A 72,089-nucleotide genomic window follows, 5' to 3' on the forward strand; every position below is an offset into this window, starting at 1 on the left:
ACAGACACATAATATTGTTTTCAAGTATTTGGAAGTTTTCAAATGGAGAGAAATTAGACTGTTACCAGAAGGTCACAGCAAGATGTTAGGGAGTATCAGGTAGTGACATTCCAGAGGGTGATTATATATCAGGGGGCTCTTTAGACTGGACCTCCTTCAAGGTCTCTTCAAATTTGGGATCCTATGAAAAGTGAAACAAAAAAAATTGATATTTTAATTAAACATACCCGCAATCTCAGTCTTGAGAGTAGGGGTGTTTATGAGTGTGCACGCGTGGGTGGATACAGTTATGTATCTTCTGCCCTTTTCTTCAGTTTTTTCCCTCTTTCTATGGAAAACAATCACATGACTCCAAATGCTAAAAATTCTAAGTACATTTCCCACAGAGATCCAGGTTAAGAAGAGAATAACTTGGGGGTGGGGGGAAGACCAGAGAAAGAGCACCGAAACAACCACCCTTCTGAGAAATGTATTACTTTCACTCCTGCATGGGACTGACTCACAATGATGACTCTCGGGGCTCCCCTCATCTGAGTAGCAACATTGTAGGGTGGCAGGATGAAATGGGTTTCCTGCAAGGGGCGGCTCATCGTTGCAGAGGTGAGGGACTGCAGGGGACACGTGGGAGAAGGATGGAGGAGGAGGAATGGAGAGGGGAAGGGACGTGGGAAGGAAGAGCGGAGCCCATGGGAGCAGAGAGCAAGTGCACCCCAGTTAGCAGGCTTGCTCTGCCACTCCCTCTGCTGTACTTGACCCAAGAGGCGATCAGAAGAAGGTGAATGGGCAAAGATATCAGGGAGAAAACATAGAAGTTGAGAAGGTTCTTGGACATGCAGACATATGTACTTCTGTAAGCTGGAGAGAGAGCTTCCTGTAGATTGCATGTTTACGTCCACGACCCAGGTTTTATGATAAGCAAATAACCCAGAGAACACCACTGCTGACTTTCTTATTCTATGACACCTCTCATGCCCTACATATCCGTGTGTCCAGAGTACCCCCCTTCACCTGGCCCTCAACTCACAGTAGCCATTAAGGCAGGGAGGCACCTCTTTAGCTTTGCTGTTGGCTTCCATCACAGATTTCAGGAGGTAACCCCCTCAGCTGATGATGGAGGTTGCCTGGCTTTCCCACAGACCACCACCTCACAGACTGAGGCCTCCTGATTCCCTCCAGTATCCATCTTCAAATAAAGGGGCCCTTCTCTCCAATGCTTCCAGGGCCGTTTTTCTCTTTAACAAAGTGCTGTCAAGGAAGGAGAGTGGGGCGCCTGGGTGGCTCAGTGGGTTAAAGCCTCTGCCTTCAGCTCAGGTCATGATCCCAGGGTCCTGGGATCGAGCCCCGCATTGGGCTCTCTGCTCAGCAGGGAGCCTGCTTCCCTTCCTCTTTCTCTGCCTGCCTCTCTGCCTGCTTGTGATCTCTGTCTGTCAAATAAATAAATCTTTTAAAAAATTTAAAAAAAAAAAAGGAAGGAAGGAGAGTGATTCTAATATTAATAGCCTTAGATGGTGGGGAAAGCCCTAGAGCTCACGAAGCATTTTCATATACTTGATTTTATTTGCCTCTCAAGACAACTGCACGAGGAAAAGATAAATGTCTCCATTTCACAAGTTAAGAAATTGAGACTAAAAAACACATGGCAACTGTCCAAAGCGATGCAGCTATCAAATAAGAGTTTACAGTTCAAAACAGAGCTTCTGACCCCAACCCCAGAGAGGTAATGCAGATGCAGGCTGGAGAGAAATTTACAACAAAGATGCCCAGGGCACAGTGGAAGGGAGAGCAGCTGTCAGACAATCAGACTCGCAGTGAGCGTATCTTCTAAGTGATGTCTGGACTGGAGTCAGGACACCTGAGTGACTCTGCCTGTTCTCTGAAGATGAGGAGAAATAAAACCAGCCTTTGACTCGTTTGATTCTGAACCCTTTTAGCCATTGCACATTGTCTTACACACATTTATCTGGGTGTGAACAAGATAAATGGAAACAAGAGCAGGCCAGATGGTTTCAGTGACAGCTCTTAAGATACCTTGCTCTGCTGATTTTCATGTGCAGTTCCCAATGACATAGCAGTGGGAAGTTGCCTTCTCTGCACTTGATGTTTGTAATGATAGAATTTTTAAAGCAATTCCGTTAGTGAATTGCAAGTACTACGGAAGGTATTACCTGAGAAATACATAGTGTGAGATCTTAAAAACTAGTTTCAAATCCTAACCAGAGTAAACTGGGGAATTTAAAAAGGTGTTGGTGGGAGTGAGCAAGATACCCAACGTCAGCGAGGATATCAGACAAAGGGCATCCCTCATACATACACGTGGGGATATAAATTAGTAATTTAGTGAAACGTATCTAAAACTTTAGTAATGTTCATATTTTTGAGCCAACAATTATACTTCTAGGAATTCATCCTAAGGAAGTAAATAAGTATGTACATAAAAATTGGGGGCACCTGGGTGACTCAATGGGTTAAGCTGCTGCCTTCGGCTCGGGTCATGATCTCAGGGTCCTGGGATCAAGTCCCACATCGGGCTCTCTGCTCAGCAGGGAGCCTACTTCCCTCTCTCTCTCTCTGCCTGCCTCTCTGTCTACTTGTGATCTCTCTCTGTCAAATAAATAAATAAAATCTTAAAAAAAAAATTGGGCAACAGGGCCAGTTTTATTTATAATACTGATACATGAAATATTAATTTCATATTAAATAAATATTAATTAAAATACATGAAAAATTAATAGCAACAAATGCCCAACTATACAGGTATATATATACATTGGGGGAAAAAAACCCAAGGTGTATTTTCTATGGGTGACTAGATTACAGGTGCTCCTATTGACTTCTTATGGTTATTTTCTAGGGTTTCTCTAATGAAAAGATTCTGGGTTGTTTTTTTTTAAGATTTTATTTATTTATTTATTTGACACAGGGAGAGAGAGAGATCACAAGTAAGCAGAGAGGCAGGCAGAGAGAGAGGAGGAAGCAGGCTCCCCGCAGAGCAGAGAGCCCGATGTGGGGCTCGATCCCAGGACCCTGGGATCATGACCTGGGCTGAAGGCAGAGGCTTTAACCCACTGAGCTACCCAGGTGCCCTAAGATTCTGTTTTTATAATAAAAAATTATACTTGTTTTAGTTTTTTAAAAAATTGTAAACAGGTCCAGAATCGTAGTTTCTTGGTAACTGTAGAGCCCACCCTAGCACAGACTTTGTGAGATGGTATGAAATAGCAAATATCAGTTATTGCTATATAGGCTTCCAAGAGCAAATTGCTGAGAGCATCACCGATGGTAGAAGATCCTCAATTTCCTCTCTGCACCCTGGTGCCCGGGCTGTCACACCAGCTCTACTCACAGACATAGTTGGGACCACCTCCAGCTCCTTAAAGTAGTCTCAGCCCTTTGAGGGCAGCAGCACGATATCATGGTTAAACTACAGTAGTTAAGAACCAAGATAGCCCTGATTTTGAATCTGGACTTGACCAGCTACTAGGTAGAAGGCCCTAGGCTAATTCTCTGACCACTCTAAGCCTACTGCCTCTTCAGAGAAATTCGGAGAGTAAAATGAATTTCAGAGGATGGTAGAGAAGATTTAATGAGATGATTTACATGGCACTTTGTATATACAGCAAGCTCTTAACAAATGATCGCTACCAGCACGGCCAGCCCTTCTCAGCTGCCTCACTCACTAAGTACGGGGATGGAGTAGCTGTCTCTGGGAGTTCGTGAGCTGGAGAGCTTGGAACCTGTATACAGCATCCCTCTGATAATTCTAGTTTGCTAAGTGTTTTATTAACCATTCAAGTTAAATGTCACATGTACTTTCACTTCTTCTGCAGGATTTTCAGAACTCTGACTTTCAATTCAAAGTTTCAAAACATTCTTACTCCTTAAATCCCTACAATCATTTGTTAATCTCAATCTTAAATGCCTCATCTGTAACTTGCTGGTATCGCTGGGTATATTGTGAGGTGTCACTTTCAAAACTGGTTTTAAAGCTCGTCAAGAATAAATTATAATAGCTATAGTAAGGTGGTAAAATAATTTTTGTTCTCTATTTTGCCCATTATGTTTTATTAATCACAATAACATTTTTTAAAAGATTTTATTTATTTACCAGAAAGAGAGAGAGCACAAGAAGGAAGAACGGCAGGCAGAAAGAGAAGCAGGCTCCTCACCAAGCAGGGAGCCCGATGCGGGACTCAACCCCAGGACCCTGGGATCATGACCTGAGTTGAAGGCAGACGCTTAACCAACTGAGCTACCAGGCATCGCAGTCACAGTAACATTTTAAAAAATAGAACTATGGGGGCACCTGGGTGGCTCAGTCGTTAATCATCTGCCTTCGGTTTAGGTCACGATCCCAGAGTCCTGGGATCGAGCCCCACATCGGGCTCCCTGCTCAGCCAGAAGTCTGCTTCTCCCTCTCCCATTCCCCCTGCTTGTGTTCTCTCTCTCACTGTGTCTCTGTCAAATAAATAAAATCTTTAAAAAAAAAAAAAAACTATGCACATAGTTCAACTCCAACTTTAGGCTATATTTTTGGATATTTTATCCAACTTTCTTACACCTCTCATTCAGGACTCCATCCACTTAAATTAAGAGAATAGTAGCACACATATGTAAGATGGCATGAGCCGACCTTTCTGTCAAGGTTAAATGTTGGTACTTAAAGGTAGGAAGGCTTAGCTTGCCACCAAAAGTTCATGCTGTAAGAACGATTATCAGAATGGAAGATCTCAGCAGAGGCTAATATCCTCCTATAAGCTATGGAGACATACTCAGGGCTTAAGAGTAAGAATATTTCAGAAAAGAATTTAGAATCTTCATTTTCTCCCTTGAGGAAAGACTAAAGAGAATGAGCTAGGATTACATGCTGGTTAATATCGGGCCAGATAGGGGCGCCTGGGTGGCTCAGTGGGTTAAAGCCTCTGCCTTCGGCTTGGGTCATGGTCTCGGGGTCCTGGGACCGAGCCCCGCGTCAGGCTCTCTGCTCAGCGGGGAGCCTGCTTCCTCCTCTCTCTCTGCCTGCCTCTCTGCCTACTTGTGATCTCTGTCAAATAAATAAATAAAATCTTTTATATATATATATATATATATATATATATATATATATATATATCAGGCCAGATAGAAACCAGCACTCATCACTGAGGCATCAGACCCAACAAAGAAAGTGAACTAGGTTTACATTTCAGCAAATTAAAATAAAGTCAAACAAAAACAAATTTTATTCTAAAAATTTTCTAGGAATTAAATGAAACCCCTTGAGATAAATGGAAACATCCCAGAGTTCTAATCACAAAATAGAGAAGCCCCCAAATCACAACCCTCAAAAAGGATTTTTTTTTAATATTTTATTTATTTGACAGGGAGAAATCACAACTAGGCAGAGAGGCAGGCAGAGAGAGAGGAGGAAGCAGGCTCCCCGTGGAGCAGAGTGCCCGATGCGGGGCTCGATCCCAGGACCCTGGGATCATGACCTGAGCCAAAGGCAGAGGCTTTAACCCACTGAGCCACGCAGGTGCCCCTCAAAAAGGATATTTAACAAGATGCTAGGAGACTCATTCTGACCTGCCTCCAAGTGGTGCCAAGGCCAATAACGTGTCTTGTGGGTAGACCTGACACTGGGTGCTGAGAGTCATACACATTACCAGAAGGGACCTCAGAGCACCTATTTCAACCACCTCCTTTCCCAGATAAAGAAACCAAGCGTTTCCCTCCAAGGAAGTGGCTTGCCCAGTCTGGCTAGATAACTCTGCCACAGTACGTCAGAAAAGGAACTCAAAGGCAGTGCCCTTGCTTCCCAGTGCAGAGCTCATTTCCTCAGCCAACTCTGGGCTCTCTGAAGAGATTTCCTGTGCAACCCATGCACAGCACTCCACCTCCCCTCTTCCCTACTCTGAAGTTCAAGTGGTGATACCTGACTCCTAGGAGAGGGGAACGACCTGGCAGGGGAGGCGGAGACTCCCAAAGAGCTCTCACCAGAACAGAATACTGAGGCAGTCAGTAAACAGGTCACTCGCACCTGCCTTATTCCACTAACCAAAGCCTTTGGGGAAACCTGACCTCAGGAAGTCTGGAATCATTAGGATCACTGGGCATTGATAACTCAGGAAAAATGAGAAGGGCATAACCTATCTGGTTTCTGTGAGCCTATCTCCTCATTACCTTCATCCTCTATTTTCCTAACGACCATACCTCACAGGGCTGTTGCGAGGACTGAGGAAACACTGCCCATACCAGGCGGATCCTGGTCCCTGGGAGGAGGCTGATGAACCCAGTACCATGAGCTAAAGGGTCATCCCTGTAAGAAGCACCTGAGTCAGAGCCACACTGATCAGAGGATGGGAACCATCAAGAAGTGGAAAGGCAGGGAAAAGAACAAAACTCAGGAACTCAACAAGGGGGAAATTGTTTTAAATGGATTTGACCAAAGGATCATGTTTTTTTTGTAAACACATCAAAATGCAACATTTTGTTTTTGTGAAACTTGGAATTTGCAGTAATAATTAAAGTATCATGGAGTATTTCCATGCTAGCAAGCACTTACCGCTTGCTCTCAGTTATGTCGCACAAGCCTCCCTCCAGGCAATGAGTACCCCCATCTTACAGATCAAATAACAAGCAGCTCAACTTACCCTAAGTTATTTGATAAGTGGCAGAGAAGAGACCCCATTCCAGCAACTCTTAGCAAATTGTCTTTTTTGACAACTATCTTTTCATACTGACACTTTGTTTATCCAGCAGAGTTAAGGAATAAGGTAGCATAAAAATTTCCAAGATAGGACATATTTCTCTAAGGTCCACAAACTATCTTAACTATTTCAGTGGCAAAATTAAATGTAAACAGACTTCTCTTTTTGAGTGAAGTATGTAGATAATGAAGAGAGTTATTTTTTGTCCTGGTGGATCTGGACCATCACGGATCTCAGCGCTGTGTGGCAGCGACACCCTCAGGGGAGAACGACCTGCAGAGAGGTCACCCCTACATAAGCGGTCAATGCCTGCAGCAGGAAGAAGAACGTAAGGACACTGAGTAGGAACAAATCCTTTAAATGCCTACCAACTTCTTTAATGTTACTGTAAGTTGAGAAACTACACACACATACACACACACACACACACACACACACAGTTTTTAAAATCCTGATGTAAAGACTCACTGAGTTCCTAACAGTCAATTTAACACAATGAGCATCTGTGCTCGCTTCGGCAGCACATATACTAAAATTGTAACACAATGAGCATCTATTGTGGCCATAGGATACATGGTCTTCTCTGTTCAATTCTTTTGGTTAGCTTGCAGAGCTGAAATGTCAACAAGGTAAACTTGGCTTTACAGCTATTACAGACTGCTAGATCGGCCCACTCTCCTATTCTGCCTCAGTTTCTTGAGGTATGAAGGATAGAGAGCAGGAGTCCTACTGACAAAATGTTGGACCTTTTTGGAAATGATCATTTGAGACCCCCTTTTCTTCATCAGTATCCCATGGTAGCTAGCCCACATCCCTTTTTGATACTCTCATGAGCCCCTCAATTCCTATAGTTTTTGTGTATGCCCTCATTTTATTTGAAAATTTCTCATTGACACATTAGACATAAATCCCCAACCAGTAGGCCTCAAGAGCATGTAGTCCTATATTTGCACCTGCTGCGGAGTAGAGCACAATACAGGACTCATGGCCAGTGCTCAGTTCAGGTCAGAGTCCAAACCTGATGCCACTGCCCTCTCCTGACTCTCCAGATTACTTCCAATAGGATTTGGATTTCACATCTGGGGGGGAAAAATCAAAGATGAAACTAGAACGCCTCATCTTCTGCCCCACCCTGGTTTCAGGGTAAGGTGTTCCTATCATCAAAAAGGAAGAAGAAAGTACTTCACCAATCTTAGAGCAGAAAACCAACACAACCGCCTTTACAAAGCTGCTTCCAGTTCATGTGATGCAGGCCCCCATAAAGTACACTCTTCTTTTTAATTCAAGTAAACTTAAAAGTTCTTTGGAAGTTAATGAGAGCATTACAGCAGGAAAGATGAAACCCAAGTCCCTCTACACATTTCTGGCACAAAAAGACCAAGAGCTGAACATCCAGGTGCAAGTGGTTTCACAAGGATTCTGTGAGGGGATCTCCTTATGGGCCAGAACTCACAATATTGAGGCATCTGATATACCAGGTATTACTTCTCCATTAACGGGCTTTGATTCAAGCTCAAAAAAGGCAGCCAAAGGGTCACCTCTCTTGGATTTTCACTCACTGGCCTTCTGCAGCCATTTAGCTGTTCCAAATTGGCAAAGTTTGGCTTGCACAACTAACTGATAAATGCTGGCGTCACTGAAGAAGAAAACTGCCGAGTGACCTAAGCCCCAAGGACAGCACAGCAGCCTGCTGCCACCGTGTGGTGACTTGGTGCAAACAAGCTCCTGTAGGGCAGAGCTCTCAAGGAAAACAAAATTAAATGTGTCTACAAAAGCACATTATTAAGGCCATGTGTGTAATATAAAAATAGGTAAGTTTATTCAAAGTCTCAGAAATTTATGTCAGAAGTACGTATTATTTTTAACTGGTGCTACAGAAAAGAAAGCTTTCTTGGCCTTCATGACTTGCTTCAGAGTTTCATTCTACCGCACAGAACCACCCAAAGCCTGTTCCAGACCGATGTGCTCAGCAATGAAAAAACAGCCAACAAACAAGGAAAGGATGAACAAAAACCAGCTGTGCTCCCCCCATATTCTCAGAAGTTATATGTTATTTACCATGAACAATGGTTTGGTTTGTTCTGGTGGGAAATAAGGAGAATGAATGAATGCATGAAGATACAACAGTCTAGTCCTTGCCCACTTTCTTCTCCTTTACCCCATGGCAGGTTTTCATTACCCATTCCCAAAGGTCAGCTTTGTCACAGGTCTCCCAACTTCGGTTCAATTAACACTGTTATTGAGGAAATGAAGGCAAAGACTGATGCGAACAGGGAGAGGAAACATGGAAGAAATGTTCCTGGCAGAGTCCCAACGTTCAGAGAAGAGTTCTCCTCAGATGAGGAAGATGATGCCCTCGGAGACCATGACCTGGTTGTCATCCTGCATCTTGCTCAGCGCAGCCTGGATCTCTGCTGAAGAGAAGGGCTCTTCTCTGTCCCGGTTGATGGATTCTGTGAGGCGATTCATGCCCACTGACTGTGCATGAGCTTCCCGGAACACATCCAAGAGGGCCACCTTGAATTCCTTCAACCTGCCCAAGTCAGGAAAAGATGGGTGAAGGAGAAATAAACAAACCCAAAAGCTCTCAGGCAAGATCTATGGTAAGTGTTAATACAGTGGAGGCATCCCCCAACATTCTATTATAGAGCTTCCTGCACACTGAGAAATAATACCATTTTAAAAACCAGAGGCCTATGAAGACGTGGGAAACTGGTGTTTCCACAGAAATGTAAACTTGGAGGGCGGCAACTAGGCAGCTTAGTTGGTTAAGCATCTTACTCTTGGTTTCTGCTCAGGTCATGATCTCAGGGTCACGAGACTGAGCCCCGTCAGGCTCTGGGAGGAATCTGCTTGAGATTCTCTCTCCTTCTCCCTCTGCTCTGAGCCCATTTGCATGAGCACTCTCTCTAAAATAAATAAAATCTTAAAAAATATATATAAACTGTAACAGCATCTTTGAAAGGCAATTCAGCATATATACTGAAATTTTTAAGTACATATCCTTTGAACCAGGGAGTCCATTTCAAGAAATTAACCTTACAGCTATACATTTGCCTGAGTACACAGTGATAAATATTAAGAATGTTTTACTGTAAACACCAGTTTTACAGAACCTAAGTGTCCATCATTAGAAAATGCAAATAAGGGACGCCTGGGTGGCTCAGTAGGTTAAGCCTCTGCCTTCGGCTCAGGTCATGATCTCAGGGTCCTGGGATTGAGCCCCGCATCGGGCTCTCTGCTCAGCGGGAAGCCTGCTTCCCCCTCTCTCTCTGCCTGCCTCTCTGCCTACTTGTGATCTCTCTATCAAATAAATAAAATATTTTTTAAAAATGCAAATAAACTTTTATACATCCATACGATGGAAACCCCGCAGTCATTCAAAATAAATCTTAAAGAAAAGGGAGGGGGAGTTGCCTGGGTGGTTCAGTTGGTTAAGCCTCTGCCTTCAGCTCAGGTCATGATCTCAGGGTCCTGGGATCAAGCCCCATGTTGGGCTCCCTGCTCAGCAGGAAGTCTGCTTCTCCCTTTTTCCTCTGCTCCTCCCTTCTGCTTGTATTCTATTTCTCTCAAATAAATAAAAAAATTTTTTTAAAGATTTTATTTATTTATTCGACAGAGAGAGATCACAAGTAAGCAGAGAGGCAAGCAGAGAGAGAGAGAGGAGGAAGCAGGCTCCCCACCGAGCAGAGAGCCCGATGCGGGGCTCGATCCCAAGACCCTGAGATCATGACCTGAGCTGAAGGCAGAGGCTTAACCCACTGAGCCACCCAGGCGCCCTCAAATAAATAAAATTTTTTAAAATAAATAAATAAAATATATTTCAGTGGTTTCTCAGAAAGAGGGATTACAATTGATTTTAATATTTTTTCTAAATACTTTTCAATGTTTTCCTATTTTCTTCAGTAAACATACTGCATTCTATGGTCAAAGTATTAAAAGGAAAAAGCAAACCTTACTCATAGGTTTTCTGTGGTGTCCAGTAAACATAAAAATGTATACATAAGGGATGCCTGGATGGCTCAGTCAGTTAAGCATCCGACTCTTGGTTTCAGCTCAGGTCATGATCTCAGGGTGGTGAGATCCGGCCCCAAGTCTGGCTCCCTGCTCAGAGTCAGGAATCTGCTTGAAGATTCCCTCCCTCTGCCCCCTTCCCCACCCATGTGCATGAGTATGCACGCACATGTGTGCGCGTGCACACACACACACACACTCTAAAATAAATAATCTTCTTTAAAAAATTTATAAGTAAAACTATTCCTGAACCTCCAGAGGTAAAAACTTCTCATCCCAAAACAAAGGACAATTCAATGAAGAAAAATGTGTGTGTGTGTGTGTGTGTGTGTGTGTGTGTGTGTGTGTACCCTACTGAGAAGAACACAAATAGTAAGATAAAAATTTTGTCCTTGCTTCAATTCAAGACTATCCTCCTTCCTGACCTCCCAATTTTATTTTTTTTTTAATATTTTATTTATTTATTTGACAGAGATCACAAGTAGGCAGAGAGGCAGGCAGAGAGAGAGGAGGAAGCAGGCCCCCCGCTGAGCAGAGAGCCCGATGCGGGGCTCGATCCCAGGACCCTGGGATCATGACCCGAGCCGAAGGCAGAGGCTTTAACCCACTGAGCTACCCAGGTGCCCCATGACCTCCCAATTTTAAATTTATATTTAAAATCCCCACAAAGAACCATTTGTAAAGCAAATGGTAAAATGTAAACAACTGGGGATTCTGGGTAAAGGTATAAAAGAATTCTTTATACTACTTTTTTTTTGCAAATTTTTTTTTTTAGGTTTGAAATTAAAATCGGAATATAAGCTGTTCTAAAAATTACTGAGCCTACAAGTTTGAGCTCCACTGATAATCAGCTTGTTTTCATACCCTCTCCCCAGAAAGTCCTTGCCTCAGCAGCATGCGGCATTCACCTTTCTACTCACCTGGATTCACTCAATTCCACCTTCTGGGACTCCTTGGTCTCCTGTGAGTCTGCAGTCTTTGGAGTGTGCACTTTAGAGGATAAATAGTTACAGATAATGGGAAGACAACACGGTGAAGCCATTTCCACAGACATCAGAAAAGTAATCTTCTCCACTCCCCACACCTCACTGAGCCTACTGAGCACCCACTTCCTAGGGTTTCCTAGGAACCAGCCAGGGTTAAGAAATTGAGTCAGGCAAGAGACCCTCAAATACATTATCTGAGATGCTTACACCAGGCTTGGCAAAGAGCACAGTTCCTTGGGAAGGAAGCAAACAACTGAGCAAAGCCCGGTTTCCAAAGTTTTGACTGGGTTTCCTGAGGTTCTCTTGGGACAAACCTCTTGGACACAGGGCCCTGAGCAGGGAACCAAATGGCAACCCACCAGAAAATGTAGCACACACAGTCACAGAGTGACTGAAGTCAGCAAAGGAACCACCTCTTTATCAATAGGAGACATTCACTCACCTTGAGGCATTTCCTCCTCTGTGTCACTGAAGTCATAAGGGTCATAGGAGCCCCCATCCTTGGCGTCAGAGTGACGAGTCCTCCTCCTAAAATACCCAAGCAAATAAAAGAAACCCATCCTGCACCTCTGACCAGAGAAAAAGAACTAGAACGATCTACAATCAAAGCAAAATGCTAGGCCCAGGCCTATACAAACTGTTATTTTTTCTTGAAAAAGACACTAAAAGTCTCTGAACTAGAACACAAACAAGCCCTGCTTCCCAATGCTCTTTTTTTCTACCAACCACCTTAGAAATTCAATCACAGGCATGAAAGGGGAAAAGTTACCATGAGGAAAGGATTCTGAAAGATACATTCAAAAACCTGTTTGAGTTAGTGTGCTCCTGCTACTTAGCATTTCTTTAGCAGGAAGGAGGTCAAAAGACTCCCACCAGGGGCGCCTGGGTGGCACAGTCAGTTAAGTATCCGACTGTTAGTTTCCCCGCTCAGGTCAAGATCTCAGGGTTAGGGGATTGAGCCCAATGCCTGCTCACTGTGGAAGTCTACTAAATTTTCTCTCTTCCTCTCTCTCTGCCCCCACCGCTGCCATGCACATGCACGGTCTTTTTTTCTCTAAAATAAAAAAACACATCTTTAAAAAGGCATCATAGAAAAGAACAAATGGGCTAGCTAAGCTCTCTACTTTGCCTAGGTTGTCTTTGGCCTCCAACCCCAGATCTAGGTACCCTTCCCAAGAAAAACTTGATGTCAACCCCAGCAGTACTGATCCACTCCTCTCCCCACCCCCAATGCATGTCTTTGCTTCGCCTTACCTCTTACTCTTCTGCTCTTGGTCCTCCTGGCTTTTCTCCTCTTCATCCTCTGTCTCTGATTCATCTTCATTTCGCTTCTTTCGTTTCTTCTCCTTCTCTAGAACCTAAGACCAAGCCAAGCATGGGTGGGTGGGAAGGGTCACCAATGCCAGGAAACGGAATGAAGAACTCTGAGTAAGAGTCCGTCTATACCACCAGGAGAAATAACTTCCATGGCTCTAATGACTGAGCTTCTTCCATCCCTGAGTCCCAGAACCAGGGACAGAGGAACAGGCTGCTACCTATCTTTAAAAATGCTGAGAGGAGGGGTGCCTGGCTGGCTCAGTCAGTTAAGTGTCCAACTCTTAGTGTCAGCTCAGGTCATGATCTCAGGGTCATTGGATTGAGCCCCACATCAAGCTCCTCGTTCAGCAGGGAGTCTGCTTGAGAGTCTTTCTCCCTGTCCTTCTGCCCCCTGCCACGCTCTAAAATAAATAAGTCTGTAAAAAAGAAAAAAATGCTGAATATACCTATTCAATTCCTTTGACCATAGTAAATACTAAATGAGTATTTAAGGAACAAAGAAATGAATGAAAAAAGTCCAGCCCACAATGGTTAAGTGGAAAACAATTCATTTCTTTATAGATTAAGTGACTAATTTAAATTTAAGACAACTCCCATCCTAGCAAAAAGAGTAACCCAGGAAAAGCCTATCAAACCCATAACTAAACCCCAGATGACTACAGTTCACTGAACTGGAGAGGGGGTGGGCAACAAGGAAAAGACAGTGAAGGCTTCAAAAATACAGGGGTGCCTGAGTGGCTCGGTCATTAAGCATCTGCCTTCGGCTCAGGTCATGATCCCAGGGTCCTGGGAACAAGCCCCGCAACAGGCTCCCTGCTCAACGGAGAGCCTTCTTCCCCCTCTCCCACTATGCCTGCTTGTGTTCCCTCTCTTGATATTTCTTGATCTCTCTCTGCCAAATAAATAAATAAAATCTTTTATAAATAAAGAATAAATGAATGACAGAAATACAATGTCATGAGCAGAAACAGAAACAGAATGACAGGCCCAAGCTTGAGAATTCAACTTTCGATGTGAGTTTTTGAGATGCCAATGGGAACCCTGAAGAGACTGGCAAGGAAAACGTTGTAGAAGGAAGAGGAAAGATCACCAATGTTAATCCTTTGGAAACCTACTTTTTTAAGAGACAAAGTATGAGTAGGCAGAGAAGCAATCTGTTGATGGTGCAGCACGTCAATAAAACCAATATCTCTGGGTCCTCTAGGGACTCTGGAATCAGCATTTTAAAGCTTCCCAGCTAGATGCTACTTTCCACAGGTGACCTAAAGGCAGGTGTCACTGTGGAGGGCTGGGCAGCCCAAGCACCAGCATTTACTCAGGGGGAGCTCTCAGGCCCAAGCACGGGAGCCCTCACCTTCTTGAAGTAAGCATACTGAACCAACTCCACAGCTTCCTCTGCATCCTGCAAGTCCACGGTCTTGCTCATGCGGGCCTTGGCATGGGCTGTGGCCAATCGAATCAGAGTTTCCAGTGTCCGGGCTGTAACTGGTGATGTCTGAGGAAGAGAACAAGGGAGAATTACTTGTCAGAATTCCCATCACTCCCACTGTACAGAAAAGGATAAAGATACTACCAGACTGACTCTAGGAAGCATAAGCAAAGGATCCAGAGCTCTATATTCTGTATAAACACTACATAAAATTCACAAAGATAAAAGCAACCAATCGGTTCGCCTGGGTGGCTCGGTTGGTTAAGTGGCTGCCTTTGGCTCAGGTCATGATCCCAAGGTCCTGGGATCGAGCCCCACGTCAGGCTCCGTGCTCAGCGGGGAGCCTGCTTCTCCCTCTCCCTCTGCCTGCCGCTCCCCCGCTTCTGTACACTCTCTCTCTCTCACAAATGAATAAATAAAATCTTTTAAAAAACAAACAAATAAATAAATAAAAGCAGCCAAGAAAACAGGAGTGTTGAGGGAGAAAGGGGTAGGTGAACAGGGAAGAAGAAAATGAGGCATCTTACAGCTGGAAAGAAAAAAGGCTAGAAAGACTACAATAGTGAAGGAGGAAAAACAATCCTGTACTGCCAGTCTGCAACGCTCTAGGAACTTTGCTTTTGTATCAACTGCATGGTTTAACACTCCCGATAACTTCTCCAAGTTTTATAGATGAGGAAAATGGGACTTAGGGCTTCAAGTAACTTGATCAAGGTCACACTAAAGGGAGGGGTGTGAAAGAGGTCATGTGAAGACAAACTTTTCCAGTTGGGTAAATTCAAGTCCTGAGGAGAACAGGATTCTGGCATTTTCTCACCAAGTGGTTCTCATGGGGGGTGGGTGCATACTAAACCGGCGTGCTTCTATCTTTTTTAGTATATGCGCTGCAGAAGCAAGCACAACTTCTATCTTTTTAAAATGCTTTTGGCTGAATGGCATCTCTGACCTAATGAGTCACAATGTCTATGTTTAGGACTGGACGTGTATACTTTTTAAGTTTCAGGTGATTATGATGTGCCCATCTAGTTTAGTATCCCTGACATTATCCAACTTTCTCGTTTTGTGGATTAAAAAACTGTGACCTGAGATGTGAAGAGATTTGTGCAAGGCCCGAAAATTAGCTGGACCTGGGACCAGAACAGAGGGCTCGTTCTTTCTGTCACACCCCTACATCTCCCACTGTATGATCCTTGATCTGGTCACTTCCACTTTGAAGTTTCGCAAACTATCATGGGATAGTATGAATAAAACCCCATCCCTCATTCAAAAACAAATATATTCACTTTTTTTTTTTTAAGATTTTATTCATTTATTTGACAGAGAGAGGAGATCCCAAGTAGGCAGAGAGGCAGGCGAGAGAGAGGGGGAAGCAGGCTCCACACTGAGCAGAGAGCCCTATGCAGGGCTCAATCCCAGGACCCTGAGATCATGACTCGAGCTGAATGCAGAGGCTTAAACCATTGAGCCACCAGGTGCCCCAAACATATTCACTTTTAAGTAAAGTCTTTTAATGATTTAAAAGCTACCAGAGGGGCACCTGGGTGGCTCAGTGGGTTAAAGTCTCTGCCTTCGGCTCAGGTCATGATCCCAGGGTTCTGGGATCGAGCCCCGCATCGGGCTCTCTGCTCTGTGGAGAGCCTGCTTTCTCCTCTCTCTCTGCCTGCCTCTCTGCCTACTTGTGATCTCTGTCTGTCAAATAAATAAAATCTTAAAAAAAAAAAAAAAAAGCTACCAGAGTGTGGAGGTTACACACTCCTTATAAGCTCCAATTCTTGGATAACCTAAAAAAGCAAGTGAAATCTTAGCCTGCATTAGCAGAACTACAGAATCCAAATTGAGAGATTTACCAGACCCACTAAGACCAGAACTAAAACAGTGTTTTGTTCAATGAGAAGGCTTCTGACACACTGAAACATGTTCACATGGTGAGAGAAACAATTAAAAAGAAAGGGGGCTTCTTAATCTGAAGAAGGCAAGTCATACATAATCCCCACAAAACAAAATTAAGACCCATGAGTCTAAGTCATGGGGAAGCAAGTTTAAGCCCAATAAATACAAGAAGTTTCTAATATTTCAAAGCAGTGATGTGCCAGGCATGCTGCTACTAGAGGTGTCAAGAAAGTCTTAGCAGAAATTCCAGAAGACGGAGTGCCTATCTGGGTGTGAGGCTAGAATAGGTGACCTGGGATCAGGCCTAAATCCAAGAGTCTATGTCTATAGCACATAATAACGGTCTTGGACTTGGGTCTTTCTGCTGTGAAATCCTGTGTGAACTCTACTGCCCCACAGTTAAGATAAATTCACAGGCAGATTTCTAGAAATGGCTTTGGACAACCATTATGATTATCCAACTAATCATTTATCAAAGTCCAGCTCAAATAGCACACTCTCTTCCATCAAATTCATACCAGTTCTATAAAGTCTAAAGGAAGAACTAACAGCTTCTTCATCTGTACTCCAATCATCTTTCCCATTCATTCCCTCTTAGGTACCACACTGTGGTAGATATTTATAAATATGCATATATGATCTTTCCATCTACCTTCCTACCTCCTAAGTTGCAGATCTGAGCTCTCTGAGGATAGCTCTTCCTATTTTAACCCTGCATGTAAGAACCCAAAAGTGGCTCCTTCTGTTTGCTGAATGAATCATAGCTTCTGGAGGTCAATATCATCTGAACTAATGAGATACACTTCATTTTCTCACTTCATTTTCCTGTCATTCTAATAATGAAATTATTAGAATTACAGAATAGGAAGTCCCTCGGACCAGAAAGAAAAAGGTAAGGAATCCCTAAGTTAAAATGCTTTCAGAGCTCCCAGGTAACAGGGACTCCCCAGCCTTGTACTTAAGAATTCCCAGGCCCATCTTGGCTGTGGGGACTCACCCGGGCAGTGTCCGAGCTCATGCTGTCTTGGCTGCGCAGGCGTGAGTACTCTTCTGCAATGTAGGCACCTGACTCCTGAGTTAGGATGGGCTTGATGATTTTGGCTACGTGGATGTACTTCCTCATGAACGCTGCACTCACCATCTTCTCCCTGGATGCACACACAGGGAAATCTTCTCTGCCAAACCTTGGCACATGACTGGGGTGGGGGCCTGGCCTCTCCTCAGAGAAGTCAAGGTCAAGTGGCAGAGATATATTCTAGAATCCATTATCATAAATCCCATTTATACAGAATGTGTATGAGACACTTTCATCTACGTTTATTGAATTCTGTAGCTATTACTTAGATGTATGTGAGGTAAACAGTACAGGAAGAAGTTCAGGTATTATTTGCCCTATTTAATACGTAAAAACTGTGGCTTAGAGAAGACTTAAATTCAGTCTTCTGACTCTAAATTTTGTTCTGAAATGACAGGTTTGAATCTATACGCTTCCTACTATACCACAGCCCTAAACAGAAGTACAAGATCTCACATTTCACGCTTTGAACACTTCCACCCTAGTCTCCTTTATCCAAATGCACTTGCACAGCACCCAGGGCTTGCAGTCTACCGCCCCGTCAACATTAGCTTGTCATAAACAGCTACAGGACTTGTGTAGTACTTAAGGTACGAGGATCACATGATATACCCACTATGAGCTAAGCATGTTGTCAAAGCCTTCCATTTTAGGAAGGTTAGAACCTAAGCCTAATCACCATAAACACAAGGCAACTGGCCAGGAAAAGAGGTATATAGTGAGATCCAGAAAAGAAAACAGGCCCACATGGCTATGAATCCAAGCATGATCTTGCCTGGGGAGCACATAAAAACATGCTAATATGACAGAAATCTCAGGTTCCTTCAAGAAGTATGAAGAATGCTCACTTTTTCTTCTTGGTCCCATGCAGAAGATTGTCATGCTTCTCATAAATCTGGGTGTCCTGCTGGTCTTCCTGGTTAAAACTGGGATCATCAGTGGCCAGGATATCCACAGCACTACCCAAAGGCATAGCTGGAAAACCCAAGTTGGGAGAAAGCAGAGTAAGAAATTGGTTCTCCTGAAGAGAGGAAAAAATTAACAAAGCCAAGACACACAGACACATGGAGCCCACAAATAAGAAAAGTGGAATGACATGGCTCACAGAAGATGCTCAAAGGTGTTCCTAGACCCAGAAATGGACAAAAGACACACCTTAGGATGACTCTCAGTGAGCAAGAAGGGAGTGGTCACATAGGCAAGGGCACCTTCAACATCAACCCAGAAACAGAAACACCCATCATGACCTGGGCCAGGTCTGAGATAACGTGTCTGTTTAGGTTCCCCTCTATTAGTCACTCTGACTCTTCCCGTGACCTCACCATCGCCATCCTGTTCCCCGGGTGCCCTGTAACGGTGCATCCTAAGGACATGGTCTGAGATCTCCCGATCCTGCTCTGGGTCCATCTGATCCAGCATGATGAAGAGTAAGTCAAATCGGGATAGCAGTGAGTCCTGTAGCCCAATGTTCTCCATGGGGGTCTTATACTGATCATACTGTGCAACGGCAGGAAAAAGCAAAGTGGAGGTGACATCAATGGGAAGAAAGGATAAGGAGACCACTTAAAGCTACTGAAATACTTAATTCAGTTCCTCTACCTGCAACCCTTCTTTCACTGACGCTCAGGAGACCTGAGCAAACTCAGAACCACACCTCCTAGCTGAGGTGCCTCTAACGGGCTTATCATAGGTCTCAAGACCAGTCTCCTCCTTCCCAAGCCTTATTCTGCTCTTGCCATTCCAAGGTAAGAAGATTCCTTCTCCCCTACCTGTTATAAAGTTGACAAGCTGACTAAACCAAAAGCACTTGGAAACTCTGGAGTCCCTTACTTAGAAGGTAATGAGTAAAACCACAAAAAAAATGATCAATAATCTATAAATCATAACATCTTAAGGCTCAAGGGAGATCTTCCCTGGGACTCAAAAACCTCTATACTTTTTTATCTTTCAGTTCAGGGCTTACGAGACTGCCCACCCGCAAACACTTTGCAGTTAGACGGCCTAACACGCCTTGTGGGTAACGTTAATAATGATTCTGAACACATTCCCATTTCATGACCTGCTATTTTCTCCCTGCATTTCCCAATATAATTCTTTAGGATGACATAAATACATGTCACCGTTAATCTAAAAACCAAGGTTCTCAGCCCATGCTATGCATTATCACCAACCTATGAAGCCTTTCTAAACCAGAGCTACCAAGAGCCCCAACCCAAAGATTTGAATTCAGAAACCCTGGACTGGGGACCAGGCACCTGCATGTTTAAAAAACTCCACCCAAACAGGTAACCCCATACATTGTGGAATCATAATCGCCAGAGCACAGTATAGGCTCTGCATTCAAATTTTGACTGCCATTTTCTAGCTTGTGACTCTTAAGTAAGTTACTTAGCTTTTTATGCCTCCATTTTCTCACCTGTAAGATAAGGATAATAACTATCTACCTACAAGGTTACTGTGAGGATAAAAGCAGTTGATAAATACAAACTATTTGTAAGTCTTAGTTAATGGAATTATTATGGTACAATATTTAAAGAGGGCAATTTGGCAATCTCTACCAAAATAAAAATGCATGTAACTCTTCAATCCAGTGATTCTGTTACTAGGTATTTATCATATGGACATGCGTAACAGAATACACATAAAGGAATATTCACTGCAACTTCATTTCACAATAGCAAGGTGAAAAGGGAAAACACCAAATGCCCATCAAACGGAGACTAAACAAATTACTATAAATCAATGGAATATAAGACAGCTGCCCCAAAAAAAGAAAAAAAAATTGAGGCAAAATTCAGCAAACCCCAAGCTGGATAAATATAATCATCATAGTAAATAAATATCAGGCAAGGGTACCTTGTAAATAAATAAGTATCATCTTCATCATTGTAAAAAACAAAGATAAACAGACTAATTCGGTTACAAGGAGCCAGTATAGTTGTTGTATACACTTAAGTTTCTGTTTCCCCAGACACTCAAGAGTTGTTAGTGGTTTCTCTTGGAGAAGGGATAGGAGAGAAAAGGAAAGGCTTTTAATGTCCATACTGCACTCTCTGTTCTGTTTATACATCCCACCACCTGCATGTGATACTTTCATTGTAATGGCAATACAGGTTACTGGGTTGTGGGACTGCAGGTCACTTTTGTTTTCTTCTTTGTATTTTCCAAGTTATTTAAATAAATAACTTGCCAGGGGATTCTGATGTGGCTGAAAAGGTGAGGAAGCACTGCTCTAAGTTAAGGACAAGAACAAAATGGTGGACGAGCTTAACTTTAGTCTGGCCTTTTGTTCCTCTGGGACACCAAGAATCAGCTTCATGGCCCAGCTATTTAGCAAAACCAAACAAAGGTTAGGACAACGGTAAAGTGCCTGAGTGCACTCACCCTGCCGTAGACGGGGTTGGCAGCTGCCAAAACACTGCAGCGGGCATTCAGCCGAGCATGGATGCCAGCCTTGGCGATGGTGACTCGACCCTGCTCCATGACTTCATGGATGGCCGTGCGGTCCATGTCGGACATCTTGTCAAATTCATCGATGCAAACCACACCTCGGTCAGCAAGGACCATGGCCCCTGCTTCCAGGCGGCGCTCCCCTGGTAAATGAACAGGTCAAGGTATGTGTTACCATCCAGGTTGTAGAGGACAAGGCGAGAGATTTCAATCTCCTTCCTAAGCACTCAATGTCTCTCATGAGAAAATAGGGAGGAACAGTCAGTTCCTAGAGACTTAGAGAAAAACCCTGGTGGGTCAACCTTTTTAGTTCCAATCTCAACTATCCCTAAGCAGCCAGCCTCCAACAAACTTCTTTCACGGATTCTCTCTTTATCTTCATCTTCAAGTAATTCCCCAACTACATCTCTGCTCTCTTTTCACTAGTCTTCAAATCCCTTCCTCTAATTTATAAAATAGCACTATCTTCATTTTTCTTTCTTATTTCCCTTCCAATATGCAAAGCCTTCTTCGACAGCTGTGTTCTAGGAGACATTCTTATCCAGAGGGCCACCCAAAGACTTAATTAATTCACCCCCTATTGCCAGAGGATACCCTGGCCTCTACAGTCTGGTTCAAACTAACCTTTCAAGATAACAAGATAAGCTTGTATCTTCCCAATACAAGCTTCCCAAGAGTAAACTACAAGAAATTACACTTGATCTCACTACGGGACGTTTGCCAAAGACTCTTATACCCTTACCTGTTTCCTGGTCTGTGGTGACAGCAGCCGTCAGACCCACTCCAGAAGAGCCCCGGCCAGTGGTGGGGATAGCCCGTGGAGCAGTGCACAGCACATAGCGTAGAAGCTGAGACTTGGCAACCGATGGGTCCCCTATAATTCGGTGGGACAGTGGTGACTTGCTAGGAAACTCCTCCACTCCCACACCCCACTGCAGCAAGTTCTACTTTTCTAGCACAGCTCTTGGCATAATAGAAATTTACAGTAATGGGTTATAAATAATATTCCCTTACCATTCATGGAAGAATATATTTTAGACATAAATCAGGAAACACAAAAATGAGAATAGTAAGAAAAGATTCATTTTAGCCTTCTGCCCTTTGATGGAACTGAAATACACCAGGTAGAGAATACATACTCTTTTAGATTATAGATTCCCACAAGCGCACTCCACAGGGAAGACCAAGAGTCTGATGCAAATTCCCAATGCCATACCGATCAGGAGAATATTGATGTCCCCACGGATGTGGCTGCCATTTTCAAGGTCTCGTTCCACCCCTCCCAAGAGCAAGCAGAGAATTGCCTTCTTAACGTAGTCATGCCCATGGATGCTGGGGGCCAACGACCTGGCCAGCTGGTCAAAGATATCCTACAGGAGGAATAACCAAAGGCATGAAAAGCCTATTGAAATTCAATATGGTTTTGCTGAGCTTTGCTTCATACTTCAGCCTATAAAAATGCTTGAAGAACTCCACATTCGTAGACACCATTTCTAACTGTAAAAGCTTTTCTTAAGACAAATCACACTGATGAGAGGATTGTCAGAACAGATAAAGGGAAAGCCTGTATTCCAAAATCTGCTTAGAGAGTTAATCTTTAAGAAAAAAGTATTTCCAGATTCAAAACACTTTAGGTTTAATAAGAATATGTACTGTGGTTCCAGTAACTTTTTGTTTTGGTTTGGTTTGGGTATGTTTTTTCAGTAACCTTGATCACACGGGCACATACAGATGACCCTTGAACAATGCAGAAGTTAGGGGTGCCAACACCCCATACAATCAAAAATCCATACATAACTTTTGATCCCCTAAAAACTCTACTAATGCCCTACCATTGACCTCGTCTTACCAATAACATAAAGTTATCTGTGTTTTAAAAACATAACACATTTGTGTATGATATGTACTATATGGTGCATTCTTACAACAAGCTAGAGAAAGGAAAACATCATTAAGAAAATCGTAAGGAAGGGGCGCCTGGGTGGCTCAGTGGGTTAAAGTCTCTGCCTTCGGCTCATGATCCCAGGGTCCTGGGATCGAGCCTCGCATCGGGCTCTCTGCTCAGCAGGGAGCCTGCTTCCCTGCCTCTCTGCCTACTTGTGATCTCTGTCTGTCAAATATATAAATAAAAATCTTTAAATTAAAAAAAAAAATCGTAAGGAAGAAAAATACATTTATAGTACTGTACTGGATTTATCAGAAAAAACCCACAAGCAAGCAAACCCACAGTTCAAACACGTGTTGTTCCAAGGTCAACCGTATTTTCTTCAATTCTACCTGTGGACATTTTGTCTTTAAAAAGCAAAACAAACTAGAGAACTGAAACAAAAATAACCTATTTAAAACTTAAGTAACAATGCATCACCACTGTCGTCCACATGGACTTACTGGTACCCTGATATTCTCTTATTCTAGTACTTGTATTAGGTTCACTAAGCAGCCCAGCAGGTAACAAAACAGAAATACTGAACAGCAAAAACGTCCTTTTACTTGCTGACTGGGTCAAAACTAAAAGCTAACACCACATCCTTTAGAGAAAAAACCTTGACCCTCCTCCTGATCCTCTACAAAGATGAAGGGTGTCCCATGCCAAACACAACCCTAACAAATCCATCCCCACTCTCAAATCCCTATAAGATGCTCAGACCTTGGAACGAGTTTTACTGAACTTCTTGATCTTGGCTATATCCTCAGCAGAGAATGAAGGCTGAACGTCCTTGCTCATTTGCTTCACATTACAGGCAATCAGGATAGTCCTGAGACAAAGAAGGAGGAATAAGAAGAATAAGAATAAGAAGAATAAGAAAAAGCCTGTGGTTTTTAATTCCTAACATCAGAGCCAACAGCAAATCAGAAAATGATAAAGGAAAAAAGACAAGTTGTTCTGAATTCAACAGCTGATTCTTTTAATCTGTGACACAAATATGCTGATGATTCTTTACCTCAGGAATTTATCCTCTGCTGCCCCACAGATCCTCCTTCGGACAGAAGTGTGGATTAGAAGGTGGTGGGAATACATGAGAAATTCACGTAAGCCATGAGGCTATAACCATGTTACCAATAACTCTCACTTTCAGCATAAAATAGTATTACCAGTTTTATCTGATGAAAAAGAGCTATCCCATCTCCCAGGCAGCTAGACTGCTCTACCTGTCTGATATATGTATGCTCCACAATATGGCAAACTAGAGCGTGAATACTACCAGAAATACAAGCTGCCAGCAGCATGCCAAATGCCTCAGAGCTGCACCATTACCTGAAGGTCCCTGAGGTGTAGCCTCCCTTCTTTCCAGGAAGACAACGGTAGGTCCCCACCACCTGGACTCGATCACCAGGCTTCACTTTATCTACCAAGTCATCGTCCAGAATGACGTCCACTGAGCGGGGAAGTTGGCCAGCTGGGGCCTTCTCCGGCATCTCCTGGATCGTGATGGTCTGGTGGTCCTTGTAGACAGAAAGGCCATATTCGGTCTCAAGGGGATTGTTTTCCTCGTCCTGAAAAAGACATACAGAAAAACATTGTTATCTTGTCCTGGTCTTAGTAATGCCACACCCATTTTTTTTTTTTGTAGGAAACAAATATAATTTGGAAATGACCTCATGAGATTTTAGTATCTAGGAACAAAAAAAAAAGCCAAATGTGTACTCCAGTTTTCTCCATTCCCATCTAATCTAGTAACAAATCATCTAATGGAAGGGACAACTACAGCCTGAGGGAGCCACGGTTACATTAAAATCTAAATTAAGATTCTTATTTCCCCTGTACTATGACACAGTATTTCCACTCCTAGGTAATACCCGACAGAAACAATGACCCAAAGCCACATAGTACAATGTTCACAGCAGCATTATTCCCAAAAGGCAAAAATTAGAAAATATCCAAATGCCATCAACAGAATGGTTAAATAAATGTGGTATATCCACCCAAGTGAACACTATACAGCAATGAAAATGTATAAAATACACCTATACACAACATGAATGAATCTCAAATACACCTGTTGAACAAAGAAAGCCCAACACAGGAATATTTAGATAAAATACAAAAACAGGCGAAAGTACTCTGTGTTGCTGATGATATCAGGATAGGGTTAACCTTGGGGAGTATGGGCCCTGAAACACTTCTGAGTGCTAGGAAGGCTCTGTTTCCTGGTTTGGACGATGATTTTCCAGGTATTTTCAGCTTGTGAAATTTCAGTGACCTGCATACTTTAATATAAACTTTCCTGTATGTATATTAAACTTGAGTAAAGACATTTTAAGCTTTTACTCCCTTGCCATTTGAATTTTCTAAAAACGCAACAGCAGCCATTTATTGAGTGCTTACTATGCACAAGGCATTGTGCTATTATCTCATGAGATGATCTCATGTAATCATCCTAACAACTCGGTAAAGCAGGTATTTTTCACACGTAACAAATAAGGAAACCGAGCCTGGAGAGGTTAAGTAAGTTCCCCAAGTCACACAGGAAATTGCAGAGCCAGGACTTCAGGCAAGTATAACTCCCAAGCCATATTCTTCAGTACCACACTAGATGACCTCCAGGAGTCCAATGTATTTCAGATCTTAGGCAAAGAAGCGTGGCCCCAGTAATCAGCAGAAGAGTACTCCCTGAGTAGTTACTGAAGACAGTCTAGAAGGAGGTATCTTACTGAAGAAGACAGCAGGCTGACAGAAAATGCAACTGGCCTGAAAGTAAAAGGACATGGGTTCTAGTCCTTAAGGTCATCACTAACTGGTACCACGTGCAAGTCACTTAACCTTTCTGAATCTCAGCATTTCACCTGAAGACAGACTCAATGATTCTAAAGTATGCTTCAGTTATAATTCTAAGGTACTCATTCTTGTTTTACATTAAGCTTCCCGCACTAATTGAGTTGAAAATAAGAACTGGGTATTACTCGTATCTGTATCCTCCACAGTGCTTAACAATTCTTTGGGTACAGTGGCTCTCAATTAAAATTTGATGGCAGGGACAGGTATTCTTCAATAGAATGAATTCAGACATCAAGTAACCAACACTAATCATCTTCTGTCTCATTAAGAAAGCCTCAAATTATCTTCAGTTCAGATCAGTCAGAACATTAAGTATAAAGTCATTTCCGATGCCATTCTTCTCCCAACCCAAAGTTAAATATTTGCAAAGATACCATGGTAACACTATAGCATAAGTATTGTCCCATATTACTTTAAGTAGATTATAAAGTTATATATAACTTTGCTCAAAGATCTACGTAGCTTAAAGACTTTTTTCAATCCTTCTACAATTTGCCAAATTTTCTAGAGTATTTATTCTTTTTTTAAAAAATTAGAATTGAAGACTTTCATATAAAACTCTGGCTAGCAATCAATCTTTCTTTTAGATTAATCCTTACTTTTCTTTTTTTTTTTTTTTTTTTTTAAATTTTTTTTAAGATTTTATTTATTTATTTGACAGAGAGAGATCACAAGTAGGCAGAGAGGCAGGCAGAGAGAGAGGGGGAAGCAGGCTCCCTGCCGAGCAGAGAGCCCGATGCGGGGCTCGATCCCAGGACCCTGGGATCATGACCTGAGCCGAAAGCAGAGGCTTTAACCCACTGAGCCACCCAGGCGCCCCGATTAATCCTTACTTTTCATCTGATATACTTTAGAAGACTTCAGATATCACTCAATTATTTGCATGAAAACAGACATCCTTGATTCCCACCTCCCAAGAAGCCCAATTAATTCATTCCCCTCACCTTGGTGGGATAGACAGAGCTGGAAGGAAAGGCCACCAGGGTAGTGAGATCAGAGTAACGTCGTTCTATAGTCTTCTTGGTAGCAGGGCAGTAGTGGACACTGCGGACGACTTTGGGACGAACTAGAGAGCCTAGCAATGGAAAACATGCATAAGTCATTCAACTAGACATTGACAAACGTAGAATCTGACGCAGGCAAGTCTATCGTGACTCTAAATAAATACTGTTTTCTTCTGACTAGTTTAAGCTACTTCAATACTAGTCATTTATTCATTTTTATATTTAGAACATCAACATACCTATATAAAACTTCAAGTACAACTCTTCCTGACCAAGAAATAATAGGAGTTCAGAGTTAAAATGGAGATTACAAGAGCCAAGACACTCCCACACTCAGTAGAATTCATCATTCTGGACCCCTTCATCAATGTACACACCGCAGCTCCTCCCAGCTTCACCCTGTATGTTCAGGGCTATGCTACCCAGCTCTACTTGGCCCCTCCTCCTTCCCCAGGCCCTCTTAAGACTATCTATCCCACTTCCATTCCCTTAGCCCCGATGTGAAGCCACTCACACTTGGTGACAATGCCCTCCACGCAGACCACACAGCTGAGGAAGCAGGAGGTAAGAGTCCGGGGAGAGACATGCTTGGAGCCAAAGCTGCCCTCCAATCCTATGTAGAACTCCTCATATTGCTTGGCATAGGTAGCATCAATGGAGGCCACAAAATCCTTTAAAGCCCGCTGGAAGGCAACCAGCTCCTCAAAGGCATTGCTCAGGAGGCTGCACATGGGCAAGAGAGAGGATAATTAAGCAGAAAGAGAAAAACTCAAAAAAAAAAAAACCTGACCCTCAAAAATAAAAGTGGTATGAAAATCTAGCTTCTGCTTTCTCCTACCATCCTGGATGACTCAGTAAAATATATCACAACTGACAGCTAACTTTAATTCAACTTCTCAAAGATGCAGAAATGATACTCAGTTAAACATGGAAAGAGGAGCTCCGGAGAGGAAAATGCCCACCACCTACTTTGGGAGGAAGAAAAAAAACACAGAAGCAGGTGAGGCAATGAGAGTCAAAAACATTCCATCCAGGTCCTCTTGTGGGAAGCCTGTTCCAATCCGGGGAAGAGAAAGGGGGCCATTGTCACTCAGAGCCAGGATAGCCTCTTGGAAGAAACCCCTTACCACTTACCGGTTAGCCCTCTTCTCATTCTTCCTGCGCAGGTCATTCACATTGACAATCAACCGGTATTGGTTGTCACTGATGAGCTCCCGAACTTTGCTCTGATAAATTCCCTGGTCTTCCTGCAAAATAACCACCACATATCACAAGAGGCACAAATCCAAAAATAAGACAATATTTAAACAGAGGCAGTTCTCACAGAAAGATCAATCCATCAGTCTCTGCAGCAGAAGGGACCTCCCATTTCTCCACATTTTCACTCACTAGCCTGAGATTCCAAATACACCCTAAGAGGCAGCTGCAGGATGTATAATAATCTCCTCAACGTCCATGTTATGATGTCTATTATCATCTGCAGCTTTTCTGTATGCAGTCATTTCTCAACTTCTAATGGAGAATTAAAACAAGGTCATAATAAGTCAAAAAGGACAAATAAAAGCTTATCAAGGGGCGGCTGGGTGGCTCAGGGGGTTAAGCCTCTGCCTTCGGCTCAGGTCATGATCTCAGGGTCCTGGGATTGAGGCCCACATTGGGCTCTCTGCTCAGCAGGAAACCTGCTTCCCCCTCTCTCTCTGCCTGCCTCTCTGCCTACTTGTGATCTCTGTCTGTCAAATTTAAAAAAAAAAAAATCTTAAGAAAAAATTAAAAAAAAATTTTTAAAGGTTTATCAAAATGTAAATTAGATTAAATGACTTTTCACTTAAGAACTACAGAGGGAATTAAAATATTCTATTTCCCTGATTAGCTGTATAATAGGGAAAAGAGTTCTCTAATAGCCAGACCTAAAGGAATAGGAAGCCTCACTATTTGTTTATAGACCCAGCATTATCCACCCTTTAAGATGCTTTACAATATTCTATGGCTTCCAATTCTGGATAGCATACAAAGCCCCCTTTGCCAGCATAGCAAACACTTTTCTGCGTCTCCTTTGGCAGTGAAATCGAATGCAGCCAAGTTAGGTAGTCTTTTCCACCCGACAAGAAGTCAATCCTTAGTACCTACAGGTCTTTAAGTTAACGGGTCACTACCGTTCTGATGAAGTTCTAGAACAAAGGTGAGGTTCAGTGGGGTGAGGTCCAAAGCCGATGACCAAGAAAGAATTCCTGAGGCATTTTTGGTGCAAAATGGTGGTTTATTAAAGCACGGGGACAGGACCCGTGGGCAGAAAGAGCTGCTGCCCCAGGATTGTGAGGGGTGGCAGGTTCTGTACCAAGGGGGTGGGGGAAGTAAGGAAAAGGGAGGTTTCAATAGATCTTTCATATTCTAAAGAGGACCTACAAGATACCGAAGCCTTGCTACTGTCAAGGTCATTTTTCCCTCTAGCAAGGTATTAACATTAAGATAGGTGGGAGATTCCTAAAGAACGTCACATATGTCCCACTCAGGAGGGGGGGTCGGAGAAGGTTGCTGGGTGTCAGCTTTTGCTTTGTCCTCAGCCAGCCTTCTGTCCCTCACCAGTTCTACAGCATTCCTCCCCCCCACACTCCCTTCAGATTGAGAGAGCCGGCAGTGATTTCCGAAAGGTCAAAGTGAGCTTTGCCATTTTGTGCGCACTTGAAAGAAACCCGCTGCCTTTCGCGAGACCCCGCCCCACCACCACTCAGGAGAGTTTCAGGATCGCTCTCTCAAGGCTGCACCTACAGGAGACCAGCTGCGGACTCCACCGCGAGAAACGTTAGGCGATCTTGGATGGAAGACTCCTGAGGGCGCCGGCCCCGCCGCAACAGTCGGGAGTCCCGACGGACCTCCCGGGAGTCCCGGGCCCCATCCCGGCCCGACGTGGAGCAGCATCCGCCGTGGCCTCCCTCGGCCCGTCAAGCGCCAGTCTCGCGCCCCCGCGCCTCCCTCACCTCGTCATCCAAGAAATCCAGGTAATCTCTCTGCGCCTCTCGCAGCTCTACGTCGTCCAGTACCACTGTCCCGGCCATGCTTGCCGCCAGGGAGCCGCTTCCTCCAGAACCGCGCCGATGGTCGTCCGATGACCGCGCCCCGGCGCGAAAACTTCCGAACTTTTCCCGCCACCAAAGGCCACGTCAGGAAGGGGAGGGGTTTTCCGGGACGATATTCACATTTGAATGGCTGATTCCTCTTACGCGAGAAGGGCGAATATCCAATCGAGAACTTGTTCCTCTTCGGCTTTCCGGAGACGCACCTCGAGGTGGCGGGAAATATGACACCGGGAGCCCTCTGTTTCTCCCCTCACTGACAGGAAAGCTGACCAATGGGGCCGAGAGGAGGCTCGCGGGGTCTGGACAGGCGGGCAAGAGGAGGAGGACGCGCTGCATTCTGGGAGTCGTAGTCTTCCCCCTTTTACCGGATGTTTTGTAGGTTTTTTTGCTTTTGTTTTTGTTTTTTCAAGCTGCCGTTTCTTGACCTACCTTAGAGAAGACTGTCTGGCTGTTGTAATAAAAGTAGCCTAAACGTCAGAGAAGGGGAGTTTTTACGCAGGGAGATAAAAACATAATAGCAAACTGTTTTTTAAAGGTACTAAAATCAGGCGTGCTGGGTATGTTTCTCAAGCAAACTGCCCTCAAGTGGCATTCCGAGAAAAAAGTGAATTTTGAGAATCTGTGGGATGGAAATAGAATAATAGCATCTTTGGAAAAGTTTCTTTAGTCGAGCGACCCATTTGCTCTCTGAATACCATTGCCTGAAGTACCACGTAAAAATAGGCGGCGGAGGAGGGCGAAGTGAAGGAAACATTTTCAGTATTGTGTCCTGACCCCTTGAGATGGCCTCATGTTTTATTCTACAAAATTCAGCACATAATCAGTACACCATCTTACTTGCAAATGGGTAAGTTAAAGTCTTTCTCGTTTTAAAGGGAGATCACAAGATCTTTTCAAATAACTTAGTTTATTGAAAGGTAATTAAACAGAAGATGAAACAAAAAAGTGTTTCAGGCCACTCTATCAGTCATAATTAAGATGTAGCAAATCTGAAATTACAAATAACTAAAAGACCAATTGCTTGTTTGCAACCTTTGCAAAAAAGTGGGGGTTTTCGCTTGTTCTTAGTCTTTTGTGGTTTATATTTTTTTTAGTTTTATTCTTAAGGTATAATTTATATACAGTAAAATGCACAAATCCTAAGTGTAGAGCTCAATGAATTTTTATTATGTGTATACCCATGTAACCACCCAGTGCAATCAAGAACAGTCCTATTGCCCCAGCATATGTTTTTAATTTTACTGAACAGGACTGGACACCTGCGAATTCTATATCTGTAAGTTCAGCCAATTAATTTGTAATTAGTTTATGTTCGAAGATCTCCAGGACTCACTGTGCCCTAATAAGTATTCTAAGTATAACCTGCCTAAACAACATATATATGCCATCTATTTGTATGTGAGTATGTATTTTTAGTTATTATACAGTTTATAGTTTCTACATACTTGGCGTCACCCTTGTGGATAGATACATTGATCCTTACTCAAGGAAAAAAAGGTGGTCATCCAACTGCTTGCTTTTGTTTATATTAACAGGAATTCTTTTATAAAAACGGAAAGAAATTCTAGATGAGGATCCTGTTTGCAATTATACAGTAAGAGATAATTACTTATTAATGTAAGAGTACCTTTATCCCTTGACCAAAACTATCATTTTGTGAATATATTGAAGGCAGTACTGACATCAGCTCTGAAAACAAGTTGAAATTTATGCTAAAAGAACCAGGAAGCTTAGTTCAAACAAGCAAATTAAGCAAATAATTTCATTTGCAAAGGAAAAGTCCAAAGGAGTGGGTATATTGAAAACCGAATCCTTGACTCTAACACTTTAGTTTCCTCATATGAAAGATGAGGAAATTAGAAAATTCCTAATAATTTATCCCGTTCTAATATTCCATGAGCCCATAGCAAGTTTGGAAACTGTGTAAAGACAATTCCATTTAAAACTTATCATGTTGTAGTTCTTGATAAAGACCTAATTTGCCTTAATGTCATAATCTTCAGTCATGAAGGACATGTGGATATTTAACTGGGTGTTTCTCCCTTTCATTAGGACATGAGGTCTTTGAGCAAAGAAAGTGTTTCATTTGTTATTTCCCTACTCCAAACCACTCAGAAAGAAAAATCAATCAGGTTGTTACTAAACACACACACACACACACACACACACACACACACACAATGTTGGGGTATTTGTTACATCTCATATAGAGTCTATATAGACCCTACCTGAGTTTAGCCAATGACCTTCCTCTACCTCTTGCTCAGAATGAAGCAACACATGTAACGTGATGAAGTAGTGAATCAGTGGTTTCTATTGTGCACATTCTTGCTTTCCCTCTGTATCCATTTTCTGCACCCTATGCCTTCATGGACCTAAGCCAGTCGCCAAGGCTAAAGAAACACTAGGGGGCTCCCTGGAGAGCAGAAGCATGCAGGAATATGGTGGAAAACAAAGATTGCAGAGTATATGTGGTACTTCCATTTTCCATGTCCTTAGGGAGCAAAAAGTACCCAAAGGCACTTTGGATAACAAATATATTATATTTAAATAAATATAAATAATATTTATATGTATAAATATAAATAAAAATAATTTATTCTCACTAAATGATACATATCTTTCTCCAAACCAATGAACAATACTATGCGTTGCAAAACTTGAAACAATACTCTGTGATTAAGAACAAGCTTTAGGGGGCGCCTGGGTGGCTCAGTGGGTTAAAGCCTCTGCCTTCGGCTGGGGTCATGATCTTGGGGTCCTGGGATCAAGCCCCTCATCGTGCTCTCTGCTCAGCAGAGAGCCTGCTTCCTCCCTCCCTCTCTGCCTGCCTCTCTGCCTATTTGTGATCTCTGTCTATCAAATAAATAAATAAAATCTTAAAAAAAAAAAAAAAAGAGCAAGCTTTAGGCACTTGGGAAAGTGCCATAGGCCATTATAGACTTTTGGCACTCACGCAGAGGCCACAAAAGATTGGAGGTCAAAAACTCTACACCTCTAGGTTCCAGAGCAGTCTAAGGAATAACTTACAGGACCAGGCTTGCCCTGGCCAAGCCAATCTGTTTTCTTATGTTCTCTAGACTAGTCAGAATCTTCTCCAGATGCCGTAGTCTGGGGTCTTGAGCACCAAGATCAGCAGGCTCCCTTCTTCTTCTGGCTGCTCTAATTATTAGTTGTGCAACTATGGGCAACTTACTTTACTCTATACCTCAGTTTCCTCATCTTGAAAATTAAGAGTGGTATCTAGTTTAAAGAATGGTTTGAGTATTCAGTGAGGTTTGAGTATTCAGATAAAAAATATTGAGAAAAGTGCCTGGCATGTAGTAAGCACTAAATAAATGTTAACCACTGGTGGTGGTGGTGAGATGGTAGTGAAAGTATTAGTGGTTGGAGAAGAGTCAACAGATGTTGAGGGAGAAGGAGAGGAAGCACCCTGGTGCATTCTGGAACAATTCAAATGATCATATTTAAGCCACCTTCCCACTCCCACCAAAAGATTAGAACCTATCCAGACATTTCTTTCAGTGATACCTTGTTTGCTGCAAATCTAATTGGCTAAAGGAGTAATGCATTCAGAGAGTATTATCCGGCTCCAGTTCTGCCTGTGTTGAAAACCATCAGAGGCATTTGCTCCATGCTTAAGGACCATTATGGAGGAAGACCAAATGGTCTCTTGATTTAACCAACATGTCTTATACTGACAGGAGAGTGTCATAGCACCCACCCCCATCCTTTGCATCCTGGAATCCTTCCAGTTAGATATGCTATAAAGATCAGGGAAATGCAGGAACCAGAGGGCATCAGTGATCCTGATTTGCCCATTAGATTTGGCAACATAGCTGGCCTGCAGACAATTTGTGATTCATTGTCATTTGCCAAAGTTAATTTCAGCAATTGGATTTCTTAGTCCCAGAAAGGTCATCTCCGTTCTTTTCTTGGGTTTTGTGTTTTTTTTTTCCCAGTTTTACTAAAGTATTATTGACAAATAAAAGGTCATTCCCATTCTTAACCACACAGGTTTCACTAAAGCTCTGTTTGAAGAGTTTTGCTTCAGTCCTTAAAGATTTGCAGGAAAAAATCACCAAAAAGTTGCTGAGTAAATAACTCATTTACACATGAGATTCTCTAATAATAACCACTCTGTACATTTGTTTTGACTTGTGGGCACTTAAAAAAACACAGTCTCTTATGCTTTTAATTGTGTCAATATAATGAAATGATGGAGAAATTTAGCCATATCAACCAACCAGTCAAATATTAGTGGAACATCTGTATACCTAATTCTGTCCTTGACCAGAGACTTGAGCTCAGTGCTGCCCAACAGAAATATAATGCAAGACTCATATTAATGTAGTTTTCTAGTACCTACATTTTATTTTTTTTAAACTTTTTTTTTAAGATTTTATTTATTTATTTGCAGAGAGAGACACAGCGAGAGAGGGAACAGCAGGGGGAGTGAGAGAGGGAGAAGCAGGCTTCCCGCTGAGGAGGGAGCCCCATGCAGGGCTCAATCCCAAAACCCTGGGACCATGCCCTGAGCCAAGGCAGATACTTAACGACTGAGCCACCCAGGTGCCCCTAGTACCTACATTTCAAAAAGTAAAAACAGTTTTCACTTTTGAGAGGTGAAAATTAATTTGGCAATACATTTTATTTAACCCAGTTTATCTAAAATATCAGTTCAATATGTAATTGATATTAAAGAAATATTTATGAGATATTTTATTTCTCTATACTGAGTCTTAAAAAATCCAGTGTGATTTTTATACTTACCCATATCACAGTTCAGACTAGCCACATTTCAAATACTCAATTACCACATGTGAGTAATGTCTACCATATTAGACAGCACAACCTTAGAATACAAAAATCTCTCTTGAAATAAGTTATGATTTAACTTGAAAAAATAGCAGCCATTTATTGAATGTGTAGTATTTGCCACTATGCTAAGCACTTTATCATAAATCTCATTTAATCTTCAAAATACTTTGTGATGTGGTTATGTTTAATCCTCACTTTGCAGGTGAGAAGACTACAACTTTAAAGATCCAAAAATCCCGGGGCGCCTGGGTGGCTCAGTGGGTTAAAGCCTCTGCGTTCGGCTCGGGTCATGATCCCGGGGTCCTGGGATCGAGCCCCACATCGGGCTCTCTGCTCAGCGGGAAGCCTGTTTCCTCCTCTCTCTTTGCCTGCCTCTCTGTCTACTTGTGATTTCTCTGTCTGTCAAATAAATAAATAAAATCTTTTTAAAAAAAATAAATAAATAAAGATCCAAAAATCCCATACCAGTAATGGACAGAGACAGGATATATACCCAGGTCTGTATGGCTATATTGAATACTCATTTAAGAACAAATGAATATGTTAAGATCCAAATGCAGAATCTGACCCATCAGACTCAGTAGAATTTACTTAAATATTAAACAAACAGGTGTTTTATATTCTAAAATACTTTACTTGAGTTAAAAAGACAGCATATTGTATTTTTACCTTAGTGCATTATAGTTTTTCTTATTCATTTTACTGTTTAAAGTATAAAGAGACTTTTCTCTGGACGTGATGAATAACTTCTGCTAGTTTACAGATAGGCCAGTGTCTGTACATGTCCTGTAATATTTGTTTATTCATTCATTTAATCAATTGTGTGTGAATTTTGTATGGCACAGTAGATTAGATATTATTTGTCATCAGTTTTTATTCTATCTTATCCTTCAAGTAAACTGTAGATCATAATTTTGAAGTTTCAAAAATCATTTAAGTGCTTGTTTTTATTCAGCCAACAGAGCTTTGAGATGTGAATATTTATTCATACTACAAAAAATACTACCAGTATTTTGTTATATTATATGCAAGGTATTTAGGAGGATACCAAGATGAATAAGATGAAAAGTTTACAATCTAGTATGGAAAATAAGGCACAAACATAAATTGTCATGAGAAAAAGGCAACATGTTCTAGGCATGGTACAAAGTGACTTAAGAGTTTAAAAATGGCAGATATAAATTTGCATGGGAGTGATGATAGAAAGCTAAGCCTTTTTTTTTTTTTCCTGTCACATCTCCCTGCAGGAAATATTGCCCACCTGTTGATCCTCAAATCAAATACCTAAGTATTTGCAGGGAGATGTGTCAGTAATGACATTCTCAGCAAAATATAAAGGCAAGTGAGTACACGGTAAGACCAGAAGTAGGGGGGCACTGGGCCTTCCTGTAAAGGATATTGACCTGCAGAGTAAGGCTGTGCTTGATTTAGTAGGCAGAAGGAAGCCATCGATAGCCTTTGAGCAAAGGAGAGAGTATGAAGTGCTTTAGGAAGATTAATCTGGCTAGAGAATATGTAGAATAGATTGTTTTCATCAGATAAAAGAAATGAGGTCTGGAAAGGGTGTTCAAAGAAGGAAAAAAAGGAAAGGATGAGAATGAAACGTTTCAGAGAAAAAAAATTGACAGATCTAAAAGCTATTTAGATGGGGGCGCCTGGGTGGCTCAGTGGGTTAAGCCTCTGCCTTCAGTTCAGGTCATGATCCCAGGGTCCTGGGATCGAGGCTCACATTGGGCTCTCTGCTCTGGCAGGGAGCCTGCTTCCCCCTCTCTCTCTGCCTGCCTCTCTGCCTACTTGTGATCTCTCTCCCTCTGTAAAATAAATAAATAAAATCTTTAAAAAAATAAAATAAAAGCTAATTAGATGGAAGTAGGAATGAAGGAGGGAGACATAAAAATTATGAATAAACACACATGCCACACATACAATGCCTCAAGGGCTTACAAAAAGCATCTAGTTGCTAATGATCTTTATTTAGATCTCTGTTTAGAATGCAAAGTTGTTTTGCAGTTACGACACAGAGGAAGAGAAATTTAAGAAGCAACCACATCTTTCAAAACACCAGTAGTCAGGAGAGGAATACAGTTTCGACATTTTGTTCCAAAACTTTGTCTAGGAGAACATGGAAAAGGAAGGAAAATTGTATTTTGTTAAATTTTATAACTAAGTGTATATAAACTATGCCTCAATAAATTGTACATAAATTATGTCTCAATCAACTTTATTCTAAAAATCTAAGCAAAGGAAATAAACCATGAAAGCAGCATGATTGCTTCTGCTCAGGTGGGGGAAGATGTTGGCGAAAGCCAGTGCCCTTTGAAGTAAGCTAAATATCTGTTTTAACTGACTCCATGCCATTTGCTGAAGAGCCCACAGGCCCAATCCACAGCACTCACAATCAGTTTGGTAGACCAGAAGCCAGGGTTTGGAAAGACTAAGTCTCACTGCATCCTCTACTCAATGAATATTTGACATCAGAGGAGCAGAATTCGAAAGAAGCTTGTGAGGCACTTTGGGAAACAAGCTGCAGAGATGGTTGTATTGATCACTCATTTTCCCTTTATAGAAATATGTCAAGATCATGTCTTCACACCCAGCTTATAACCCACAGCTCACGTCCGGCACCTTCTTATGTTCTTCTAGCTCAACTGTAGTAATCTTTAGATAAAAAGAAATACAGGCCTCATTATCCTTCTTCCAGCCCTCCGATATTCCAGAGAGTACAGAGAAACCATTAACACTCTAATTTTATATTTTAAGTGCTACAACAATCAATCCAAAAATCTCTGAAAAGCTGAGAGGTTTAGTGTTTACCCCTGTTCCACAGCCTTTCAACTGGATTCTTTGATGAGCCTCCAAAAAATATCTCTGATCTGAAACCAAACCCAGATGGATATTTTTCCTGGCCTATTTTCATCTGGTTAGCCACCTGTTTCTCTCTGTGCCAATACAGGAAGGGGAGATGAGAAAATGGCAGATGTTGGCTCAGAGCCCTAGAGGTCTGGGGAAGGTGCCTTCTAAAATAATCATTCTTTATTCACTGCCAGGCTCCAATGCCACCTTCATTGATTGCATATGCAAAGTATGCCAGCGGTGTTTATAAAAAAAAATAAATAAATGAATATCGGGGTACACACTAGAATTTCAGAGGTGGAAGTCACTGTAGAGGCCATTTAATTTAAAGCCACAGTTCATAATCTAGACAACTGAAGTCCAGGGAAATTCAATTAGATTCTAAAATCAATATATTTAAAATAAATAGGTAGAGAAACACTCAGTATACAAGACCCTGAAAGAAAGGTAGGTTTGAGCAAATCAAACTCTTAGAATTGCAAAATATAGTTATTGAAGGAATAAATTATGGGCTAGTTAAAAGCAGAATAGACACATTGGAAAAGAGAATTAGTAAACTAGAAGGTGGAGCTGAGAAAATTGCCATAATGCAGCAGAGTAGAGGAAATGAAAAATACAAAGAGGAGTTATGGGAAATGAATGCTAGAATGAATAGTTTCAATATATGTAATGGAAATTCTAGATGGAGAAGAATTAAGAAAATAAATAATAAGTAAACATTTTCCAGAATTGGTTAAAGACAAGACTTCTCAGATTGAAGAATCACAGTGAACCCAAAGCAAGGAATATGAAATCACACCTTCCCTTAGACACACTGTAACGAAACCCAGAAATATGGGGAAATATTAAAAGCAATCCAAAAAAAGAACATTTTAGAGTGGCTACAAATTTCTCAATTACATCAACAAAAGCTAAAAAACAATGGAATAATATTTTCAGTTCCCAAAGAAAATAACTGACAGCCTAGAATCCTATACCTTGCTAAACCATTATTAAAGAGTTAGGGCAAAATAAAGACTTCCAGAATAACATATGAGACTTTATATTTGTCTGTTAAGGCTGCCATAACAAAATACCACAGGCTAGATGGCTGAAACAATGGCAACTTCTTTCCCCCAGTTCTGCAGGCTAGAAGTCCCAGAGTGAGGTCTGGCAAGGTTTAGTTTCTGGTGAGAGCTCTCTTTCTGGTTTGCAGACATCCACCTTCTTGCTGAGTCCTGACACGACCTTGCCTGTGAGCATATGCAGAGAGAGAGCGAGCGATTGAGAGAGAGAAGGAAAGAAGAGTCTCTCTTCCTTTTCTTTTCGAAAACAAAAGATTCACAACAGCCATGTTGTGAATGTTTCCTTCAAAAAGGAAAGAAAACTTTATTCTTATTATAGAAACCTAGTAGAAACAGAAGAGGAAAGGAATCTACATATAGATGAAGGTAATAGCAGGCCAGAAATGAGAATAAGGCAAAGTTAGATCAAATCGGGTACTTCAAGCATCCAGCCTCATTAGCCTGCGAAGCCCCATGCAAACAGCCAGATGGGAGTCCCGATTGAGAAGCCTGGGCAGAGCATCCTCCCCTCAGGTGAGACTTACAACTGATCGTTCCCCATAAGGGCCATATTTATATGGCAAATAACAGGGTTTGAAATTAAACATTTGTTCGCCCACATGCAGTTTGGAGCGAGCTGCATTTCTATGTTACCATGTTTCTATATTTTCAAGGATCCTGACTTTGTGTATCAGCCTCCCCTCCCGGATGCCATTCTGGGGGGCCAGCCTAGCCTGGAGCAGAAGGGGATCTGAGACAAGATTTGTAGCTCTTAGTATCCAGAAGAGAAGGGCCAGTTCTGACCTGGAGGCCAGACAATATATTTCAAACAACTAGGCTCCCAAGGTTATTCACACAGCACGAGTCTCACAAACCACATACCTTAGCCTGCCTGTGTATATGCAGGTCCAGGTGGTTGGTTATGCAGGTCAAGTCTCAAAAACATCTATCCCTACAGAATAACTTCTTTTTTTTTTTTTAACATTTTATTTATTTATTTGACAGAGAGAGAGATCACAAGTAGGCAGAGAGGCAGGCAGAAAGAGAGGGGGAAGCAGGCTCCCTGCCAGAGGAGAGAGCCCGATGCGGGGCTCGATCCCAGGACCCTGAGATCATGACCCGAGCCGAAGGCAGAGGCTTTAACCCACTGAGTCACCCAGGTGCCCCTCTACAGAATAACTTCTAATAAGGCCACCAGTCCTATTGGGTTAGGGCCCCACCCTTATGACTTCATTTAACCTTAACTATCTCCTAAAGACCTTATCTCCGCATATAATCACATTGGGGTTGGGGCTTTAGCATATGAATGGGGGGCAACGACACAATTCAGTCCATAGCGGACTCCTATAGGATAATTTCAGAAGGAAGGAGATTGAATACAAAAGTAAAGAAAGAAAGGTAAACAAAGAAATTGGTAAACACAAAGGTAAATCTAAAGAAATACTGACTCTAAAAGTCATCACTACTAATAACAACTAATTTGGAAAGGGCCAAAACTAAATGTAAATAACTAGCATTGTCCAGTACTACTTTCTATAATGATGGGAATGTTCTATATCTTCGCTGTCCAATATGGTAGCCATTAGCCACATGTGGCTATGAAGCACTTAAAATGTGACTATGCAACCAAAAAAATTTTTAGTTATATTTAATATTAATTAATTTTGACTTAAGTAGCTACATGTGGTTAATGGCTACCACATTAGACAGTACAGCATTACACAATAATAACATGGCAAGTGACTAGAGCAGATCAAAGTTAAATAGTCTAAGGTCTTTGTTTGGAAGGAGAAGGGACATTTTGGAGGCAGTTATTCATACTAAAACTTTGATAGAGGCAGGGCACCTGGGTAGCTCAGTCTTTAAGCATCTGCCTTCAGCTCAGGTCATGATCCCCGGGGTCCCGATATCGAGCCCCACATCAGGCTCCCTGCCCTGCGGGAAGCCTGCTTCTCCCTCTCCCACTTCCCCTGCTTGTGTTCCTTCTCTCGCTGTGTATCTCTCTGTTAAATAAATAAATAAATAAATAAATAAATAAATAAATAAATAAAATCTTTAAAAAATTTTTTGATAGAGGCTACAAAAATTGAAATAGAACATATCATTTCCAAATTAGTAGAAGGAAAGAGGAATAAAGAACACAGTGTTAATACACAGAAGGTAAGAAAAAGAGATGGAAAAAAGAAATCCAAGAAAAGTATAATAAATAGAAAGTATAACAAATATGATAGAAATAAATAAGAAATACACCAGTTTCTTCTTACAATGAAATACAGGATTTTAATGGAACCTAATATATCAAGGCCGTATTGAGTTTTAAAAAAAAAAAAAGGGTAACCAAAGATATGTACAGTATTAAACCTTCTATGTAAAGTTTCAAAACATATAAACTATTAGTATTTATTTTTTTAACACATAAATATGTCAAATTATAACAATATACATGGGAATGAATGACACAACCCAACTTCAGGAGATTGATTTCTTCTGGAGGAGGGGCAAAGGAAGGTGAGTAGATCTTTAGTTGAATCTAAATATTTTTAAGAAAAGATCTGAAACAAACATGATAGTGTCCACCTATAAAATGTGGGTAGTAAGGGGGCGCCTGGGTGGCTCAGTGGGTTAAAGCCTCTGCCTTCACTCGGGTCATGATCTCAGGGTCTTGGGATCAAGCCCCGCATCGGGCTTTCTGCTCAGCAGGGAACCTGCTTCCCCCTCTCTCTCTGCCTGCCTCTCTGCCTACTTGTGATCTCTATCTGTCAAATAAATAAATAAATAAATCTTTAAAAAAAAAAAATGTGGGTAGTAAGTACCTGGATTTCAGACTATATCGTTTGAAACTAATAATAGTTTCAAATTCTTATTTTTTCATAAATAAAAACTCAAGTTCAAAAGAAATATATCCATACAGATACTTTGCTCTTTTGTCTGTATTAGATTGTTTCTGTCTGACTGGTTCAGATCTTAGGACTTGAACTTGATTTTTTTGGTCACAAAGGAAACTTCCATCCCCAAAATAATAGTTTAACATAATGACCCTCCTCACATCAGAGAACTAAGGAGCTAGATAACCCAATTCCACTGGAAAGTTCTGTTTCCTTTAGACAGGGGTCAGCAACTTATTTAAAACTGTTTGTATTGGTGGGATGAGTGAGTATTCTTGGGTGCCACTGGATGCTGTAGGGTAGGAGGAAAGGAGACAGAAGAAAAGGAAAAGAATGGGGGAGGGAGTAGGGGAGGAAAAAGAGTTCTGGTAGAGGGCTACCAATCCACTTTGCTCACATGAGAGCCACCTCCCCACATATCCCTGTAGATGAAAGCAGGATGGGGGCACCTGGGTGGCTCAGTCAAGTTAAGTGTCTGACCTTGGTTTAGGTCATGATCCCAGGGTCCTGGGATTAAGTCACAGGTTGAGGTTCCTGCTCAGTGGGGATTCTGCTTCTCCCTCCCTCTGCTCATACTCTCTCTCTGTCTCTCTCAAATAAATAAATAAAATCTTTAAAAAAGAGAGAGAGAGAAAGAAAGCAGGGTGGAATGACCTCATCTCATTGCTTTGGCATTTTTCTGTTAGTGCTCCTTTCATTGTATTGATTGCAGTTACGGTTTGCATAGCTGTCTCCCCCACTGGACCATGACCTACTCCCCTTCTTACCTTGAGTGCTTAGCACATGTCTGACAGAGTAGGTCTTAATGAATGTCTGTTGAATTTATGGTGAATACACAACTTCAGATTTTAAGTGATTTCCTGGCTTCTTGTTTAAGCCTTCCAAGCCTTTCTCTTTTGCTTTACAGCCTTCTAGGGTCCTCTTTCAGGCTCTCAGAATTTGAAACCTTTAAGCCTCTGTCCAGCTCTAAGCTAGGACACTCAAAACAACTTTTAGGTGGCCCACAGAGCACGTTGTCAGGAAGACAAGGGAGATAGACTGGGGGTAATGTTGAAATGCAGATGTTCCAAGGGTGTCCCAGGAGGGCCACAGAGTCCTGAACCTGACTTTTTTCCTTTATGGAAACCGGGACAGGGAGCCACAGTCAAGACAATAAAGGTGAGGGATGTGGCAGTTCCTGACACCTAGCGTTCATGTCCTTCCTCCCTGGTGTCCCAGGCAGAAGTGTGGGTCCCGCAACCACCTTCTCATTCCCAGCCCCGGCTTCCCAAAGCCAGCCCTGGTGTTCATGATAACAGTCCCCTCTTTTCAAGACAAATCAGATGTTCCTTACAGCTGTGGGTGGTACTGTCTTAACAGAAGCAGCAATCTGGCCAGCAAGATATTTCTGTCACCTGTGCTGTGGGAATAGGTCTCTTCTGCTTGGTTGCCATCGAAGGGATTTTCCTACAAAGATGTTTGTGCAAACAGTCCATTGGAGGGTAACTGGCCCTGCCTTGCGCCTGCTTGCTTATTGACCAGTCAGTGTCTTTCAGCAGTGGGTCGTTCAGGACCCAGGTTGAAGGGGAAGCAAATAAGCAAGAAGGCTAAGTGTAGCCCATATCATTGCACGCAGCAGCGAGACAGACACTGGGCAGCGCACCCTTGCCTTATTTAGGCAAAGCCTGCTGTTTGCTTCAAGAGGGCCCAAGACAGCAGTTGCCTACTTACCTTTCCCCTTCAACAGATTGGGGTGGTCTTGGCTGGCTAAGGAAGCTCCTCACCTCACATCCAGTCTTGTTGGGTCCTGGGCAGGTCTGGGGTCTCTTGTTCACCTGGGTGAGGGAATCCTCTCTGTAGGTTCTGCCATAGGCTCTAACCTAAGCAAAGCACCTACAATATTAGCAAGCTCTCCTACTTTGAAACCTCTACAGCATCATCTGTTGTACTGGGCACTTCCCTGATAATCTCCCAGGAGTGTATCAGCTGAAGGATCACAAAAAGCAGCAGCCATAGTGAATTCTACAGCAGTGGGAGCTTCTCTGGGAGTTCTTTCCTCAATAACATTGTCCCTTGCCTATTGCCATTCTAGCCACTCTCTGCAATGGAGGTAGAAACAGAGTACCGGGCCTTTCACATTAGCTGGCCTCAGTGCAGGCCACCCGGGCTATCCCATCGCCCACTGAGGGTTGTAAAGAAAGGAAAAGGATTCATTCCAGCCTACTGCCCCCATGACATGAGACTGGGTGGAGAAGGAAGTCATAAATGATACAAGTTGGGATCCCCTCAAAGGAGCGCGTAAAAATGTAAGGAAGCATGGTGTTACTACAGGCGATGGAGTTTGTGTTATTAAAGCTGTAAGGGATGGCTGGAGACTGTCTTCAACCCCACCATTTTACAGATGAGAACACCTAGCCAGAGGAAAGTAATTTGCAGAAGGTGCCACTGCCAGTCAATGTTAAGGCTGACACTAGAAGTCAAGCCCAGTGATCCTCCACTGGCTTTTAACTGGCTCTTGCCTTAAATGTAGTTGATAATTGGTCATCGTGGCAATCTTTTACACTCTTAAAGCTGGGGCCAGGAAAGAATGGGATGAGGAGAGCAGCTCTAATTTCTCTTTCTCCAGCAGAACTCCAGAGGAGGCTAGAGTCTCCAGACAGAAGCCAGCCTCCCAGAAAACCTCCATCAGCAGTCTCAAATATCCCAGGGCTATCTTCAGTATACCCTGGAGCACAGGTGGGCCAAGTACACAAGCTCCAGCACAGCCAGGACCCTCAGGTGCCATCAGACTGTTGGTGCCACAGTTGTAGCTGAAACGGGTGGTGCCTGGTCAGAGAAGTGGCGTAGGAATCAGCTGCGCAGCTCAAACAGTGCAATGCCCACAGAGCAGCCCTGGTCCAGCTGGCTGGAGAGAGTCACACCTAGCACCAGGAGGGTGTCCATAAGAGAGGAGCCCTCCTAAGGTCATCTCTAGACCACTTGGGCCGGGAAGGAGACCCACAGACCACGGCTTCTGCCATACCCAGGTACTCAGGACTTTGGGAAGCGTTCTCCATTGGGACTTGAATTCTTGCTTCTTTTTTCTCCTCCTTTTTCTTTTAGAAGAAATTTAAAAATTAAATGGAGGAAAGGGGTAGATGAAAGGGTGAATAAGAAGCAAAGAATTGGGATTTTAGTAAAAAGATCTTGATTTGAAAGCAGGTAGTGTTTTAGGTTTTTTCTGTATGTTTCATTCTGTCTCAGCCCCATAGCAAAGGGTGGACAAGCCTCTGGATCAGGGCTTCTAATAATTACAATCAGGCTTTAGCCAAGAGGGACCATGGTGGTGAGGCTTAGGTCTGTTTTCTTGTAAGCCCCAAGTCCCTTTTGTTATCCTTCATATAGTCAAGAGACATTTGAAGGTCTACTTTATGCCCAGGCATTACTAAGTACAGGGTATGGTATTCATTAGTGATAAAAATGCACATCACCTTGGGAAAAGAGTATGGCAGTTTTAAAAACTTAAAATTGGAACTATCATATGATGTAGCAATGCTACTTCTAGGTGTATATACCAAAGAATTGAAAACAGGATGTCAAAGAGATATTTGCATACCCATGTTCACTGCAGTATTATTATTCACTGTAGCCAAGAGGTTGGAGCAAAGTAAATGTCCATCAGTGGATGAATAAACAGTATGTGGTCTGTACATGCAATGGAATACAATGTAGCCTTAAAAAGGAAGGAAATCCTGGTCCTATGCTTTAGCATGGATGAACCTGGAGGACATTGTGCTAAGTGAAATAAGCCAATTACCAAATGACAAAGGCTATATGATTTTGCTTATATGAGGTATCTAAAGTAGTTAGACTCACACATACAGAAAGCAGAATAGTGGTGACCAGGGGCAAAGGGGAGGAATAGGGGAGTTCTTGTTTGATGGGTATAGAATTTCAGTTCTGCCAGATGAAAAGGTTCTGGAGATCTTTTCCACAACAATGTAGATATATTTAACACTGCTAAACTGTGCACTTATAATAGTGAAGATGGGACATTTTATGATTTTTTTTACCACAGTAAAAAAGAATACATGTCATCCTTGCCCTCGTGGACCTTATTATTTAAAGGGGAAGATAGTCATTAAATAAACCTACAAATAAATAATTATCACCAGATAGAAATGAACAGGAAGAGTAATCAGGCAAGGCTAGAGATCCCCTTGATGTAATCTGGGAAGTCCTCTCTGATTCTGGCTCAAATTAGGTATCAGTAGGCTCTTCAGAGAAAGCCATGCTCCCCATTCCCTTGTCCAAATGTAGACCAGTCCTGGAAATGAGTCTCTGCCAACCCAGCTGCTGCCCCCTGCCCAGGGTACTGCCGGTGACATATGGTGTTTCCTACCACCAAACAGGCCAACTCCTCTTCCTCCCTAAAGCACAGAGTGGGCTGAGGGGGACCATTGCCTGAGACTATACTGGAGCATTCTTTTTTGTGTGTGGTATTGTGATAAGCCTTGTGTATGTGGTTTTTTTTTTAATCTTTGTAAACAGGAATACTGCCTATTTCAGGCCTTAGTGTGTCAAAGCATCTTTAGTATCTCACTTACAGTTATTGAGCAGAGAGCAGGAACTCCACACACACATAGCTCAGAAATGCTCCTCTCCAGCCATCTCCAGCTATTCCTTGGCATGGGTGTTTTAGTGGATATTTTCAAACTCCCTGAAAAAAACGTGTCCTTTTTCCTGGAGGCAAGAGGGTTACCTTTGATGCTTTTTCACCAAATGATGGTAAAACCATTGGTGAAACTTCTTCTCTTCTCTGTCTTTGATGAGCTCAACCTCTGCTCATTCGTTCCACTCCCTCCTCTGCCCAGGGCCATGCCATCACCATGACCCAGACCTCTGGGTAGGCACCTGCCTTCCTTGGTTTCAGAAAGTTAAGAGTGGCAGGCGACAGGAGAAACAGGCCCCCTTCCCTCTTCCTTTCCTGCCACCTAGCTGGAAAGTCTCCACCCAGGAACTGGGACCAACTCAGATCATCATAAGCTTGTCTGAGGCCTCAGAGAATGCTGCAGGGTCTACAGTGGGCAAAGATAATGGCATTTTCACAGTAGAAGTGATGCAGTGCTAGAGCTACAAGCAGACTTGCTGATTTTAGTGCAGCTCTCTCATGTTACAGAGAAAGAAGTTGAGACCTGAAGAGATTCCAAGACCATGGGATCACAGGAGATGGACTTCCCAGTTCAGAACTTTTCCAAGTTGAGGCTTCACCCAAAGCTTACCTTGATCTCAACAGGCCCCAACCACTATCTTCTCAGTGGTAATCTCTTGGTAGAGTGTAGGGGCAAGTGAAAGATGGGCCTGAGGTATGATTTTACTCTCCTCATCCAATGTTTGAGTCTCACTCCATCTCCACTGGTCACTGGTTCCAGTTGCTTAGCATTCTTGGGGCCCTAAGATCAGCTTTCCTCTCACCTCAGGAACAAGGCATTCCTCTTCCTTCTCAACCCCCGAATTAGCAAATAACTAAACCTCTGCCCTATCTCCTCATGTCCCCCAACCAAAAAAAGGCTTCCTCTCTGTGTTATTATCACCATTAATACTGAAAAGCATTTACAAATTACCGATCACCTGCCCTAAAGGTGACCCATAAATCTTAAAAGAGACCTTTTAAAAGACTATTCAAAACTTTGTTTCAAATTACACTTTTTAACTAGTAGAGCTTTCAGTTATACTCATGGTATACTCATGGTCCACCCTAAAATCCTCCCCACCTACCTCCCCACCCTCCACACAGACATCTGTGTGGTTTTTCACTTCCAGGAAATTATGTGAGGGAAGGAGAAAAAAAATGGAGAGTTGTGGAAGGCGGCACAGGGTAAACACAAGCAAAATCACAGCTGGGTTTGGGATTGTCTGGCTACATTTCCAAAGATGGAGAAGCCGAGGCTCCCCCTCCAGCTCTACAAAATTCCAGTCCACAGTTTGCCTCTCACTCATGACAGCTTCAGCCTCGTGGGTGGGTGAGCTTCAGCCACTCTGGGAGGACTCTGGGAGGGGAGGGAAGATACTTGTGTTTAGAAAACTGCCTGAAAGGTCAGGGCAGCTGTGGAAACTGTATCTCCAGAGTCCCTTCATTTAATCCCACCCAGAGAATAGACAGCTCCATCATCAAGTAAGCTACAGTGGCAAATCACAAGTGGAAGGTAGATGCTAAACAAAGCATAAATTTCTAGGTATTCTGGTAAAGTACCCTCCACCCCATCCCTACACACACACACACACACACACACACACACATGCACACAGCTGTACAAATAAAGTACCCTCCACCCCATCCCTACACACACACACACACACACACACGCATGCACGCACGCACAGCTGTACAGTTCAGCCTCCAGCTTTCAGATATACCCCACTGATTTCCTAGCTGATTCTCCTGCCCTCTTTCTTCCCCCTCTAATTCATCCCTCTGTGCTAAGAATTATCTTTTTTTTTCAAGCTTATATAAAGAATTGTTTTAAGTTCAATTAGCCAAGGTATAGTACATAATTAGGTTTTGATATAATGTTCAATGATTCATCGGTTGAGTGTAACCAAGGATTATCTTTTTAAAAGGCTAAACAGGGGGCCCTGGGTAACTGATTGATTGGTTGAGCATTCAACTCTTGATTCTGGCTTAGGTCATGATCTCAAGGTCATAAGATCAGGCTCCCGCTGGGAGCCTCACTCAGCGGAGTCTGCTTGAGGTTCTCTCTCCCTCTCCCTCTGCCCCTTCTCTCACTCTCTTTCTCTCTCTCCAGAATAAATAAATAGGGATGCCTGGGTGGCTCAGTCAGCTAAGCATCTGCTTTTGGCTTAGGTCATGAATCTAGGGTCCTGGGATAGACTCCCACATCAGTCTCCTTTCTTATCGGGGAGCCTGTTTCTCCCTCTACCTGCTGCTCCCCCTGCTTGTGCGTGCTCTCGCTCTCTGTCTCTCTGACAAATAAATAAAACCTTTAAAAAATGAATAGATAAATAAATAATATCTTTTTTTAAAAAAAGATAAACTGATCATGTCACCCCTTGCTTAATTCCATCAGTGATTCATTTTGGCTCAGTGGAAGTTCAGCCTCCTCAGCATGGCAGGAAGCCCCTCCTCCCAACCACCACCTGACACTTCCTCCTTACTCTGGTCTCTAGCTTGCAGAACTACCTGCACCTCTCCTGGAGCACCACACTGCTTTCACCCCGTGCTTTTCTGTAGGCCCCACTTCCTAGAACTTCTTATAACCATGCTTGTCCCTTACCGCTCACTCAAGTGCAAACTCATATCGCTGTACTCAACTTACCGCCCCTCTTTTGCAGCAATATGCCCAGGTCTTATGTCCTCATGACAGCTCTTTTACTGTGTATTAACTGTCCAGTTGCCTGGCTTTTTATCCCACTGGAATTCTTGAAGACAAAGACGGGATCTTTTTCCGTCTTGTAAACCTAGTGCCCAGTACATAGTGGGCACATAAAACTTTAGTGAATGGATGATCTCAGCAGTACATGCACTGCCCAGCAGAGAGTGGTTGGGAGATCCTTCATGCCTTGAAGGATCCCTGGGCAACTTCAGCACACCTCTGTCCTCCTAGTGGTAAGCACTTTCTCTGAGTTGGGGAACATGGAATCATCGACCGTTAGACATAGAAGGGACTTCAGGGCTCAAGAGAAACAGGATGGAGGTGTGACAACAGAAGCAGAGGTCAGAAAGGAACGAAGAGGGGTGCCTGGGTGGCTCAGTGGGTCAAAGCCTCTGCCTTCGGCTCAGGTCATGATCTCAGGGTCCTGGGATTAAGCCCTACATTGGGCTCTCTGCTCAATGGGGAGCCTGCTTCCTTCTCTCTCTCTCTCTCCGTCTCTGCCTGTCTCTCCACCTACTTGTAAACTCTGTCAAATGAATAAATAAAATCTTAAGGAAAAAAAAGAAGAAAAGAAAAAGAAAGGAGAGAAGATGCTCTGCAGCTGGTTTTGAGGATGGAGAAAGGGGCCACAAGCCAAGGAATACAGGTGGCCTCCAAAAGCTGCAAAAGGCAAGGAACAAACCGTCTTCCCAGAGCCTTCAGAAGAATCATAGCCCTGCCTACACATTGACTTTAGTGCACTGAGGCTGATTTTGGACTTCTGACTTCTAGAGCTACAAGGGGATAAATTTGTGTTGTAAACCACCAAGATTGTGGCAATCTGTTACAGCAGCCATAGGAAATTAATACAGATTATTACTATTCGAACAGGATTGGTTTATTATTATTTGAACACCATAGGGGTGGGTGGGTGTGTGTGTGTGTGTGTGTGTGTGTGTGTGCAGCCATAAATGTATATGAAAATGTATTATGCCTTTAGGGATGAAAAAAGCAGCACTAAGGAAACTTTAAGCAGGACCAGCAGGTGAGCAGATCTGCCATTATAAACTGCCCAGGCTGTAAGTCAGCCACACACCTGAAACAAGTTTCTTTGACGGTGCAGCCAATCTGTTCCTCTTCTCTGGCGATGACCAGCCTGCATTCCCTTTCCAGGCACTTTATAGAAAGATACAGTACCTTTGGAGGCTTACAGATGTTAATGGCAGTGCTTTCTTCTCTGGGAGAGGGGGATCTTAACCGGGAAAGAAGAAAGAGGGCCTAGAGGAGAAAGTCAAGTGAAAAAGCAGGGTGGAGAGTCATCACCCTGAATTGGCCGGGTTTGGGCTACCAGGGGCGAATTGATGGCCTGACGCACCTGGAACTCCAGCTGCCTTAGGTTCTCATTGTTTGCCTGGCGGGCTCCAGGCCACAGCAAGGGTGGAGGCTCCAGTCCCACTCCAGGCAGAAGACCTCGCCTCCATGGATACGCAGATTAGGGAGCCAGCAGCAGGCAGTGACCACATCATAGGTGCACTGGGCCTGACATAATGCCTTACCCCGGAGACACTGTCACTAGTCTCCCAACTGCCTGAAGACTTGCTCCTTGGTGCCCCAGAAAGCCAAGAGCTGCTCATTTGAAACACAGCTCCTAGGGAGCAATGATTTGGTGTTGTGAGGCTGTCAGCCACTGATGGATGGAGAAGGTATGCTCTGTTCACCCATAAGGACAACCTTTATGGCCTTAAGGCTTTCCCCACTTCTCTTTGGATAGGGGCTAGTAGAGTGCCTGCATCTCCCCTGGGGCAAAAATGACTTGCCTGCAATTCATGTGAATTATGGCTGGATCCTGGGCAGCCAACAAACTCTTGGCTGAAATGAAGATCAAGACCAGATACACTTGGAGAATTACTGAAAAGTACTATACTGATGCCTGTTTGGATAGTTCTTTTCCTACCATCTGGAGCAGGATACCTTGATATGTGTGCCTCCAATAGCCCCAGCACACATCAGGAAGTCATATTTGGTCCAGAACCTCTCCATGATGACCTTCTCCAAGTCAGGCTGGTTTTCCTGGAGGTGCCGAAAGTAGCACAGATGGCATCCACAACCTTGTGGACGGCCCACCCAGCACTAGATCTGCCCAGTTCAAAGAGCTCGCCACACAGCCTGGAGGCACGGGAGACCAGCAGAAATATTCCAATGGCTGCCTTCTGCAGCGTGGAGGAAGATGACTTCCTGTGGGTGACCTCCCTTTGAAGATTCAGGGCCAGCTTTTTGCTGATACAGTAAAATGTCTCCTGAGATATCCAGAAGGCTTGCCTCCATCTGCAAAGGCTAAGTCTGTCTGCTTGGAGGTCCTGCCAAAGATGAGATTGTGTAGGAAGAGCCCCAGTCCTGTGTGCTCTTCTTCCAAGGGACTGGAATATAGCAGGCATCCGTGGCTTTCTGAGCAGAGAACGGATGACCGTGTGGGTTCTCTAGGTATGGAGGGCAGCCTCATTCGGGTGGACCTCCATGGCCTGGGCCAGGGCAGCCTCCTTGTCAGCCTCTTCACTGTTGGTCACAAGCATGGCACCAATGGCTCCCATCTGCAGGGTGGCATGTATGACAAGCTGCGGCACCCCCGGGCCTGGATTCATGGAGTATGCTTTGGGGGTTGTGGGTGCCATGGAGCTGGGTGAGGCAAGAGTGATGCATAGGAGTGTATGCCTTTCCTAATGATGGTCAATGAACTTCTTATCCCCCAGGTAGGTGGGGGACCAGGAAGCTCAGGGTTGAGTTAGCTGATGAATATCAGGCCTGCCATTATGAACTGGGCGTAAGGAATGTAATTTCATCTGTGTAACCACGCATCAGCAACTTCTGTTCATTTCCTTGCAGATTGAGTCAGCGATATAAGAGCCAGGAGAAACGAGCTCAGAGCCAATGAGATTAGATTCGTAGCGTGGCTATTGGTTTGTCTTCTTTTCTTCACAGACTTCTTCTTAATACTCCTCCTGGAGGACTTTTCCTTTCTCCTGGCCTTCTGAATCTCTTCACAAAGCAAACACGTTGGTGAAATTCTACAGGAGGTCCCCTCCCACACACCTAAATCAATGGTTAGCCTGAAAATACAAAAGACTTCACCAGTCAGTTTTACTTGCCCGGATCATCTGGTGCTCCCCCAAGGAAGCACCTGAAGAGTCGATTAGTTAATATTTTGGAAGGCGAGACGGTAAGATCCTTTTCAATCTCGGGTACCTGGCTTTTAGTTAAAAATTTCATCCCAGATTTCAACTTCTTTATTATGAAGAACGACCTGCTTCACGGAAGCACAAAAAAAGATCAGTTATTCCTTTGAGTTTTCAGAATGAACAGCCACAAGGCAAAATAGGCTTTAACCTTAGCACTTCAAGTTCTACATCTGAGAATTCCACATTGCCAAGTCACTTGTAATGACCCTATGAGAACTGAGAGGCTGCTAAGGACTTCTTCACACATCACTGCAATGCATTTCCTAATGTTTTTTCCCTAATGAAAATCTACTTTTTTTTTTTTTTGAGGGTTTATTTCAGGACTCTTTATTTTTTTTAATTTTTTAATTTTTTTATAAACATACAATGTATCATTAGCTCCAGGGGTACAGGTCTGTGAATCTGAAAATCTACTTTTATAGCATCATGTCCTTTGGGCTGGCTGATCTTTTTCTAAGAGCTCGTGTCCATCCTAGGCAGGAGTAGGAGTATTTATATCCTAGTTTCATAGGCTATGTGAGCCTAGGAAAGTTACCTCCTCTCATTGTGTCTCAAGTGTACTCCTTGTAAAGCAAATAGGGTGGATTCACCTAACCCTAAGATCCCTTGCTGCTCCAACAACCTTTGGGCTAATTTAAAAGGCCAGGTCCCATAAGATATCAGCTAAGATGGCTGAAACGGCATCTCAGACCTGGTTTCTAAGAAGGTCTAATAAGTATAAAGTAGTAAACATTATGAATTCAGCAATGGATTCCACGAATATTTATTGAGCCTTATTATTGTGCTAGGAATTCTAACAGGCATGGGAGATTACATTTCACCTTGGTTATTAGATCAGCAGCTTAGAGAAAATGCAGTGATTACTCATCCATTTGTAGGGTGGCTGTTTGTAAATGGAAAGTCTGTGCTTGCTGTTGGTGGCCAATTCTTGACTTGGGCAAGACTGACCATTCTGGCACCTGGACCTTTTATGACTTACATGAATCCTTCCATGTAGTAATTAAAACTATCTCCTATCTGGGTGGGAAGGAGTTTATTACTGTCAGAAGCTTGGGGCTCACTATAATCTCATTTTAATAGAATATTCCCTGTCCACCTGTCTGAAGAAGTGCTCTCTTACTAAACTTTCTGGCATCTTCCACGTGAAATGACAGCTTAGCCAATGGCCACTGATCAAGAGGAAATGTGAGTTTCTACTCTGTGTTCTCTGCCTATTTCCTTTGATGTAAGACATCTTCACTCTCAGTCTTTAGTAGTACCTCCTCCTAACATGTTAAAAACTGAGTGCCTAGTGAATTTGCTTCCTCCTTAGTTATCATTAACTCAGCTTTCCATCTTAGAGGTCAGGTTTTTTCACAGACCATTTAAAGCTCCCCTTAGCAGTCATTGACTGGTCCCCTTAGGCCCACCAAGGAGAGACAGAGGCAAGAGGAGTTTGCAGCTGATTTTCTCTGCATCCCATTGCCTACCTTTGAGGAAGCCCTTCTGTTGCTAATAAGTTGCTATTAATTGCTTGGTGGGAAGTGGAATGGAAGAAAAATGAGTTCTCACAACGTCCCTTACCCCTCAACACACACACCGCCACACACGCCTTTTTTAAAAAAAAGGACCGTACATGTATGAGGACAGTTTAAGAACTTTATTTTTCCCAACCGGTTTGAAGCTTTTATCAGAGACACTGCCCCCAGATCACCTTTACTAACAGCTCTGCTTCGTCCCTTCTCCCATGATTTGCTCCCCTCCTCCGCCAGCACCGCCCACGTTACTGCCTCAGGGGTAATCTCTAGAGGAAAAGGGGTTTGTTAAATTCGAAAACCTGCACCACGTCCTTGCAGCGCAGATCCAATGAACGAGGACTGATTTGACTCCTCGTTCACCTCGGAGCAGGCCTCTGTTCACCCAACTTAAACATGGGCTTCCGGCTGGAGGCAGATGAGAACGCGCCAGCCCCAGCCCTGGCCGAGGGTACGGGCAGCCGCGGCCGGCGAGCCGCCCTTTCCCAGCCCGCGCTCAGCCCGGCGGACCTGCGCCCAGCCGGGACGCGGCGCCCGCGGGAGGCGGAGCCCGGAGCCGAGAACCAGGAGCCGAGCGCATCTCGCCGATGCAGCCGCCGCGCGGGCCTCCGGCCTGCGCTCCCCTCCGCCTGCCTTTCGCCCCTCCTCCCTCGCTCTTCTTGACCTCTTCCTCCTCTTCGCTTCCTCCAAGCCGCCTCTACTTGCTTTTTCAAAGTGTATATAGCCAACTTACGGAAAAGTTTCAAAAATAGTTGGAGGGACTCCTGTCTGCCATTTACTGAAAATCCCCGATTGTCGTCTTTGGCCGGTTTGGCCATGCTTTAACCTCAGTGGGAAGACCGTTCTCTCACTCCCCAGGCCTCTGGAAGGATCTCTCCCAGCCATCCGTCGAGGGGTGTGCCCTTACAGGGGTGGGAAACTGACTTCGAAGTTAAAGAGTACCAAAGGCGAAAACCCTCCAGAGGAGAGAACAGGTGGCTGCGAAGTGTTATTCTTATCAGATACCTCCACCTTGCTGCTGACACTCAAGTGTCAACACTTGCAGTGAGTGAATTTATCAGACTTCTTCCAATCAGACTCTTAGCTAGAAGCAGATCCTTGCAACAAAGGAGAATTGGTAAGCAGGAACAAGTTCACCGCGTGGGTGATCACCTGAATTGGGTTCTGCAGTTTGAGAACTTGGCTCTCACGATGAAAAGCATAGGCAAAAAAAAAAAAAAAAAAAAGGAAAGGAAAGAAAAACATAGGCAAGAGTGGGAGAAGAGAAAAATTAAAAACACTAAAGACAAAACAAGACCTTGAAGTTCTGGCTTCCCACTTCCTATCTGCAGTAAAGACTCTCACCAGTGATTACAAAACAAAGTCCCCAGAAGCTTGGTTCTTTGGTGGAAGTAGCTGGCCACTAGAGGATTTTGACTGATAAATAAATGCTTAAATTCATCCTGTAAGGAGAGGTTACTCTGGCTCTCAGCATGGTTCTAGTCCCCTATTCTATCTACAACCAGCTGTGTGGCTTCCAGAGTCCCCTTCCTCCTCTGAAGGGGAGGGTGTAGACCTGACTGGGGAGGCTGTTTGTACCTGGAACACTGAACACTCTCAGAAGCCAAGTTCATGGCCAGTGGACTAAATCCTGCTTCTCAGACTGGTTTTGTTTTGTTTTTAAATTAGTTGCTAACATTAAAATACGGGGAAACTTCTTTTTTTTATTAATTTTTTAAAAGATTTTATTTATTTATTTGACAGACAGAGATCACAAGTAGGCAGTCAGGCAGAGAAGCAGGCTCCCTGCCGAGCCGAGAGCCCGACGCGGGGCTCGATCCCAGGACCCTAGGATCATGACCTTAGCTGAAGGCAGAGGCTTTAACCCACTGAGCCACCCAGGAGCCCCAGTACGGGGAGATTTCTTATAAAAATCTGGATGTCCATCTTTTTGAGGAAAAAACAAATCTGTACATGCCATCAACACTGGACCTATATTTTGCATATAGCAACAAAAGACAGTTGCTAGATAAAGTCATTACCAAGCCAGATTCACACAATCCTACCTGCCAGGTGCCCATGGGTATTTGAGTGTGGGTCCATGCTCTATTCCAGGTCTAATACCAGGTTACACTTCTTCCCAGGAGTCCAGCCCGCATTTCTCCACCTAGTCTACTCTTGTACTTCATAGGGCCACTCCAGGGCCTTGGTCTGCCTCTCCCAAGCATGAGAAAATATTCTGGGAAGCCAAGTAGAAACCCTCAAATTAATGTAAAACCTATGGAAACTGACCAGAAAGGGAAGTGAGTTTGGCCTGCAAAATTACACAAATTACTTCATCAACATAAATTAAAAGGAGCTGATAAAAGACTATCGAAAGACTTAGGAAAGGATGTGGTCATGATTGACACTGGGATCCTGTGCTTCTTGCTTTCCCTCTACTTGAAATGCCAAAACTTGTAACAGTTTATTGAAAATAATAACAGCTATATTTATGGAATGCTTACTTAGCATTAGGCAACCCAGTGAGGTTAGTACTGTTATTATCCCCATTTTGTGAATGAGGAAGCTGAGACTTACAGAGGTCAAGTTATTTCCACGGGTCACAAAGCTAGTGAGCTGGTAGAGGTGGAATTTGAGCCCAGGGTTGAGTGGGAACCTTGGTGTCCTAGAACATCTTGAGGTTAAAGAACTGAGTCTGCCTTTTTGTAGCTCTCCAGATAGATATAGAGGCTAATAAACTGTTGAATGACAGAGATAGGAATGAAGGGAGGAGGAAAGAAAAGAAGGAAAAGGAAAGGAAAGAAGGAAGGAAGGAAGAAAGAAAACAGAAAAAAGGAAAAAAGTGAATAGCTCCAAGTTTGTATTTTTCATGGAAACAATGAAATCGGAAAAAAAATAGATTTTTAACTTGTTACGAATCCATTTGTCTATCCTCCAATCTATACATTTTGAACTTGCTGATTAGAATGAGCAAAATGCATTGTCTAAATAAAAACATGCAGTCTTTTATCTTATTACAAAAGGAAGCAAGGTTTATCTAGAATAATTTCTTCTCACTGAAAACTCTCTGGCACCTAGTAATTATTTCCTTCCTTTTTGTTATGTTCCCAATTTGCCCTTCAAGAACTTTGCCCAGGACTGGCATCTATGGTTTGCAGAATCAACACTCTTCCCCTTTTCACAAATGGGAACAGTGTGTACCCATCCACAGCCTTTGGCACCCCTCCCTGGCTGCACAGTCCCTGAACTGCAGCCAACAGTCTTCTCATATATAAATTCTTTTGGTCCCCCCAAACAGAATTTGTTCAACCTTGGAGACAGAAGCTCTTTCTAAAATACCCACTCATTTTGTGCTCCAGCGGCTTCCTACTGACATTTGCATGACAAAGGTCGGAGCAGGAAAGCTGGCGTTCTGAGATGGAAACCAGGAAGTCCTGGAGGCAAATCCAGATTCTGTTACCCTCTGGCAGTCTGATCTTGGACTAGCAAATTACCCAAGTCTTGGAGCTTTTACCTCTGTAAAATAGGAATAATGATAGCTACTATTATTGGATCGTCAGAGCGGAAGGAAGATGGAAAGAGATCTTTGTAAGAGTGCTGAGAAGAACTGAGAGTCACAACAGCCGAGAGGAGGCGAATAAGATCTGCTTCCTTGTAGATATGTGGACTTAAGGGACTTCGGAGTTGGTAGGTACTAGAAAAGCTGCACAGTCCTGCCTCCCACTCACTAGAACTAGTACTAGTGAACAGTGCCTTTTCAGCATTCAATGGTTGCTGCTCTGAGCCACACACCCATGCCTTCCATGCTCCCTCCAGAGCTCACAAGGCCTCTTCTCTGTGTCAGGCACTTTAAACCAGCAGTCTCCTAATTCTTTTTTTTTTTTTTTTTTTTAAGATTTATTTATTTATTTATTTGACAGAGAGAGAGATCACAAGTAGGCAGAGAAGCAGGCAGAAAGAGAGGAAGGGAGGCAGGCTCCTGGCTGAGCAGACAGCCCAATGTGGGGCTCTATCTCAGGACCCTGAGATCATGACCTGAGCCAAAGGCAGAGTCTTAACCCACTGAGCCACCCAGGAGCCCCAGCAGTCTCCTACTTCTTACCACAACCCTATGTCATTGCATTTTTATCTTCACTGTACAACTGCGGAAACTGAGATATTAAGTAATTGGTCCACGGCTACACAGTTAATACATGGAATTCACCCAGGTGTCTGTCTGGATCTGAAGCCCCTCTCTTTTCTGCATTGATTGCACTGCCTTTAAAAAATAAAAAAATAAAAAAAAGGAACTGTGCTTAGTTTTCTCAAGTCTCAGCTCATCCCCTTGCTCCTCTTTTAGGTGTACCCTCTTCTGCTATGGACTGAATTATGTTGCTCGAAATTCGCATGTTGGAGCCCTACCCCCCAGTGTGGTCGTATTTGGGGATAGGGCCCTTGGCAGATACTTGGGGTTAGATGGGGTCATGAGAGTGGAGCTCTCATGATGGGTTTCCTCCCCTAATAAGAAGATGCCCCAGAGGGCTTACTCTCCACCTCTTCCCTGCCCCCATGCCCACAAAAAGGAGGTCATGTGAGTGCACCTCTCAGAGTCAAAGGAGAGGCCTCAGAATCATACCTACCTCCCGGGTACCTTCATCCTAAACCCACAGCCTCCAGAACTGTGAGAAATAAATGTCTGCTGTATAAGCCACCCAGTCAGTGGTGTTATGTTCTGGCAGTCTGAACAAAGACACTGTCTTTGTATTTATGCTTTCCGTTTCCCAGTTGGTCTTTTCCATATCAGACCTCAATGAGCTTGCCTTACAACCTGCATAGTGTCTCCAGCTCTCAGCTTCCTGCCACCTGCATTGTTCATTGTATCCTCAATGTTGGGTTTTTGACAGCTCTCACCTTCTGGAGACATCTCTCTGTTCAGTGTCTCAGGTCAGGTAATCAGACCTATATGGTTTTTTTTTTTTTCCTGAATGGTTTGATGTTTGCCTTTCTAAAATCTGACTATGTCCTTGGGTACTCCGAAACTTTAAAAAGACATGGTTACTTCTTACCAAGACTCCTAGTGCTTTTGGTTGACCCACTAGTGTCTGTGTTGGGGTCCAAATTAGGCCCAGACTAGCAGTCCCCTCTTCCTGTTTCCTAGGAACTGCGCTATTGGCCAGGCAAATCATCAGGTTACCAGATACAGCGTGTGAGCCTTCCTGCTCGGCTGGCATCTCCTTTCCCTCTTGTTTCCCGTCTCAAATCCCTGTGCGTTGGTTGTTTTTCTACCCAGTTCAGCCCTTGTGTAATCAAAATTAGTATGTGTATCTTTTAATGTCCACAAATTTAACATCATGAAAAACAAGTAACTGCGACTCAACTCTACTCTTATGTGGTAGCCTATAAACAATGTTTGATGTAAATTGTGGGTTCATTTGAATATGTTTGGAATAATGTGAGGGTAGTAGTAGGGCCTCTGCAAATGAGAGTGCCTGGAACCTACCCAAGTCTTAAAACAACTCTGCTTGATTATGCATTATTTCAAATTTCTTCTAATTCCCTCTGTACACTCTTGATATCTTAGTAAGAATGTAAATCAGCAAAGTAGTCAAATCCATCAATGTATTGGTATATCTACTATGTATTAAATACTGTGCCTGGTACTCAGGGTGGGAGTGAAAGGTAATATATAAAAGACAAAATGGAGTCCCTGGGCTTAAGGAGTTCAAGGTCTAGATGGCAACAAGGGGCTTCATCTTTCCCAACTTTCCTTTGCCTCCCCTGACTTTTTTTTTTTTTTTTTGCCTCCCCTGGCTTCCTTCACTTCCTCAATTTCACTGAGCTCCTTTCTTCCTACCTCAGGGCCTTTGCAGATAACTGTTCTTTAGAATACTCTTCCTGCCACCCTTCTTGCTGCCTAATCTATCCTTCAGAATCTGTTTAAATGTCACTTCCTTGGAGACCCTCCCTGACCACACCCTGCCCCCACCTTCTACCCTCTCTAATTTAGGCCCTTCCATTATTCCTAATTTTCTAGGGTTTTGTGGTTGTTGTTTTTATTTCACCTTTGCAGCACTTATCACTTGAAATTATTTACATTTATTTATTTACTTACTTACATTCTAACGTGCCTCATTCATTTTTAAGTTCTAGGAGGGTAGAAACCAGGTCTGGTTTTTTTCACAGCTATATACCCAGTGTCAATCACATTGTTTGGCAGACAGCAGTGTTCATTAAGTATTTGCTTAATAACTGAAAGAAGAGCACACTCCTAAAGTAGATCCATAGCAATGTGAAAATGCCTAGAATTAAAAGGAAATCCCAGTACTCTGTATGATACACCAATGGTGGATACATGTCATTATAGATTTGTACAACCCATGGAGTGAATGTACAGCATCGAGAGTGAACCCTAATGTAAATTATGGACTTCAGGTGATTATGGCGTGTCAACATAGGGTCATCAGTTGTCACAAATGTACCACTCTGGTGGGGACATTGATAAGAAGGGCAGCTATGCATATGTAAGAGCAGAGGGCATATCGAAAATTCATGTACCTTTTGCTCAGGTATTCTGTGCCTATTGTAATATCTTTTAATGAGGGTTTCTTATATTTTATATGATTCTTCCTAGAAGATCAAAATTTTTATACATTTTCAAAAATAGTATCTTTTTCATTAATTAAAATTTCAATAACCATAGTGTTCAAGTTATTATAATATTTTTATTACCAAAGGGTGTTACAGCTGTTTTACAAAACAGTAACTTCCAACTTACCCAAGGACCTTTTTTCTTTTTTTTAATATTCATTCACTTACTTGAGAGAGAGAAAGAGAGAGCACGAGCAGCGGGGGAGGAACAGAGGGAGAGGGAGAAGCAGACTCCCTGCGGAGCAAGAAGCCTGACGTGGGGCTCAATTTGGGGCTCGATCCCAGGACCCTGAGATCATGACAGGAGCCTAAGACAGATGTTTAACTGACTGAGCAACCCAGGCACCCATGGATTTATTTTTAAAGTATTGGGAAGGCCACAGAATCTTCCAGGGTGTGAAAACTGGACTTGGAGACCACATTGCAGAACTGACATCCCTGATAAAGTTCAGATTCTGTTGCCTTCTAAGTGAAACCAGTTAGAGGAAATAAAATGTCCTGGCTGGACAGGGCCACAATTGGTGACTTTGGCATGATTTTGATAGATAAAGGCACACTTGGCTATAAAAATGGGATACTATGGCCTTAAGGTTTAAATTAAGTTTACATGATACAGATGATGACTGCTATTCCTAACTTAACACAAGCACAAAAAATCCATCATCTCATAAATCTTAAAAAAATTGAGTCCACAGGACCTTGAAAATAATGCATATATTCTGTCTGCTGTATTACAAATACAGATTACCATGCTCAGTTCTGAACAGCACCTGATTTATTTGTGCCTATTTAAGGCTTAAAAATTTGCCCCCCAAACCCTCACACGTACTGAAGCCGCCATTAAGAACTTGAGAGCGGTTAAAATGGGTTATTGGCAACAGTTCAAGTATAAGGCGAGGACCCAGTCCTGGCAGTCTGATTAAAGAGTTTGCAATACAAAACAGCTCATGAATTCTTCCTCTGACTAGAGCAGAGAGTACCTTTGTCCCCTCTGCACATGGTTGTTATAAGTCAGCAAGATGCCTTCATTTTGACTGGTTTCGGGGTTAAAGAGACAGGGTGAGAAATAGACAGGGTCTTTGGTACACTCACCAGGAATGCCGACTCTACCCGGACGCGTGCTTTGACTGTTATTTGCTGCTTGTGAAAGAGGAGATGCCTCACTGATGCATGATGTCACTATCTTTTCTTTTTTTTTTTTTTTTGGCTTAAAAAATAAATATTTGTTATCTCAAAATGTCTGTGGGTCAGGAACTCAGAAGAAGCTTAGCTGGATGGTTCTGGTTTGAAGTCTCTCATGGGGTTGCTGTCAAGCTATTGGCTAGAGCTGTTGCCATCAGAAGACTTGAGTTGGGCTAAAAGATCTACTCTCAAAGCGGCCTGCACATCTGGATAGCAAATGGGTGCTGGCTACAGGCAAGGGTTGTCAGCTTCTCACCATGTGGGCCTCTTCACAACACTGCTTTTTTTGTTAGATTGAGTTATATTTGACATACATGACACTCTGTTAGTATCAGGTGTACAACATAATGATTCAATATTTGTATCCATTGCCAAACGATCGCCCCGGTAAGTCTAGTTAACACCCATCACCACACATAGTCACAGATATTTTTTTCTTACGATGAGAAAGATAATTTTCTCTTTTAAGAAAAAAGGTCATTTTTTTTCTTTTAAGAGCCACTCTCTTAGCAACTTTGAAATATGCGTGCAGGATTAACTATAGTTTCCGTGCTGTACATGACATCCCCACTCAGTGCTTTTAAGACAAGGAGAGAGAACAGTAATCATAGTACAACTTTCTAGCACTTAATAAGCAGACACTATGTGCCTGGGATTGTGCCAAGCACTTAGATGCTGTCCATCCTTTCATCCCCGTGAGCATTCCGGGTGGAAGGTGCTGCCATGTCTCCATTTCACAAGTGAAGAAGTTGAAGATCTGAAAGTTTGTGCAACTTCTGCAAGGACAAGCACGTACTAGTGAGAGTAGCTTGGTCCAGAATCCCATCCGTGACGGCAAAGCCAGAGTGCCCAACTCCCATGCCACACATTGTGCCTTTCCCATGGGATCCTGGCCTTCTTTCCTTCTTAGCATATTTCTTAACGTTTCTCAACATCCCCCACTCCCCTTCACATCTCTCTCTAACCTGCCACTTCGTTCCATGGCAGTGCCCTGGGAGTGTAAGTATTAGAATGACGCATTGGCGAGCCTCTGTGTTCTTACTGGAACCTCACAGAATCAGCCACAGAATAATGAGATTATCAAACTAAAGAGAACGCTATGCATCTTCTGCTCCGTCCACTCTGAATTTGTGTCTCCCAAATGGCATATACCATTAGTAGAGCTGCCTAGCACAGCATTACCTCTGCAGGCTGGAGACTAGAGCTGTTCCCTCCACCACACCAGAGGGAGACCCATCCAGGCTGGAAACTTCACCAACCCCAAGCCATGTGGGGAATCCATTTCCTTGCTTATCTGGCAGAGTGCTCCCGTCTGGACTCAGCTTGGGTTTACACTTTCTCTGGCCCCTCAGTCCCTGTGTGTACTGCCCCAGCCCTGAGTTCTGGCTGAGAAAGGGTCTTCCTTCTGAAGCTCCTGGGATTCCCTACCCAGGCTCAGGCGATTCTGCACTAACCCTGCCCTTTCCTCTTTTCCCCTTCAGGAGCAGGAGAGTCTCCAACACTCCAGAGAAGGCCCACCCTCTCCCCTGACCCTTTCTGGGGCTCCACCCGTCCATCCATGTTCAGGCTGATGCTCGCCGGCCAAAAGCAACCCACAAGTTAGGAGAGTAAGGAAAGGGCCTCAACTGAGCCTCCTCGCTCTAGGGTACACAAGCCTCCTGAGTTGACACCCTCTTCCCCGGGAACTTTTTGTAAATAATTTTAATGAGGCATTGTTCATATGAGGAGTACAATCTGGTGATTTTTAAAGTAAATATATCAAATAGTGCAAACCATCAGCATAAACCCGCTTTGGAACACTTTCATCACTCCAATAAGATCCTTCATGCACATTAGCTGTTAATTCCTGGCTCTGCATCCTGGGGGACCACATACATAATTTCTGTCTCTATGGCTTGGTTCTTTACGGATATTTCGTATAAATGGAATCATATATCATGTGGCTGCTTGTGTCTGGCTTCTTCTTTTTTTTTTTTTTTAATTTTATTTATTTATTTCACAGAGAGAGAGAGATCACAAGTAGGCAGAGAAGCAGGCAGAAGCAGGCTCCCTGCTGATCAGAGAGCCCGACGTGGGGCTCCATCCCAGGACCCTGAGATCATGACCTGAGCTGAAGGCAGAGGCTTTAACCCACTGAGCCACCCAGGCACCCCTTGTGTCTGGCTTCTTTCACTGAGCTTAAGTTTTTTGAGATTCGTCTATAATTTGATCATTTTTAATGCTGGGCAGTTTTTCATTGTATGGCTATATCATGGTTTATCCATTCATAAATTTTGATGAGCATTTAGGTAGTTTCTAATTTAGGGCTATTATGAATAATGCTGCTATAGACATTTGTGTGCAAGTCTTTGTGTGGACCACTGGAACGCCTTTCGGACTTAATAGGCCTGTCTTTGTGTTTTTTTCCCCAGTCCTAACCATCAAATTTGTGTATTTCTTCTGGAAATGCTCCTCTAGCCTTTGGCTCATTTGGAGAGCAGTAAAGGGTCAAAGTCCCAGGGCCAACCAGCTCAGACTACTGCCTTCATCCATTTACCCAAATATTGTCTGAAGCTCCTTAGAGACTCACTTACCCACCTGGAGAAGGTGGAACCCTTCACAAATCCCCTGACATATTTCTTCAGCGAATTGCTTTCCTTTTTAAAAAGGTTTTAACAAATTTTCTATTGATGAGCTTTCAGATTGCTTTCAAATTTTATTATTACAGAAAAACACTGCAATGTGTCATCTTGTAATCTTTTATAATAAGTTGTAAGTAGAGTATGTCTGTAGAATAAATTTCTGGGAATGGAATTTCTGAGTGAAAGGTGTGTGTTTTTATAACCAGATCATTATCGCCAGTGGTCCGTCTGTGGGGTGGCAATACATGCATATTTCCTCATACAGTCATTGGCTCTTGGAATCCCAACTGTTTTTAAATCTTACCTAACCTAACAGGTGTAAGGTAGTTATCTCAATGTAATTTGAATTGAATTTCACTCTTTAGGAGTGAAGTTGAGCATATTTTTATGCATCTAAGAGCCAATTTTATTTCTTTTGTGAATTCTCTGTTCTGGTCGTTTTCCCCATTTTTCTGTTGTACTTTGGGTTTTTTCCTTATTGCTTCATAGGACTATAAACCCTTTGTTCTGATAGAAATTGCAAATATTTTGCTTCTTTTCACTTTGGTGGGTTTTGCCAAACAGAATTTTATTTATTTATTTATTTATTTATTTCATTGAAGTAAAATATATGGAACATAAAATATATCATTTTAACCATTTTTCAGTGTACAATTCAGTGGCATCAAGTACAGGCATCCTGTTGTACAACCATCACCATTATCCACTTCCAGAACAGAAATCCAAAATAGAGACATTGTACCCATTTAACAGCAACTCCCTTTTCCTCCCTCCTCATTTCCCTCACCCATGCCCTGGTAACCACAACTTCCACTTTATGTTTCTGTGAATTTAACTAGTCTAGGGATCTCATATAAGTGGAATCACATAGTATTTGTCCTTGATGCCTGGCTTATTTCATTTAGCATAAAGTCTTCAAGGTTTATCTATGTTGTAGCATGGAGCAGAATTTCCTTCCTTTTTAAAGCTGAATAATAATCCATTGCATATGCCACACTTTGTTTACCCATTCATCAGAATTTTATTTTAATGTGGAAAAATTATCTTTTTTAAATGGGTTCTAATATTTAGGCTATTCGAGGTGTAAAAATTCTTCTCTAGTTTCTTCTACTACATTGAAAGTAATTAGCAAGCTGATCTAAATTTTATATGGAAGGATAAATAAGCAAGAATACCCAGGAAAATTTTTTGCAGTTATTGAGAAGGAACTAGCCCTAGCATATATTAAAACGTATCATGAAACTGTGATTTTTAAAACACTAGACTACTGATGTATGAAAAAACAGATCAATGGAGCAGAATAGAGAAGTCCAGGAATAGACCCAAACACATACGGGATTTTTTATATAATACGGTTATTTTTTTATTTTACATTTGAAGCTTGGATTCAGCTGAAATTTATTCTAGTTGAATTTGCAAGGTTTGCATCCAACAAAGAGGTCGTTTTGAAGATCAGTTTCCCCAAGAGAAAGAATTTGGGGACAGAGATTTGAACACAAAAAGTTTGCTGCGGAGTACTCTTAGGAATCATACCTATGAGAAATGAAGGAAGTGAAATTGGGCAGAGGGAGAGGCTGAATTGAGATGCCGTGGCAACAAAGCTTTATTCAACTGCCTGAGCTCTGGACCTGGAGTGGCTTTGCAGAATAGTCTTAAATTGAGTGAAAAGGTCCAGGCATTTGTACTCCCGCATCAACCAGCCCTTAGATATTACTGACCCTGAGGGTGTGCTTTTAGATGTGGCAGCTCCCTTTGGCCGAGAGCAACTCCTGTGGAGGAACTCATCCAGGAGCCTCAGTGAATAGCACTCCCAGCAGCTGGGGGAATTGGTTTCTTGGTCCCGAAGCAGGAGTGTGGATGGTACACCACGACAGCCACTACACTGCCTTCCTAACACCAGATAGGAAGTAGGGATGCGTCTCTTTGCTAACCGTATTATATACAAAATCCCGTATGTGTTTAGGTCCATTCCTAGACTTCTCTATTCCGCTCCATTGATCTGTTTTTTTAATACATCAATAGTCTACTGTTTTAAAAATCACAATTTTATGATATGTTTTAATATATGCTAGGGCTAGTCCCTTCTCAATAACTGCAAAAAATTTCCTGGGTATTCTTGCTTGTTTATCTTTCCATATAAAATTTAGATCAGCTTGCTAATTAAATTTGGGTGGGAGAGGATGACTGGATTAAATTTATAGATTAATTTAGAGAAAATGGACATATCTGTGACATTGAGTCATCATCCTCTCCAAGAATATGTCTTGACTTTCCATTTGTTCAAATTATCTTTTGTCTTTTTTATTGGTGTTCTTAAATTTTCTTCCTGTAGGTATTATGCATCTATTACTGTTTAATTTTTTTTTAAGATTTTATTTATTTATTTGACAGAGAGAGAGATCACAAGTAGGCAGAGAGGCAGGCAGAGAGAGAGGAGGAAGCAGGCTCCCCGCTGAGCAGAGAGCCCAATGCGGGGCTCGATCCCAGGACCCTGAGATCATGACCTGAGCTGAAGGCAGAGGCTTAACCCTCTGAGCCACCCAGGTGCCCCTACTGTTTAATTTATATGTGGCTATTTTATCCTTAATTTTTTTTTATAAATGGAGTCTTTTCTGTGTGTTCCTGACTAGTTGTTTGTCTATATGAAGATTAATTATTTCTGTATATTAATTTTGGATGCAACCACTTGCTATATTCTTTTACTGCTTATGCTCATTTTTAGCTGATACTCTTTTTTTTTTTTTAAGATTTTTATTTATTCATTTGAGAGAGGGAGATCATAGAGGAGGAGTGAGAGGGAGAAGTGGACTCCCTGCTGAGCAGGAAGCCCAATGCAGGGCTCTATCCTAGGACCCTGGGATCATGACCTGAGCTGAAGGTAGACGCTTAACCAACTGAGCCACCCAGGCGCCCTTTAGCCAATATTCTTGGGGTTTTCAGATATGCAGTTTTATCACTTTCAGATAATGACATTTTTGTTTCCTCTTTTCTAATTTTTCAGCCTCTAATCTCTTTATTCTACTTAATGAGCAAAAGAACAAGATATTTTAAAACACTAAAACTTTGAAATACATCATTCACAACAGGAGAAGAAAGCCGTTGTGCATGCTTTCATGGCTGTGGTTACCACACTCTTACAGTTACAATTACATATTGTAGTTATAATCTTGTAAGTGGCTGTCTCCATTGTAAATTATGATCTTCCTTGAGGGGAAGGGCTGTGTTATTCACTTTTATATCCCCGGCACTTAGCTTAGTGCCTCAGTAATGTCTGTTGAAAAATTAAAGAAAAACTAATAATCCAATAACCACAAACCAAAAACCAATAATCCTAAACAAGTAAAAATAACTAACATTTATTATTTTGTAAAAAAAATAACTATTATTTACAAAATGTCTGTTCTTAGACCCCTATACTCTAACAGTTAGGGACACCACACTGTATAATGGCTATTGATTTAGAGAACATATGGTAAGGTGTCACCTCCAGGCTGATCTCCCAGTTGTTCCTCAATGAGTCATTCCATTGCTTTATCCATGTGGTGCAGTATGGGATGGGATAAAGCCAGTGAATCCTATGATCATGTACTCACTACTGTACCCCACCTTATTCCAGTGTGACCTTTTGTAGAACCCCCGTTTGTGGATCAAATACTCTATGAGCTCTTGGATAATAGTGTTGTCCAGGAGGCTATAAACAGGAAGGACAAACTAGTAGCTGGAATATTTGTTGACTTCAGTCCAAATAAATTTTTGTCCCGTCCAGGGTGCGAGGAGTCCAGTGAAGTCAGCTTGACACCAAATGGCTGGTTCATCTCACCTAAGTGATGGTGCTGCGTTAGGAAAATGGGATTGGTCTCTGTGGCTGGAAGATTGGAAATTCAGTAGTGACAGTAGTTTCAGCAGTCTTGGTGGGTGGGAGCCCATACTGTTGAGTCCATGTGTATCTCCCTTTCCTGCCATCATGGCTACTTTTTTGTGCCAACACCAAGGTACAACACAAAGCCTAGCTGGTGTCAACTGACTAAGCCATTCTGTCTGCTTAGTGCTTAGTGTGTTCTGTGGTTCAGCTAAGAGTTCCAGGTGTGTAAAATAACCCAGATATGGAAGCTGGGCAAAGGATCATAGGTTTTTATTGGTATTGCTGCCCTCAGTCTCTTGAGCATTTGTCCTTGATTATTTTGATTGGGTAGATTGATCTTGTTGGCTCTGTCTCTTGCCCATAAGGATATTCTCTTTTCTATTAACCAACTCCCTAGCTTTCTATGAATCAGGCTCCTCTTGCTTCCTCTCCGACCTTGCCTCTCACTATAATATTTTTTTTTTATTTTTTATCTCTTTTCAGCATAACAGTATTCATTGTTTTTGCACCACACTCACTATAATAATTGAACCCATTTTGCTTCTAAAGGTTAAGCACTGCCACTGCCTCTAATATTTCAGGTCATTGTCATCCCCATCATTATCAAGGAGCCTTGTTGTGTAATGACATCTCTAACCACAAGCACTAGACTATAAAGGAGGGCCACTGGTGAGTTCCTCAGTGAATCTGATGTCCCTCTTACCAGGGAATGTCTCAAAAAATAGTCATCTGGTAGAGTTTTCAGGCTCACATAATAAATCCACTCAAGCATGCTTCCTTCTATGAGACAATTGGTTCCTTCTTCCATGGTCTGCAAGAAAGGTTCTGGCTTTTATTCCTCATTGAGTGTGGGCATCAGTTTCTCCAAGTATCTAAGAGCTGTCCTAACATTGTATGCTGGGGGCCCTGCCAATGCCTAATAATCCTATAGAGCCCAGGAGAATGCTCCCATATCGCTCGACACTCCCTTAGCCAACTTTACATTCTACTTCCCCTTGACTACACACCTACAGAATCCAGTCCTATAATCCTCTCTTAGCGCTGGTACATATTGGCCAGATCCTGCAGCTCCTTCAGGGTGCAGCTCTTTCCTCCTCTCGCAGTGCACCCAGGACTGCATTTGCTGTGATTTCATGCACTATTGACTATTGACTATAAGGGGTGATGATGGGTCTACTGGCAAGAAAGGAAGTGGTGGCAGATTCTGATGGGAACACGCGTTGTCTTGCTAGTCAGAGGTCTAAGTACCATCCTTAAGCTGGGGGGATGACTACCAGCCTTTGACAGGGAGGAGTAGGCCCTTTCTGCATACCTAGAGCCTTCAGGAGAATGTGCAGATTCAAGATTTCCATCACATCAATCCAAATATCTACCTCCCATGCGTCAGGGTCCCACTCTTTTGCTATTACAACTTGGACCTAAGTGTAGCAGACCCACCACTGAGAATTTAAGGTTTACTGGAGCTCTGCTAAGTTTGTGCTTAGGGCTGAGCCTGATCTTCTGTTTTATCTGCCCTCCAGCTATTGGAGATGAGAGTCTCATTGTACTTTGCAAGGAGGCCCTCTGGCTTTCATGTTTAGTCTTTAATTGCTGATTTATCACACTCAGCCTTTCCTTGTCTTTCTCCAGACCTTTTTTTGCCCTTATAATTACCAATTTCCTCATGCTTCTCAAATACTGGTTCCCTTGCCATTCCAGAAACTGTCAACAATAACACTGCTGCTGTGGGCCTGGCTCTACCAACCACCCGTGGTGGGGTCCTTATTTCCAGATAACTGGTAAGTCACCCAGATTTAGCATCTGCTTTCTTGCACTGCTCCCTCCATCAACCGTTGCAAGCTGGGTTTCCAGGGAGCCCAAGTCTGCAGTGGAGAGCAGCAGGCCAGAAGCTAACTGGAGGGCGCTCTCAGAACAACATCTTTGAGAGTTTAAGGAAGCAGGACTGAGCGGAGAAGTTTGGCGGTGAGGCTGTCACAACATAGGTGATTGCAAATTCCAAGAGAGTCACTGGAACTGGGGTGGCTCTGAAGAGTGGCCCTCACACTGGGGACGTTGACCAGTCTTGGGTGTGGGCTGCCCCTGAGAAGGGGACATAACGTTGGATGAAGCTATTCATTTCAGCAGAGAATAATCTCAGAACGGAGGAAGTTAGCTGGCTAATTAAAGGAAAACAGGCCTGAAAAAGGGTCTGGATTTGGGCAGCACACTAGTGTCCACTGTCATGTTTTTTAAGTTATAGTTAATTATATTTAACAGCCCAAAAAAAAAAAAATCAAGTCATTTAAAAAATGCTCAGGAGAAAATAGTGCCATCTTTTCTGTGCTTTCCTCCAGAAATCTAGTGGTTAGTCCTTTGACAGGTTTCCCCTCCTGAAGAATGGCCCAGACATCCCACAAAACAAATAGAAACTTGGGAGCGGCTTGGTCAGTAAAACTACTGATAGGGGGTCAATAAGCCTCTTGTGACTCACCATCCCCCAATTTACCCAACCCAGACCCAAAAGAGGCGTGTCAGGTGTCGACTTCCGGCTGCTTCACAACAGAATGGGCAGGCAAACCTGTGTAACCTGAACAAATACATTGAGGCTTGCTTGGAGGCCTGTTGCCATGGGGCACCCACACTAAAAACAAACGTAAATCTGATGCCCAAGACCTTGAAAAATGGTTTATGTCTTTACTGAAGCTTGGTGAATGTGGCAAGGACGCACTTCCTAAAATAATTGTACTCGCTAAAAATCTTATGGGGACAGATCATTCCTAGGTTCCTGTCTTCAAAGTGCTGCTTTCTGAATCTCTCCTTTTTCCTGATGGCAAAACTCCAGAAGACCCTTGCTTCCCCCTCTGGATTTAGTCATTTCTTTCACAAGTATTTATACAAATCAATTTTATGTATGTCAATCAATTTTGTCTTTCTCTGCACTTATCAATTCTCCTGTCCTCTTTACCTTCAACAGCATGCAAAGGACAGACAGACTCATGAACAGAGGTGGGGCAGGGGGGGATGTAAAATTTCACCTGCCCCACTGGAATTGGTAAATATAGTATATTTTTAATGCTATATTTGATGGTGAAACACTTCACCGGATAGGAACCCAATCATAAACGAAAATGTACGAATCACCCCTTCTTTGGAACTGCCATCTCATCATTCTCATGATGGCCTACCCCCTCCTCATCCCCTCATTGCCCATCAGAGTGTTTCCATGGTGCTTTGTCTGGAATACATCTGGCTGCTTTCCACTTGTCCTTTCAAAGCAACTTGTCGACCTGCCTGATAGGGGAGAATGCATAAACGTGAGTGCAGACTTGTGCATAGACACATGAGCACAATTTTGCATATTATTTCAGTGAGTTCATGGATTCCTCAGAAAGTCCCTTAATAACCACTTAATTAGTTTCTTTCTCTAACTCTCAGTTGCTAAAATTCTAACCCCCAGATTTTAGCAACACCAATAATATACTTAGATGCCCGTGATGGATGCAGACTCCATTTCTTTATACTGGCAAATGATTCATCCTTATAAATTACATAAATCATACATAAAATGTATGCTAGAGAAGCCAACATTTTTATTCATCCTTCCTTCCTCTGTTAGTCACTCATTCGTTTAACAAGAATTTGTTTGCTAAGCACTTACTATTTTGGAGTAATGTATTTATTTAAAATCAGTTTCCAACTTTAAGAATGAAGTCAGTTCATGGGGAGAACCGCTATGTAATTAGACAATTACAATAGTGCACTAGGACAGAGGGGGCTGTAGGAGCATCAGGGAAGAAAGAGGAGAGGAGGCTAGTGGTGGGGAGGGCACCTGATTCAGCCCGGGAGTTGGGCATGGCTGAGAGTTGGAGACAGTTGTACATAAACTGCATATTGGGGAATTCTTAGAGTTTTCAGAAGACAAGAGTGGGAGAAAGATGTTCCCTCCAGAAAGGATAACATTGGCAAAGATGGAGAGGCAGGAGAAATCGTGGTGGACTGGTGAGCTCATCACTGGTTCTCTAGGGCTGGGGTGGAGGGTAGATAAGGAGACGGTCTCAAGAGGTGAAACAAGGGCCAGTTCACAGAAGGCCTGGGATGCTGATCAAGGAATTTACTCCTTGTCCCCAATGGGATTTGGAGCCTCTGAAAGCTATTTAGTAGTCATGATGTAATCAGATTCGCGTGCAGCATGGTGAGGTATGAGAGCCATCGCACCTGTGCGTGGCAATTGCTTCTATGTCAGTTGCGTTTAGAATTTGGGAATAATAATAAAGTGACTTGCTCTTAATAAAATAGGTACTTGGCCAAATGTGTATGTAACAGCACTCTGAGCCCCTTGCTTTTAAATATTATTTTGAATGCAGTGATCTGCACAGCTGTGGGAAAAGCATGGATAACTCCCTTACCAGCTTATCCCTGTTCCAGCCTTCACAGAGGCTCCTGATCTAACCTTT

General features: G+C 42.8%; 1 protein-coding gene across 1 annotated transcript; it reads right to left on the reverse strand.

Moving 5' to 3' along the window:
• Positions 1 to 7,946: 7,946 nt before the first annotated feature.
• Positions 7,947 to 29,795, reverse strand: MCM3 (minichromosome maintenance complex component 3). Its single transcript, XM_080807017.1, has 17 exons — positions 29,604 to 29,795; positions 27,763 to 27,875; positions 27,143 to 27,351; positions 26,569 to 26,699; positions 24,104 to 24,342; positions 23,495 to 23,603; positions 22,064 to 22,217; positions 21,590 to 21,721; positions 20,782 to 20,990; positions 18,720 to 18,894; positions 18,246 to 18,372; positions 17,320 to 17,470; positions 14,358 to 14,498; positions 12,941 to 13,044; positions 12,129 to 12,214; positions 11,621 to 11,690; positions 7,947 to 9,219 (listed from the first exon to the last, which is right to left on the reverse strand). Exons 1-17 carry the CDS (start codon positions 29,679 to 29,681, stop codon positions 9,021 to 9,023), a joined length of 2,427 nt encoding a protein of 808 aa, XP_080663143.1. The 5' UTR covers positions 29,682 to 29,795; the 3' UTR covers positions 7,947 to 9,020.
• Between the last annotated feature and the right edge of the window lie 42,294 nt (positions 29,796 to 72,089).

This window comes from Martes martes, assembly GCF_963455335.1.
Source record: "Martes martes genome assembly, chromosome: 6".
NCBI lineage: Eukaryota > Metazoa > Chordata > Mammalia > Carnivora > Mustelidae > Martes > Martes martes.

Bases quoted from the DNA above. Each gene is read 5' to 3' on its own strand.
- MCM3 (XM_080807017.1), bottom strand. From the start codon at position 29,681: ATGGCCGGGACAGTGGTACTGGACGACGTAGAGCTGCGAGAGGCGCAG. The intron at 26,700-27,142 runs GTGAGTGGCTTC...TTCCATTGCTAG, and splicing joins GGAGGGCATTGTCACCAAGT to GCTCTCTAGTTCGTCCCAAA. The intron at 18,895-20,781 runs GTGAGTGCACTC...GCCGTTGCACAG, and splicing joins CCAACCCCGTCTACGGCAGG to TATGATCAGTATAAGACCCC.